The 60,948-nt window shown below is 40.2% G+C and overlaps 6 protein-coding genes across 6 annotated transcripts; 2 read left to right on the top strand and 4 right to left on the bottom strand.

Moving 5' to 3' along the window:
• Window positions 1-267: 267 nt before the first annotated feature.
• Window positions 268-15,421, bottom strand: LOC306779850 (periostin-like). The gene is made up of 19 exons (XM_079271899.1): window positions 15,283-15,421; window positions 13,005-13,103; window positions 10,030-10,094; window positions 9,711-9,868; window positions 9,478-9,642; window positions 9,238-9,384; window positions 8,762-8,903; window positions 7,641-7,853; window positions 7,376-7,510; window positions 4,993-5,141; window positions 4,718-4,854; window positions 4,393-4,523; window positions 4,151-4,281; window positions 3,749-3,851; window positions 3,552-3,619; window positions 3,384-3,429; window positions 3,250-3,266; window positions 2,469-2,901; window positions 268-2,382 (listed from the first exon to the last, which is right to left on the bottom strand). Exons 1-19 carry the CDS (start codon window positions 15,399-15,401, stop codon window positions 2,327-2,329), a joined length of 2,514 nt encoding a protein of 837 aa, XP_079128025.1. The 5' UTR covers window positions 15,402-15,421; the 3' UTR covers window positions 268-2,326.
• A 2,824-nt stretch (window positions 15,422-18,245) lies between these two features.
• On the bottom strand, window positions 18,246-19,677 carry tex26 (testis expressed 26; the record flags this gene model as incomplete). The annotated part of the gene is made up of 6 exons (XM_079271664.1): window positions 18,246-18,382; window positions 18,464-18,619; window positions 18,722-18,904; window positions 19,045-19,201; window positions 19,317-19,479; window positions 19,574-19,677. The coding sequence occupies 6 exons, from the start codon at window positions 19,675-19,677 to the stop codon at window positions 18,255-18,257; spliced, it is 891 nt and encodes a 296-aa protein (XP_079127790.1). The 3' UTR covers window positions 18,246-18,254.
• Window positions 19,678-21,752: 2,075 nt separating this feature from the next.
• On the top strand, window positions 21,753-24,527 carry hmgb1b (high mobility group box 1b). Its single transcript, XM_079272610.1, has 5 exons — window positions 21,753-21,876; window positions 23,039-23,194; window positions 23,324-23,469; window positions 23,568-23,742; window positions 23,879-24,527. Exons 1-5 carry the CDS (start codon window positions 21,850-21,852, stop codon window positions 23,999-24,001), a joined length of 627 nt encoding a protein of 208 aa, XP_079128736.1. The 5' UTR covers window positions 21,753-21,849; the 3' UTR covers window positions 24,002-24,527.
• Window positions 24,528-40,772: 16,245 nt separating this feature from the next.
• On the bottom strand, window positions 40,773-41,741 carry LOC306779687 (olfactory receptor 2AT4-like; the record flags this gene model as incomplete). The annotated part of the gene is made up of 1 exon (XM_079271663.1): window positions 40,773-41,741. One exon carries the CDS (start codon window positions 41,739-41,741, stop codon window positions 40,773-40,775), a length of 969 nt encoding a protein of 322 aa, XP_079127789.1.
• Window positions 41,742-49,995: 8,254 nt separating this feature from the next.
• Window positions 49,996-50,970, bottom strand: LOC306779685 (olfactory receptor 2AT4-like; the record flags this gene model as incomplete). Its single annotated transcript, XM_079271661.1, has 1 exon — window positions 49,996-50,970. The coding sequence occupies one exon, from the start codon at window positions 50,968-50,970 to the stop codon at window positions 49,996-49,998; it is 975 nt and encodes a 324-aa protein (XP_079127787.1).
• A 9,200-nt stretch (window positions 50,971-60,170) lies between these two features.
• Window positions 60,171-60,764, top strand: LOC306779684 (olfactory receptor 52A1-like; the record flags this gene model as incomplete). The annotated part of the gene is made up of 1 exon (XM_079271660.1): window positions 60,171-60,764. One exon carries the CDS (start codon window positions 60,171-60,173, stop codon window positions 60,762-60,764), a length of 594 nt encoding a protein of 197 aa, XP_079127786.1.
• Between the last annotated feature and the right edge of the window lie 184 nt (window positions 60,765-60,948).

Raw genomic sequence — 60,948 nt, 5'->3', positions numbered from 1 at the left:
CATCGTTATTAGTATTACTCATCTACTTGATGTTTTTTAAAGTATGGCCAGTCACTTGAGGTTCACACACAAGGCATGGCGAGTTGCACCACACTTTGGGAATCCCTGATATAGACAAAACCGAAACACAGCAAAAGAAAAGTGTACGACATTAAAGCAGAGCAGACATAACAGGTTTCAGGAATTGTTTTTTTTTATGTTTATGGCCATGACTCATGGAGACTGTATTCCCAGCCCCCCACCAGCATTACTAAAGACAACTTAATAATGATACTGAATTAGGGTCAGTCACTTGCAACAAGACCCTCATTACACAGGACAAGACTATGGACAAGACCCTAAACTCCCCAAGTAAAGCAAGTTTAAAAAAAAGTTATTGCAACAACCACAGAGTACAGATATGAATGTGTTGGTACAGGATTTAAGGGCTATCTTCTATTTTTTTTTTACATTCGTTGATCTTGCTGTATAGCAAACAATAGAGTAACATTTATCGTACTTTTTATTTGGTTGGCAGGCAAGTTATTTTTTGGGTTTTCCACGGGCCACTGACTGGATGAACATATTATGTTTTAATATTGCTGAATAAAACATAATTTCAATGGCAAGACAACAATGATTTCATCACTTCAAGCTGGCGAATACAGCCTGTTGTATCATAAAATTACACATCGACAAAAAATGTCTTTACATGTCGTGTTTGTGCTTTAGTTCTGTATGTTGTAAGAGTTTGCGATTTGTACCCATTTTACTCCATCCAAGAAGTCATAAAAAGCACTGAAGAGTTTTGCACATGAGCCAAATAACAAAGGAGCTGGGCCTGTCCCAAATCTCTGCACACAACAGCTCACACAATGTCCCTGCAACCTCAACGTATAACAATGCATTCATTGTTGATAATATCATAATACCCACTGTAAATAAAATAACAATTACTGATGAATGATTCATTTGTAATCAAACAACGGCCTTTTTAAATTGGCATATTTATATAAGAGAATGCACTCTATTGGAATATGTTTAAAAAATAGAAAGGAAACAATCTGCAGTTGGATACATCGATCCAAAAAATACAAGCATAGACACAATTTACATGAAACCTTAAACAACTCAGCCACGGATACGTAAAAAAATCATTGAAGTCTGAAAACACACCATTTATTTTTCTATTTTTTTATCATGCTGAGATTTATAAATCTTCCAATACCGCTCGTAACATCTCCTTGTTTTAACCTTCACCTCCAGCGAAAGTTTAAAGTGTAGAACAGAAATGTTTTTATAGCGACTCGTAATGGTTCGGATTTAAAAATAAATATTGCTATCCTGACTTGCTTGGCGTCTTTAAAGTAATGCCAAAATGTAAATTTGAACCCTGTTTACATATGCTGAACTCTTTTGAGACATTGAACACTCATAATAGATATACATTCCAAGCACAATTCAATTGTTTGTGAAAATATTTTACTTTTGGCAATTATAAAAAACATTTTAAATCACTGACATTTTAAGTGTATTCTGTATTAAAAAAACAGCAGTTTCAACCTCTGGGTTTGCTCATTCAAATGGAATGCAGTATGAACAGCAGCCGCAGTGGCATTAGCACTAAGTGTCAGCATAGCGTTCATTTGAGCTTTGTGGCCGCAAGCATGGCAGCAAAAGATGGAGCAGCGCACAGTCAGCTTAAAGGAATAGGAAGACATTTTGGGAAATGTGCTTATTTGCTTTCTTGCCAAAAGTTAGATGAGAAGATTGATACTATTCCTGACAGCGGTATTAATCTTCTCATCTAACTCCTAGCAAGAAGCTGCATTACTCAAAATGTTGAATTATTCCTTTAAGTACATCCACCATGATAGAAGTGCGTTGGATAAATGATACAGGGAGAAGAATACTCCATCGGACTCATGTTGACTGCCTGAACCAGCTAACAGGCTACGCTGCATTTATTACAAATGCAGGTTTTTTTGAAAATCAAACTCAAATAGTATTCTGGTTATTTTAGCCTTAATATAGAAATTCTAACATTACAATTGTACCTAAACATTATAACATTTTTTAACATTGTAATTGTCATAAACATTAACTGTAGTATGTTTGTATTTTATTAATTCATGATTTGGATTCATTTATGGGATTACTCGAACTAGTGTTACTCTAATTTATATTATTCAATATTTTAAGAGAGATATAAAAAATATTTCTCTACAAATCCAACCACATTTACCACCACACCAGGGAAGAGAGCAACACAACGTTGAACACCATTGATCATGATAGTGACATAGAACAATAAGCCCCATCCATGCCTTGTGAATCATAATCAGTTTCACTGACCTCCCGGACCGAAGTTGGCGGTGTGAGAGCTGACTGAGAACTGAGGGCCTGCAGACGACAGCAATTCATGAGTTTGTGAGATAATTAATGATATGAAACTACTGATGTATCAATTCAAGTAAAAAAACATTTACCTTGAATGACCCTGGTAACCGTGGAGCTGGAGGCTTCCCCTTCAATGACTCTGGTCACCTTGGTGATGGAGGGCTGACCTTCAATGACTCTGGTCACCTTGGTGATGGAGGGCTGAACTTCAATGACTCTGGTCACCTTGGTGATGGAGGGCTCACCTTCAATGACTCTGATCACCTTGGTGATGGAGGGCTGACCTTCAATGACTCTGGTCACCTTGGTGATGGAGGGCTGACCTTCAATGACTCTGGTCACCTTGGTGATGGAGGGCTCACCTTCAATGACTCTGGTCACCTTGGTGATGGAGGGCTGACCTTCAATGACTCTGGTCACCTTGGTGATGGAGGGCTGAACTTCAATGACTCTGGTCACCTTGGTGATGGAGGGCTGACCTTCAATGACTCTGGTCACCTTGGTGATGGAGGGTTGACCTTCGACACAGAGAATATTTGCATTCAGGTATCGTAACATTGGACCTTTCCTTCGATCAAAAAGTTTGCTTTGACAAAAATGTGATGAATAATAATTGCTGACTGGTATGACAATTAGCCAGTAGCAGATAAGAAATACTCTTATCCTCTCTCTGATTAATGATACTTCAGCTGTCAAACGCTACAACTGTGTTCTGAGCATGCATTTGTAGAATCAGGGATTAACGAGGAGTGTTGGTGATTGATCAGCACGTTTCAATTCAGCAGGAAGCAGACTAGTGATCCCCCAATTCTGTGCATGCAACTGTTTAAACTGTTTAACATATTAATCGATCATCATTACTGTATCTTCCTGGATGATGATCCTCTCTAAAAACAACAGGAGATATAAATCCATTATTGAGAGAGAAGAATGCCTTTTAAGAGATTACAAATTATGTAGATTAAAAAACACACACAAATAAACATAATAATACTGCTACTTACTCAGAAATGTAAGGGGAATTTCCTGATATCTGAACCCTGAAATGAACTGTAAAAAACAAGTAGAAAATCGGTTACAGCCATTGACAACACCTGCACACAGAAAACTGCACCCTGCCTTTTATAGGTATCACAGCTTTAATAACTAGATGTAAATCTTTGATATGACACCTTGATTTTAATGTAAGTGATGAGCCTCTCCAATAGCATGAGGAAATCCTGGCTTCCAACTGGCACATCTAAAAGAAAGCACAGGGCGTTAACTTAGGTTGGGCCTTTACAACTGTTATAAAAGAAGGGCAGAGAGTGCATCTCTTGACAGATTTACAAAAGTCATATTAACTGAGTTGACGGGGTAAACATTTTACCTCCTGGATACAAGACTTGGCTGACGAAGTGGATGACTCCATTGGTGGCCATGATATCAGATTCAGGGACTTGGACAGAATTCACTAGCATAGAGTTGGTTGCCTGATGGAGACAGTTAAAATAATTACAAACACATAATGAGCGGCTTAGATTAACCTGTATTTCAAAATAAGGAATTAACTGTATTCTTCAGTAAATAACTATATTAGTTTGCTAAGGTTACTGAGTTATACAATCCAGGATGATATTTTTTTAGATAATCATGATCTAGACTATTATAATCTTAATGAATAATTTAAATACATTTTTACACCGTTATACTTAAAGATAACACAAAATATAAAGGTGAAAAGTTTATTGACACAAGATAAATGTTTAGTCTTGCTGTTCTAAATACATACAGCTATCACTCTGAGGTTGCCGCCCTGAAGAGACTTGAGAAGGTTTGTCACCCCAGTCTCCAAACCACCACCAATGAAGATGCCATTATTGATGTGATACAAAAGGATGGTTCTGAGAGCGTTCATGTCACCTGAAATAAAGAATGGCAAATATTCACTTCATTTTTTTGTGTTGTTTGTGATTTTCAACGAGTAACATAAGGGCTTGAAACACGTGTGTAAAGGTAGTATGGAAGACCTACTCTTCAACAAGGACAAATCACTTTCACTTAAACTAGCGAAAGCCTTATCGGTCGGGGCAAACAGAGTAAAGTCTCCCTCTTGTTTCAGCAGGTCTGTCAAGCCAGCAGCTTCCATCAGAGACAAAAAGATCCTGCAGCCAAGAGAAGAAAATGGTAACTTGGCTGTTACAGAACCCACTGACATATTGCAACAACAGCACTTTCTGATTCCCATATGTGCCATGTTGATTTAATGGAAAGATACATGTATGTAACCAATATGTGGTTGTGCTGCTTTTTAATACGGGCAGTCCATTTTCACTTCACAACATTGCTCTTTACTTACTTGAATCCTCTATTTTCTGTCAGAATTTCAAACATCGATTTTTCCGCCGGTTTCAAAAGAGTCCTCACGAGATGAAGGGCACCATTGCTTCCTTCTTTACTGCCTCTTACCAGACAGGAATTCTCAATGCACACAGCCTGCAGAAATAATCCACAAGTTAAAGGCAAGGGGATTCATTACCTCTCGAAGATTTGAGGATGGATGGTCAAATAACAGGGGTAATGTGTGGCACACAGCCACACATTTTGGGCACAACTTCAGAGAAGAGGACGCACTGTGCGATAGATGAAGACTCTCAGAAATCTTCCTGCAATGGTCTCCAGCAGCTGGCCATTGAACAACTCTCCCAGGACAATCTTTCTTTTCAAGATGTGGCTCTCCAGGATAATCTTGAGCAAACTCTGATCCATGGACATCACTTCATCTGTAGAGGAAATACATTTTATATTCCCCATTACAAATGAAACATACCAGCAACATTGTACATTTACATCTAGTGTATTGGCTTTTGCATCAGAAATTGCATTTATATTTACATTATTTTGAACATAATGTCCAGAGAGCAGTAGCAACTATTCTAACTGCGCAAAGACCTATCTGCCATTAGTGACTTGATTTACTGGGCAGTTCTATAGGTGGACCACATTAACCTATAGACCATGAGACATGATGTCCTGTACATGAAATCATTTACAGTTTAATATTCTGTTACATTCAGCTGTTGCTTGTGCATACTTGTGCACCCATTTAAAACCATATGCCTTTGAAGATAAAAGTATTCTGCCTCGATCAATTACACATTCTTGTTACAGACGCAAAACATCTTTCGTCCCTTCGGGTGAAGTCCAGGAATGTTGTCAGGGGGAGTGGGTATTTGGTCTTACATGGCATAACGATTCTGCAATATTCCAATAAATTCACCATTTCCCTGAAGCTCCATTTATGTACATTTCTATTGACGTTATGACTCAGCATGCAATGCGGAAATACAAAATATCCTCCTTTATTCCAGACTGTGACTGAGTGCGAAGCAGCCTAGGTTCATATTTAGCCATGTGCTTAGTGAAAAACAGATGGGCGTTTATTCTGCTCTTGCTTTGTGCAGGAAAGCGTAACAGATAGCTAACAGTAAATCCTTTCAATAAAGACCCAGGCATCCGTTGAAAAATAAAGAACTTCTAACTAAAGCCCTGAAACTCTTCAACGGATGCCTGGGTCTTTATTGAAAGGATTTACTGTTAGCTATCTGTTAAGCTTTCCTGCACAAAGCAAGAGCAGAATAGTAAAAAGACTAAGGTCTCTCAAGGTTACCAAACAGAAGAGGTGAAACATTAGTGCAGCGTGTCCTTTCATTAGAATACTAAAACAACGAGGTACTAACTACGGCAAGAGAGGAAGGACAAATGCGAGCATGAAAAGGCAATGACATTCTACAACACAGAAATGTTGGGGCAGAACACTCCCCGCCTGGTATTTTATAATACCACTATATTCACTCACTGAGGAGCAGTACAACCTCTGTAACAGGTCTTGAATACACCTTAGGGGTACCGTCTCTGATGATCCTGACATTAACTTTCCGAACTCTGCCATCCCGGCTTGGAGTGGTCTCAACAATAAGTCCTGTGGGCCACTCGTTTCTCTTGACTTGAGTGTCTTTTAGGAGTACCACATCTCCAACTTGCAAGTTTGGTCTTTCGGATTGCCACTTCTTGCGAGGCTGGAGGGTCACCAAGTATTCTTGCTTCCAGCGTCTCCAGAAGGTTTCAGCAAGGCTTTGGACTTGCCTCCACTGCGTGTTATAGAGATCCTTGAGATCCATCTTCCCTGACGGAGCAGAAACTGCGTCAGTCTTCTGAGTGAGCAGCATTGCGGGTGTGAAAACTGCTGGCATCTCAGGATCGGAGGACACTGGAACTAGGGGTCTTGCGTTCATGATTGCCATGACTTCAGCCATTAGTGTCGCCAGCACTTCATGTGAGAGACGACTGTTCTCCTTCAACAACATGGCGTCTAAAATGCGACGTGCAATACCGATCATCCTCTCCCACACACCTCCCATGTGAGAAGAGTGTGGAGGATTAAAAGTCCAGGTGCAGCCTTTGTGTTGCAGGTGGGCTTTCAACTCTAGATCTTCTGAGTTAATCTGCAGTTCTTTGCAAGCTCCAATGAAGTTTGTTCCCCTATCAGAACGCAGTAGTCTCACAGGGCCTCTGATAGCGGTGAATCTCCTCAAAGCATTAATGAAGCTGGAGGTTGTCATATTCTCAATGACCTCAATGTGCACCGCACGCGTACTCAGACAGGTGAAGACCCAGGCATCCGTTGAAAAATGAAGAACTTCTAACTAAAGCCCTGAAACTCTTCAACAGATGCCTGGGTCTTTATTGAAAGGATTTACTGTTAGCTATCTGTTAAGCTTTCCTGCATAAAGCAAGAGCAGAATAGTAAAAAGACTAAGGTCTCTCAAGGTTACCAAACAGAAGAGGTGAAACATTAGTGCAGCGTGTCCTTTCATTAGAATACTAAAACAACGAGGTACTAACTACGGCAAGAGAGGAAGGACAAATGCGAGCATGAAAAGGCAATGACATTCTACAACACAGAAATGTGGGGGCAGAACAGCGTTCATGATGTAATGAACAGTATGTTGCTCACCATTGAAGGCAGCATTGAAGGGAGCCAGCAATGTGTACTCAGTGCCTGTTCTCATGGCAGCAGAAAGGCCCAGCTCGGATACCATGTCACCAAATGTTGACTGGGAACTTCCTACCAGTTCCATCACCTGTTTAGCTTGAAGGACAAAGAGAATCCCACCACCATTAAAATATGGATTACAGAAAAACATGAAACACCTGGCGCATTATATATTCATATAGTAAACCAGGTATGCTTAAATGAGAGGAAAATGTCGGAGTCTAACCTGAGTCTGGCATGAGCACTTGGTCAATAAGGTGGATGACACCATTGGTGGTGACGATGTCCTTCAAGAGCACCATCTTAATGCCGTTGACTGTTAGACTTTCACCATCGCAGCCAATATCAATAGTGTTGCCCTCAAGGGTCTCATAAGAGGTGCCAGCCATGATGGCCTCAGAGCACTGGACTGAGTCCAGAAGGTGGAAATTCAGAAGAGCTGAAAAAGCAAGACAGTTTTGAATTAATGTATAGTTTAGGTGAATATATATGTTTATTTGAAGGTCAGTTTGCTGCATGGGCTATTTTATGTTCTTTCGCATGTTTCACTGCAGCTGAGGATAAAATGCATTGGGAACCTGAGGACCCTTTGGATCCCTCGGGTCCCTGAGTCAGACGACTTGTTATTTTCTAACTGATCTGTTTAAAATTGTGTGAAATGGTCTGATCTCACATCATAAGGCAAGCTGTGGACCAATAAAACAGTTTTGGGTTGTTGCCAATTTGACCAGCTTGCTCAATAAAGCAGCTGTTTCTTTCCTCTCAGTGTTGACACAAAACAAGATAATGTTGAAAATGATTCTGCACTATTTAGTTGTTTTTTCCTGGATTTTTTAAGAGCTTACGGTCACTGTATACTTGAAAGCTTTAACTTGCTCTGATTGACGATTACAGTGGAACAATACTTGCAAATGTCTGAGAAAAATACTAATAGCTACATTATATTAATCCTGACTTGCTCACAACATGTATACCTCTAAAAGTATCAAACCAAAAGTGTCAAATGTGTCAAATTGTTTGACTTTCCACTAACAATTTCATGCGTGACTTGAAACTTGAGACTTATTTTTACAAGTCTCAACTGTATTATGTACAGCTTGCCAAATGTGTTTAAGTTCCAGATCAATTGCTGCGTCATCTGATTTGAGTTAGAAGAAGTTGAACAAGTGAATAAATGGTTGACTTAGTCTAAGAAAAATGCCGCCAGTGAATCACCGAATTTATTTTCCTGTACCTCATCGATAAATGTAAATATGGTCCCAGGTTTGCAACAGTTAAAATAAATCCTCAGTTTGCAATGCAATGTTTTAGAAGGCCTTGACCTCTTTTAATAAAAGTCTAGTTTACCCGTGAGGGCCGCCTTGTCGCCCTGAAGTCTCTCCAGCACTTCACTGCCCAGACTCTCAAAGGCTTCGTTGGTGGGGGCAAATAGAGTGTAATGTCCTGGTTGACCCAGCTTCTCCAAGAATCCAGCCGATAGAGCCACATCCTACATGGTGATTTCACCAACGGGATTATGTTCAATTAAATTAAATATACAATAGACTACAGTATAAACATTTTCAGGAGACAGACATAACAATCTAATCATTTGAAAAAAAAACATTTTAAAGTAACTATATTGCAAATGCAAACTCTGCATGTGTTTTTCCATTCCCTCTAATCCCTGCATAGGTACGTTTTTTACCTGCAATATTTTCTAAATTGCTCTGCATGCTTGCATTCTATTTGAATTACTTGTAATGTGTTTGCACTTAGTTTACAATCCTGGTCCTTGAGGTGTTTACATTATTTTGTCAATTATTTTGTATGTATTTACTCACGCTCAAAGTTGTCAGGTCATCGTCAATCTCAATGACATCCTGGATTGTGTTTCCAACAGCATTGACAACACGGTCAATGACATGCACAACACCATTGGTGGCAACCTGATTGCCATTGATGATCCTAGCGCAGTTCACAGTCACCACCTGCACATAACATACACAATGTTATACCACTGACAAGTGTTTATAGCACAACTACAAAAGGACCACGTGGTAATCTTGAATGATAATACTCACCCCATTGGGGTAATGGTTAATTTGGAGACCATGGTCATTGTACATGGAGGTGACTGTCATTCCATTCTTTAGATCTTTAGTCAGGAGGCGTTTGTTGGCCATGTGATAATGCAGAGCGTTGTACAGTTCAATGTTGACATTGCTGACCTGTCCACTCCTCAGTGTCTGATAGGTGAGGAAAACGAGATGTTAAGACAGAGAGCCTCTAGCTTATTATTTTGTTCTTGACTTACTTCATCCAAAAGCTTCCAGGCATCGTTTCTGGGGGCAAAGAAGGTGAAGGATCCAGATCCCTCAATCTCAGGCCTTAGCTTAGACATATCAGAGTATTTTTGGGTTGAGGTGGCCTTCACCAGACCCAAGGTGCCATACACATTGTCAATCGGGGCCACTGAGAAAGAGATTTACAATACGCATTCTTAGATGTTAGCCTGCCATTCCAATAATAGAATCTACGTGTGTGGAAAGTATGCTTCGCCATCTTTTTCTACTTTATTTAGTCTAATTCCAAAACTAGCATACAGCTGCTCTACAATGTAGCACTTAACTCACCTGCAGGGCAACCACCCATGCCCTCCAACTTCATGTACCCTGGGCAGCACTCATAAAGCACAGTCCTGCAGGCAAAATACACAAATCACAAACATGGGTATTATCTTAAATAAGTAGCCCATAGCTTGAAAGTATCTTTCAACATTGTAAGACATTTTATTTGGGCAGCCATGTTTTGCGCTGAATCGTCATTCCACACTGGTGTATTCAGTGTTTCCAGATGTTACTCATTTTCTCTTTTATAACCCAAACCGACCATGGGATCCTACAGTTTAGGCCAAAACCTAATGGAAAGAATCAAGCCTCAAGGATTATGCTACCATTACAGTCGTATATTTATAGTACCAAGACCTCCTCTTTGAAGCTAAACAATTAGTTTGAACGATTGTACGTATTTGGTTAACCTCAGAAACATTTTGGCCTTGAAAAAGTGCAGTCTAATTACAGTTGAGGTTTAGGAAATGATGGTTGACAAGGAACATTTAAAAGGTTTGATGGTCTTTATGTAAACATTTGGGCTAATCTGAAAAACAGTAGTACTACTGAAAAGTAGTGCTGGACAATAGCCCGAGGGGGGTAGTAAAATTCAAAGTGCAGCTGCAACATATAAACATGACTATGCCCCTTGGGTCAGCAGGTTTGAACATGTTGGAACTATATCATTGTTTCCAGCTCTTGGAAAAGCAGACATTTGGAAACGTACGTTTCACCTCAAATAACTAACACCAATAAAAGAAACACAAGACATAAAGAACAGAGTTGGCTGAGGAGTGCGTTACTGTGGACTGCCCAGTAGAATCGTTAGAAAACTCGAAGCTGCTTCTTTTCCCCATTAATCAGCTCAACATGATTTAAATCATCTTGAAAAATAGTAAAAACATTATTCATTCTTTGTCTATTACAAACTGATCACTTGTAAATAGCATAATGTAACAAGTGGCTTTTCATTTGGTTGTGTATGGGAGTGAACAGAGCTGGTTCTACATGACACAAAAGGAGGAGGAAGATGAGGACTGGACCAAGATTTAGCAGTTTCCCTATGAGATCTGCACACCAGGAATGCTCCATATGTGTGCTATATGTAGTTCAAATCAGACAATTTTGACTTTGTCAGCATGGTTAGGGACAAACAAAGACATTCTTGGATTTAATGATTGGATGACTAAAAGATGCTACACGTGCAGTAATTGTTAATAGTGAGATTCCAACACAAAAAAAAGTTTTAAAAAGAAGAAGAAGAAAAACCTATTTCAACTGTCTCAGACAGGGTACAGGCCGACGCTTTTGGGTCATGGCTGACTGCAAATCTTGAACAGCTCTATTTGAATCAAAGTTGAATGGAGTTGGGGGTACTTGGGGATGAGATCACACAAGCCCTAATGGGGCGAGTCAGCAAAACCCTCGCTACACTGCTCTCCCACACAGAGGGATTGTATCTGGCCATGGCGTAGGAAACCTTTGACTTCTCAGCATCGCTATAAAATAACTGTTCCAAGAACCATGATCATTTTGTCAAACATATAATAAACTGTATGTGGTTTTATTCCAATTCAACCCATCACTAATGGGCAGTTTAGAAGTTTGGTTGTGCAAAGTTTTCTTCTTAGAGAGAGATAGCTGCTCTGGAAGCCGAAATAATATTACTTCTTGAATCAGTGGGACAAGTACAAGTATTTGGCTGGCTAAATTAAGTTGCACAGCATCAATTGCCAGATACCACTGTAAAAAGGGCAATCTAAGCCATATTAGATCATTTTGGTCAGTGAGTTAGCGTGAATTAGTTTATATGTTTGAGATTGTAATGCTTTCCTGCTGCTTCTCTGATACAGTAGGAGAGATATCTTATTTTATTTGATCTTATAGACAAGTTAACCTTGCTGCATAAGTTATACCAATTTCATTAAGAATAAACTTGATTCTGGTCTAAATCAGTGTGGGACAGAGACGCTGAAGTCAAAGGTGTGTGTACTCTGCAGCAGGCAAAATCAACAGCTGATTATCGAAACAGTTTTCTTTTCAATCAACTCCACGAAAACACTCATGAAGGGTAAACTTCATCAATTAATTAGAACATTTCTGCCTCCAGTGCAGCTCAGTTTTGAATAAATGGGTGTAGCTCAAACTTGTAATTACTAGTTATATGTTGTGATTTTAGGACACCTTGCATCCTCATACAATAACCGGTGTAAATTAGTAATCCAGTCCACCATGTGAATTAAACTTTGGCCCTCTTATGTTTTGATTGATTCCTCAGTCCCATTGAAATAGATACAACTCTTTGGCTGTTTCCAACATTATCATTTGCCAAGTTCAATGAGCAGTGGGTATGCATCATAAAGAACTCAGCCTTTAGAGTGCTAAGCATGACTTAGGCATAATGCATGCGTCAAGGGCAAGCTGAATGTGTGTGTGGGTGCGAGTGAGAGAGCGAGAGAGGAAGCGAGAGACTGTAAAATAGGCATGCTTCAATTCATGTTTAAACACAAAAGTGCTGAAGGGGCTGGAATAATATGAAAAAAGAGTCTGTCTAGTATGACTGAGCTGAACACTTTTCCATTCATGAATACAGTCAACATTTTGCAGCCACATCATAGCCTGGAATCAGTGATTCACAACTCCACGACAACCAGGCTTCCTAAGTTATGAAAACCTGAACGCACAGTTTATAGGATCGAATAGGACAGTCTCCCATACAAAGGATTTAGGGCTGTGTCCACAAATGTGTTTTTCATTTTAAGCGGTAGTCTATTCAAAGTAAGATAACAGATGTCTGTCTCTATGGAAACATTCAAGTTTCCACGAAACCCTTAAAGAAGAAGCAGGAGAAGAAGCAGACACAAGATAAATGCTGTATTTTCAAAATACGTACAGAACTGAGCACCCAGTAAAACTTTTAGTCACTGAATTTGCTTAGAATGTTCATCTTTAAACAAGAGAAATAACTTGTCCTATTGGAAACATAAAAATACACTTACGCTTTCTTTCCACAGATGGCCCCGCGGTACCAATTACGACAAGTGCTGAAGTACTTCTTCTTGGTCCCCATGACTTGCTGGAGCGCGCAGACATTGGGTCTGATGAGAATAGAGAGTAGAAAAGAGTAATGAAGCATATATCAGCAAGGCAAGGCAAGGCACGTTTATTGGTATAGCACATTTCAACAACAAGGTAATTCAAAGCAGGTAGAACACAGGAGTAAGAATAATTATGTGACAAACAGCCCTGCTGGGTAAGACATCAGTGTGTCAAGTGTGAAGATTTGTATATTTGGCAACTGGCCCAGCTGCTTCTGAAACAGTAGCAGTAAAATATTACTAATCACAACATCCACATCTGCTGGATATAAAATTGGTTTGTCAGATTTGGGTTATAATTTGACAACTATAACCCTGCTGGTTTGTACCTTTTCTAAGTGAGACGTAATGTTATGATATAAAATGTGTCAAAAATGAACAATTAAAAGCAGATTTAGCAGAGACAAATAAGCTGAAATGTTTAGAACTATGATTGTTGTGCTCAAGGCTCAATACCTTTGAATGCAACATGAACAGTGGTGTATAAAGTACTCAAAAGCCATACTTGAGTAAACGTAAAGATACCTCACTGGAAAACTACTCCAGTAAAAGTAAAAAGTCACCTGTTAGAATACTACTTGAGTAAAAGTCTTAAAGTATCTGATATTTATTGTACTTAAGTACAAAAGTAATTTTCTGATATTAAATGTACATCACAACCTGAACATTAAATGAACATCATAACCTGTTCATTGGAAGTAAAAGTACAAGTAAATGCTGTTAATAAAAAAGCAAAGGGTCAGAATTTTGAGAATTATGAAGTTTATTCTTTTAAGTGCTGTGGCACCATGACCAAGGACATGGAGCTGTGTTGAACATAATTGGGTTGGCTGTGATCCATCCAGGAGCAACAATGTTCAACATAATACATTGTACATAAGTATACTTTTGCATCGACTATGAACTTATCATCATAATTCTCCGAAAAACAATATGACACTATGAAGGAGTTGTAACAGTGCGTTTATAAGTCTGCTCATTCAGACTAGAGGCTGTAGAGGGCAAATGCATAATATTATGTTCAGCAAAAAATATCCACTTGATGCATCAGGTCAGTGTTTAGAGAAAGGACACCTGCCTTGTAAACTCCTGTGGGCCTGATTTGAACACAATGGGCAAAGGTTTTGCTCAAGCTGAATCTGCAATTGGGCGACTGCTACCATCATAACTCCATCTGATCATCCACAACATGACTCAAATATCAAAACATGATCAATACTAAAGCAGCACCGAAAGGAACAACCCAGTCATTACTTGAAGCTGAAAAATGTCCTGTTCATCTTCAAAAGAAGTTGGTTTTCAAAATTGCGAGAATTCAGTCTCGCTCTTCATGGGCTGAAGACTAGTCCTGCAATGCTAAATAGCCTTTCACAGGCCGCTGAGGCAGGTAGAGGTGTGTTCAGCGTCACACACAGCTTGCACACAGCTGCGAAGAATTCCCCGAATGCTAACGCTAATGCTAACGCTAATGCTGCGCTCTCTCGGCTCCCATCAATCCTATGGTGTGGTGGCTAGCTATAGCTAACGTTAGCCAACTAGTGCTGCACAACTGTCAACACTTCCTCAGCTCACTAACTCGCTAGCGATCCACTGGTGTTGGTCTTCGTCACCACCGTCGTTTGTTGCGGAAGCAGCAGGTGCTTCCATTTCTGCTTCCATCATGAAATCAGTCATCGTAGAGTGGAATTATACTCATTAGTCGCCTGCTAGCTATAGCATATAGCATCCTGGGCATCACTGGGAATCAAAACGCTGCGGCTTTGAGAGCACTTGTTTGCAATTGTGCATTAACGTGATTAACCAATGATTTAACTTGCTGCTTGGACCACTGATTCACCAAACCTGCTTGCAGTCTGTGTTCCACCACAGTCCCCAACGTTGCTCTCATGATTCATTTTTTTATAAAGATAGATTTGATTTTGTAGCGAGTAACGAAGGTTTCAGGGGAAATGTATCGGAGTAAAAGTATCAGTGTTCTTTGCAAAATGTAGTGAAGTAAAAGTAAAAGTAAACAGAAATATAAGTAGTAAAGTAAAGTACAGATACCCCAAAAAACTACTTAAGTAACGTTACAGTAACGAAATATTTCTACTTCGTTACTATACACCACTGAACATGAACTAACATGACATTACAAGGGTGTACAAATATTCATAATGAAACATATTGATAAGCTTACCCTTGTTTTCTTGCCCTGACACGACTGTGGAAAACAATTTTGTCATAAGCTGAAGAGTCGGCCTTGTCAAATGTGGAGAACACAAAGAGTGCAAATGCAGCTACAAAAAGGAGCTTCATCCTTGATTTCTAAGCTTGCCCCTCCAGACCCAGAGTGATGGGAGCAGACTCAGCGTGGGAGTTTATATACGAGTCTCATCCTCCACTCATGGAGGATGGCAAAATTTCATGTATGCATGGACCACCCAGAACCTCTTAAAAACCACATTCTATGAAAAAATATACTGTTTTTTTTGGTGTGATGAATTATGATGATTGGTATTTAAATAACTTATGGAGGACTATTTAAAAAATAAAATAAACGAGACCACCATCACATTCACAAAATGTTTTGTGATAAGGATAAGGATAAGGATGTTTATTGTCATCGTACAAACATACAACGGAATTTAGTTGGCGACTCATCAGTACAGCAGCAACAGTTAAAAAGTGTATAAAAACATTAAGACAAGAAGATTTAAAAACAAGACATTAAATAAATATATACAAGATAAAACAAGATAAAGCACAGTCATCAATGGCTCCAAAGTGAAAAATGTGCTTGGTTACAGTGTCGTGTTATTGACTATGTTTGTTTGTTAATATTTGCCTCTTTAAGCATATTTAAAGATGCACACATCTCACAGAAAGCGTTGTCATGTCAAAACATTCTAAACATGTTTATTTAACCTGTTTTAATATCTTTTTCAGACGTCACATTACAGCTCTAGAACACTGGCAGTGTTATTTGAGAATGCTTTAACAAAAGAGTAGATTTTATTGCATTGGAAAACATTTAAACATAAAAACATTAGGAAACATTTTTTGTTAAAAAAAACAATTTAAGAATTTAAAGCTCAATATTTGGTTTTAGATGGATTTAAGTAAATATACTTCTCGCTTTCAGAGACATGATGGCATGCATAATCCAGCTGCATCGCTTCTGTTAAAGAGTCATTCATTTGGACCGCAAACAAAGAAACATTGCATAATCTCTGCTCTGAAGAAATGCCAGAACACTGATCATATAAATCTTTCAGAATGTAGTTTGCTCCACCAAGTGGTGGGAAAGAGTGCAGGCAGTGAGTGTTAATGAGTATCAGTATTTTAAGTGGATAATATTTTTTTTACATTGGAGAGGCATTAAACACGGAGGTAAATCATGACCGCGTAACCGTAACACCCAAACTTAGATGTAAAGTCTCAGTTATTTTCAGTTCTAAATCTGAAAACATGTACTTGTATCTCTACTACCTGCTTTTATCATTTTGTCAAATGTATTCTCATAAGAGCCACACCAACCTTTCAAAGCCACAAAACTGGATCCAGATCTCAAACTGATTGACAAGTCTTGTAACACAAATACTAACAGGACACAGACATTTGTACTTTAATGTGAACAATCACATCTTACAGAAACAGCACTTCTTGTTGTGAGCAATTGTCTGTGAATTGGCACACACTTGTACAATGTACAGTGTGTCAAGTGTGAAGATTTCTATATTTGGCAACTGGCCCAGCTGCTTCTGAAACAGTAGCAGTAAAATATTACTAATCACAACATCCACATCTGCTGGATATAAAATTGGTTTGTCAGATTTGGGTTATAATTTGACAACTATAACCCTGCTGGTTTGTACCTTTTCTAAGTGAGACGTAATGTTATGATATAAAATGTGTCAAAAATGAACAATTAAAAGCAGATTTAGCAGAGACAAATAAGCTGAAATGTTTAGAACTATGATTGTTGTGCTCAAGGCTCAATACCTTTGAATGCAACATGAACTAACATGACATTACAAGGGTGTACAAATATTCATAATGAAACATATTGATAAGCTTACCCTTGTTTTCTTGCCCTGACACGACTGTGGAAAACAATTTTGTCATAAGCTGAAGAGTCGGCCTTGTCAAATGTGGAGAACACAAAGAGTGCAAATGCAGCTACAAAAAGGAGCTTCATCCTTGATTTCTAAGCTTGCCCCTCCAGACCCAGAGTGATGGGAGCAGACTCAGCGTGGGAGTTTATATACGAGTCTCATCCTCCACTCATGGAGGATGGCAAAATTTCATGTATGCATGGACCACCCAGAACCTCTTAAAAACCACATTCTATAAAAAAATATACTGTTTTTTTTTGGTGTGATGAATTATGATGATTGGTATTTAAATAACTTATGGAGGACTATTTAAAAAATAAAATAAACGAGACCACCATCACATTCACAAAATGTTTTGTAATAAGGATAAGGACAAGGATGTTTATTGTCATCGTACAAACATACAACGGAATTTAGTTGGCGACTCATCAGTACAGCAGCAACAGTTAAAAAGTGTATAAAAACATTAAGACAAGACGATTTAAAAACAAGACATTAAATAAATATATACAAGATAAAACAAGATAAAGCACAGTCATCAATGGCTCCAAAGTGAAAAATGTGCTTACAAACAAAAAAGAAAGCATGAATTACTTGCATTTAATTGCTAATACACGTTTTTGAGCGGCTTACATCCCAAAAACTGGGTGCATATCAGAATATGTGTTTGGAGTTTTCTAAATTTGTACAAAGGTTTTCCTCTCTGAGTGTCAGATTAAATTATTGTGCCCTATGTGTCATTTAGTGTATTAGCAATTGAAAGAAAAAGCTAGAATTATGACACGAATTACACACACAAATGACAAATCAAATACATTATGTTATCTTCTATTGTTATTGTCTCTGCCAGGAAGACAATGGATCAGTTGTGCATGTGCATACGTCTGAGTGAGTGAGTGAGCATACTGTTGGTGCATTCGTGTTTAGATGGGGAGTGGTTGTTACAGACACACCTGGCGAAATCTGAACTCTGCTGAGTGCACCATTCTATTACATGGAACGAAATTACATAAAAACCCCAAATACAAAGACACATTAACATAAGCAATACGATTTAGAGGGGTCCTGGCCAACTTGATATCCACTTTGGTGAGCAGGAATGAAGCACAACTGGTGGGAGTTTATTCACTTCATCCCTATAGATTGGATAATCTGTTCTCACTTTTGCTATAGCCTCCTTTTCTGCAAAGCAAAAATACACAAAACATGAACAATCTGTCAAAAATCAAAAACAGTAAGCAGCTTGTTCACCGTGTTGCTTACCTTCCTCGGGTAAAGTTCTGTGTAACTGCTGCAGCTCCTCGGGCAGCAGAGACTTGATCATATTTGTGACATTAGTGACTCTCTTTCCACAAAACCTGTCGTAGTTTGTCAAATCTGATCTTTTTTGCTGAGTGTGTCTCTGCACAACAGTTGGAACTGCAACACACGAGACAATGAATTGGTAGAAAGCATTAGCTTGGGGAATTGCAAGCACTCTTTGCTGTGTTTACATTAACATATTTTATGGGCATATAGTACCTATACCACGACGTGCCACGTTAGGCTCTGTGCAGCTGTAGAGAGAGTAGTTGCCCAGCAGTTCACGCCTTTGCTTTGGCTGGCGATAATTGTCCCTCATTTCAGTATCAGTAGAAAGCAGCATTTCAGGCCTGCTGTACCGGGGTGCAAGTCTTCCTTCTCCTTTATTCATAAGATCATGTCCTGTCAAATAAGTACCACAACAAAAGAAAAGTAGAGAGACATTTTATGACTGTTTGATTTGGAAGCTCCTGAATGTCAGTCGTCCAGCTGTTCTGACATGCTTTCACATACACAAGACTCAACCAACAGACTTGTCGTACCTTGAGGCATACACATGTAGTCACATCTGTAGATGGAGCTGTACTGTGCTGTCAGGGCCTCACGGATCTCCCCCTCAGATGAGGGACATTTCCAAGGGAAGCCGACATACTCAGAGTTTTGTGCGGCATCCCTAGGCAGCCTCCACTTCATGAAGGACTCGATGTGGAGAAGAAAAACAACTTGATTAAAAGGTTACGATACACAGCGAGAGGTCAAGCATGGCATTCAGCTATAAATGTAACATTGAGGCTAACGCAGCTTAAATACCAACCTGACTGGGATGCGGGTTGTTTCTCCTCTGCCCCGAAGATGTTCCTGTGCGAATGCATTCAGGTTTACAGGGTGGCTTCCAGCAAAAATCCTTGTTGTACACTGTTGAACCAAAAGGTCCAGACTGTGAATAGGAGTCTATAAATGAAGTTGACGTTGGGCTCCTGCAAACGCATCAACATACAATTACACACACAGAGAAACAAACATATTCTGTATGCCCATATTCTTCACCAGAAGCCTGAAAATAGAACTTACACCAGAATCTCCGCAGCCGACTTTGGCCGGTAGACGAATTGTCTTCTATTCGATGTTTGATATGGATCCCACCACTGTTTGCCCTCTATAGAAAAATGTACCATTAGAATGCAACCCTGAATTATTGATATGTTCGGTGTCATTTCGAGCTACAGACAATGACTTGGGTGCAAAATGAAGATTGAAAAACAAAAAATTGAAAATCATTCAAGCAAATAACAAATATGCAAATGTTAGAAATGCTATGTACACCTCTGTATTGTGACCCTTTTCTTTCGCTTGACTATCTCATTTTTGACTGTTCAGCTGAGGGGGACAAGAACAGGATTTTGGAAAGTGACGCGGTCATATCCCCGTCCCAGTGAAAATAACGCCCTTGGTTACACTCACAACAGGTATGAACCAAAATGACCCCAAAGCGAGATGGCATGAATTGGGAAATTAAATGTGACATTTCTACATTAACAATTACAATGCTGTAAGTAAAAATTTAAGTATTGTGAATAATAACAAGACATGACTCTGCAATGCTCAAAAATAACAATTATTCCAACTAGAAATACATTATAATGTAGCAGTCTATCATTTAGCTTAATTACACAACATAATGAGATGAACATATTATATAACAGTACATGTAATACAAATGCAAGAACGTAATAAACGGACTGCTATAACAATAAACTACAACAACAATTAAAATGATTAAGTAACTTTCAAGTTAGTTAACAAGATTCAATCTCTACATCGGCTGTCCTTGGTATAACATTACCTTTGGTTGCCATTGTTGACCACTGTTTTGGAATCTTGTGCTATGGCTGTTTTCAGTATAATGAAAACTTTTCCGTTTCCATTTCTTTCAATTAATTTGTGGTTTGCCAAAAAGCCTCACTGACCGCTCGGGATCCTAAATTTGAGCCCCTGTGGATAACAATTAGAAAGTTGGGCTTTTAGGTATTGTTTTTATCTAAGCAGAGGCAGAGCTGATCCCAGAAGAATGTCTCTATGCTGTTGGTTATGGAGACCTACGACATGGCCACAGTGAGCTGCTCAGCAGGGGAGATGGTGCATTAAAAATTCAACATGGCCATATGCCTTATTTATATCTGTTACAGACAGTGGTGCAAAATAGGTATATTTAGTCAAGTAATTTAATTTCGTGCTATATATCCAACAATGACATTTCCAATATAAATACTGTACATGTATTGTATGACCCCTATAATTACTGGTTACGCAGCAGATAAACATTTTATATAGGCCTACAAAACCTACAATTATTTTATGGAATGATTTGTAGGCCCCATATAAACTACTACAAATGTCCCTCAATCCCCTGCTTTATTTGATGAAACTCGTCTATTTGCAATTCATGATACAGAGAGCTCACAAGAAATTCAGAGAAGGAAATCCTCCAGATGATTCCATGTGTTGTTTTCAAAATTCACTCTCGACTCAACCACACAGTAATCAAATAATCACAATCTATAAATCTGATTTCAACCTGTCTAAATCGATAAAAACCTAAAATAAAATAAATTAGCTCCACCTTAACCAGCAACAGCATTAACACGCTGCTTACATGTTGATAATTCAGCAACAGACTATATATAACGTCAGGCCTATTATAATAACGCTCTAAATTATAGTTATGTATTTGATACTTTATAGTTTGTTGACAATATTAAGTGTAGGAGATGTTTACTTAAGTTAACAATATAATGGGTAATTATTCCACCAAACAAGTCTGCACTTTTCAACCGCAACTTCACTCTAAGGCATGTGCAATATTAATACACCATAAAAAAATATTCTGTCTGTATATATTGTATTTTTAGTTATATTTTGGTTATTGTAGATGTTTTACTTCGTTAATATTCTTTACTGTTTATTACTTATTTATAATACTTGTTTTGATCCTGTTTGCACTATCCACTATGCTGCTGTAATCCTGTACATTTCCCCGATGCGGAACGAATAAAGGATTATTATATTTTAACGTTACTTGATTTATTTGTTTTGCCTTCACTAAAATAAATGCGATGGAGGTTTGATATTCAAGTTTAGCGCCACCGTCGCTCGTTTTTTTTAACCAACTGTACAACAAGCAGGACCGAGACAGTGAGTGTCCAATAAGATACTCCAAGGAGTTTACGGCAGCCAATGTCCGACAGCCGGAGCCCGACACACAGGCACAGAGGCATCCTTCTCACAGCCGAAGGACCGCGCATTATCGCTGCTTTTCCTCCCTTTGTTTGAGACGTACCGACGCAAAGATGGCTTCATATAGCGCTGTAGTGGGGGTAAGCATGATCCATGTTAACTTATTACACACAGCGACTTGTGGGGAACTGTTGTGAATGAAACCGTGGGCTGCAGTAAGTTTTGCACAGTATGCATCTGCGTATAACCTTGCAAATGTAGTTGCATGACGGAGCTGGATAGGATGCTAACACAATAGCAAGTGTTTGCTAATGTTAAATACAGTCTTGCTACTTACGTTACCTTCGCTGACATAACCTTCGGCCATGTGTAATAACCCATACCAGGTTCGATGTATATCACCCGATGACCAAGACAACTATTACGTCTGGGTTATCGTGACGTCCGCTAATGTGTTGCGAGCGACTCATAACGGTAGCAAGCCCGCTACTTTCGCTACGGTAGCCCCGTAATGGAGTCTGAATGGTCTGGTCGTGTTGCTATGATAAAAGCTAACAGCCGCTAGAAGGTGAACGTAGGTTAATGGTGCTGAAGCAGCATCGGTACTGTGATGCAGGCGGAGCATCCTTCCTTGCCTTTATCGCCACTTTTATAGACATTTGTAATCCATTAATCTGCAATATCCAGACACGCCACTGAGGTTAAACCGAGGCCCGCTTAGAGGCGCGTGGTGGCATCCCGTCAGCCTTTGTTCGCAATCAAATCATCCATTTTAATAATCGTCTCATGAAATTAGCAGTGTGTCATGCCAGCTAATGCTAGCTAGCCTAGCTAAAAGGCGATCGCCAATACCAATAGGACACAAAGCGAGAGCGGACCCACAGTATCTAGCCGCTAGCGATCAGTAGAATACGGTGGAAGCTAATGCTAATCCAATGTTACTCATCTGCATGCTATTTGAATGGGAGGCGAACGTAACTAGATGATATCATCAACGCTCCGTTCTGTTTTCACGAACTCTACCAACGACTATATCACCGTGCACACATGATGGAGATAACGCACCACTAAACTGAATGCGTAGTTGAATATTAAAGTATGCATCATGTTGGCCTCTACGTACAATGGGTTATTAGTCATCCCAGACACCCTCCTCCCACCACCCGATTTAAACAATAGATGGAACTGACAAAGCAAGAGGGGGACAATTGACAATGGATATATTTAGATATAGCCACTGCCGCATGATGAGGCTTAGATGCATTTCTCTTTAAATATGTATTTCCTTTTATATCTATTTAGCGGACCAAGATGGCAAAGGATCCTAGGAAGCCGAAGGGCAGAATGTCCTCATATGCCTACTTTGTGCAAACATGCCGTGAGGAACACAAGAAGAAACATCCCGATGCCTCTGTCAACTTTGCAGAGTTTTCCAAGAAATGCTCCGAGAGATGGAAGGTGAAATACATTTCTCTCAACATCTATAATCATCGTCTTTTTTTTCTTTTTTTTAATTCTCTGAATCCAATATTTTCTTTCAAGTAGTGTCTTCTAGATTATTTGAAACTGCTTTTTATCTTCCCAAAGACAATGTCACAGAAAGAGAAAGGCAAGTTTGAAGATATGGCCAAACTAGACAAGGTGCGTTATGAGAGGGACATGAAGAATTACGATCCCCCCAAGGGCCAAAAGAAGAAACGGTACAAGGACCCCAATGCCCCCAAGAGACCACCGTATGTACCATAAAAAACTTTCTCCACACCAGTTATTTTTTCTGACAGTTGACAAGTGGATTATGATAACTTATCTGACGCATTGTTTTCTCCCACAGGTCTGCATTCTTCCTGTTCTGCGGAGACTTTCGCCCCAAGGTAAAAAGTGAGCATCCAGGTCTTACCATCGGGGACACAGCAAAGAAGCTGGGAGAGATGTGGAACGGCTCATCTGCAGAGAACAAGCAGCCGTATGAGAGGAAGGCGGCCAAGCTGAAGGAGAAATATGACAAGGTGAGAAGACAAAGCTGGCCTTGTTTCTGTGAAATTAGAAAAATCACATTTTGCTGTTGTCTTTTTTTACTTTGAAGCACGTAAAACTGTAGGCTCCTCTGTAGTGCTAAAAACACATTTGTTGTGCTCTCCATAGGATGTCGTTGCTTACCGCACAAAGGGCACAGTGGATTCAGCCTCTGCTGCTACAGCCGATGATGAGGAGGAAGAGGAGGAAGAAGACGAGGAAGACGACGACGATGATGAGGATGATGAGTAAACTGCATATAGATGGGAGTTTTGTTTATGCCATATAATTCTAATATACTCAATTCACCATCTTGAAACATAAGTCAGACTGAACAAGAACCTGTGTATATTTGATGTTTTTAAGATGTACAGTGTTATTCTCCTTTTCCTTTGTAAAGTTAACACTACATATCTTAAGTTTGAGATTTTTTTAGTCGTAGTTCTTTATCCCCTGCCATATTATGTAACAATTTTGTAGGACAAAAGTCAGTATGAAAGTAACTAGTCTTTAGGTGTTACAACTCAAAAATTGATTTCTGAGTTGGTAGTCTATTTCTCTTTATTTTCAAAAAAAAAAATATTTTTTTATGTGCTGTCCCAGTGTCTTTTTATTGTTCTTTGAATACCACTCTAATATCAAACACAGCTGTTGAAATTCAAGAATGTCTTCAATAAAGGTCGTTTTTTTTAAAAAGAAGTTTGTTTTTCTCCATCTCAACATCTCCCAATGTGTAACATGTAGCCTACCAAGTATTCACATAAACATTTCAAATATTCTGTGGTTTGTTTTTCATTTAATAAGTATAGCTGGTGGCTGCACAAGTGAATAAGTGCAAAGTTTAAGTCAACAGTATAGTAGAGAAAAAGATATTAACAGAAATGAGATCAACTCGACAGCTTGGTTTTTACTGGAGCGAAGCAGCATCTGAGTAATATGGAATAACAACATATTATTACTATAATAATAGTTAGAATCACGATTAGAATGACTCAAATCACAGGCAGATGGTTGTGATTTGAAAAGATGTCATCAATCGGTGCTCTGCAGGATTGTTGCATTTACCTGGATATAAGGAAATAGGAATTTCCAATTTCCTTTTGGTGCATAACAATAGATATGCAAAACAGCGCTGCAAAAGTCTAGAAACATGAATATAAGATGGGATAGAAAAGAGCACAATAAAAATATTGCAAAACATGTTATATATCTTTCTTTTTGTTTCAATAAAAGTGCTCTAATGCTTTGGAAACATGCAAAAGTTCACAGTATGAGGTATAAATCACATGTACAATGTATGTTATCTAACCTGCTTTGTGTCCGATCATGTTTTAGGCTCCCTCTGCTCTATTTAGTTTTTTCCCCAAATAACCTTGAAAAGTGAGATGTTGCAAATTGTACTGTGGTTTAGGGAACCTAAATCCAGAAGGTGGCGCCACGGTTAAGTAAACTGCAGAGGATATACAGTTCAAACCACAGTTAAATTGGTTATTGTGTCATGCCCACAGTGCTCAGTCCACATGGACTCAGGACACAAAAACTGTTGCATTCGTCAGACATCAATTTAACTTAACATCGTAAACAAAGAACGTTTTCTTTTGTCCCACACTCAACAAATGAAATCAGACAAAAAAGGTTGCCTCCCTAAAACACTAACACTTCTTAAAATCAATGAATCCTTCCTGTTTCTATAGCTAATGTTAATGCAAATGAACTGTTGGTTAAACTCAGCTTCACATGAGGTTCTGCACCAAACATACAACACGTAGTGCATAAAATGTCCCCGTATTATATTATTGAAAGGGTATAATTCGATCTGAGAAGACAAATAATAATCATATTAAAGAATTAGTAGAGTTATTTTGTGACGAAAGGAAGATAAATCCAAACAGTTGGCTGAGTTATACTGGCCACATTTAAAATAAATCAGGCGTCAATGCGCCTATTCAAGTCTCTCCTGTGTGTCCAGAGAAACAGCCTCTGTGTGCACTGCCCCAGAGAGACCTTTTGTGATCCTTTGCTGCGATAGAGTTCCCTCTGTGTGTACGGTAATTGGAGACAGTCTCACAGTCCCGGTGGCCTCACAGTCACTTGAAAGGGGGGTTCACTTGTTCATTTATCAGGCTTTTCTCAGCAGCGTTGACCTTTGCCATACAAAGGACTGTCCTCTTAAAAGTGTTAGCAAATATGAATGAGCGGCTCTCACAGAGAAACAGGCTTTCCTCCTCAGTGTTCCTGCAAGTAGAGAACATTAAGATTATAGCAGTTGGTTTTTTTTAGGGGAGAAGCAGTGCTGATGGACCAGTTATGTGTTATAGTAACAGCAATTCAGTAAACCATCAATGTAAAAGTACTTTGGCAATGCTTGTCATATACTCAAATGAATTGCTCCAAGAAAATGTAATTGAGTTTTAACATTCTGTGCCACAGTGTCATGTCAGCTCTCGGTTGAAACCTGCGAATCAGAGCGGCAGTTTTCTTTTCTTTTCTCTCCTTTCACCCACCTGCAGCCTCTGAATGAATTCCTCATCTGACATGCAACAAGAACGGCTCCCTCTAGCCTAGGCCACATTATTGCAGGCAACTGTTCAAAGAGTCCATTTCAGCGCTACGTCGAGGAACCTCTGTTCACGGAGAGAATATAAAACAGACTGATTCAGCAGAACATAGTATTATATATTATTACGTTTTTCTTTTTCATTTGCCAGAATTCATCTAACAAAGAAAGCAAAGACACGTGGACTAATTCATTTAAAGATTGCGAGGCACGCTTTCTTTTATGCAACAACAACAAACTTTCAATCTGCTGCATTCTGGAGACCCAACAGAGTTTTTTCTCTGCTGCTGAATTAGCATAGAATGATGTCAAAGGGGCGTGTCAGTTAGCATTACAAGCTGAGAAGATTGAGTCATCACTGTGGAGACAGCTTTTAAAGTTTTCCTTTTGTTGGTCTTGTTTGGAGTTAATGCCGTGAAGTTTCTAGGATCTCACTTTTTAATGCCACGTCTGTTTTGCTTATTTTCTCACTTGATTTCGCAAGTAAGAGGCACTTGTGAACTTTAGAATGGATTCTACTGGACACTGGAGAAAATACACAATTTTATTGTTTAATTTTCTGGTAAGTTGGTCTCTCAGCTCATGTGTTGCAGCAGTGAGAGATAACTTATTGCAACTTATGTTTTAACATATCAATCACTGTTTGAATTGATTAAGTATATACGTTCATGGTGCATTTAAATGCGTAGAATCTTTCTGTATAAATGCTGAAAAAGGTTCCTATTCTGACAAGAAAAACAGGAGTCATTTCTTATTTTTTTCCATGGTTCCTCAGGTGTTTAATACTACTTCCTCACACGAACCTTCATCTGGAAATACAGTAAATGTGAGCAGTGAGACACAGTTTGCTGATATCGTCTCAGGGCAGCATACGCTTTCCTCCTGGTATTACACATCTATCGGCTTACACTCCCACAACAGAAGGCGAACACAGATGGCTCTTTCCAAAACATTTTATTCATTTGAAGTGAAAGAAGACGCAGTACCAGGTTAGTCATCTGTGCAGCAAGGCCATGTAAATTAGGCACAAATGCATAATGTACATTTATTACATTATTGCTTTTTAAATGCTACAATTTAACCTATGATTTTATATGATATCGTCATTTCGTTTTATTGGTCAGTAAGATTCATTTGAAATATATTCTCATTTCGAATATCTATTAGAAATGATAGTTTAGGTCTTTCTGTTTATGACAATGATATTGCCAAATGTTGTATTTTCATTTCACAGTCAGTAGACCAGTGATTGTGCATTATCCATGTGTTGGCAGGGACAGTTGTGGGAAAGTTGGAAACTGTGTTTGAGAGTCTCACGCCTATCACATACTCGGTGCAGGAGGATGACGGAGAGAACCTGTTCCTCCTCAGCCCCCTCTCAGGGGAGTTCCTATTATCCCGCAGCCTGGATTTCGAATCACAAAGATTCTTCATACTCACTGTGGCGGTGCAGCAGGGGGATTCACAGGGATCCGGTGTCAGGGTGTACTTCAATGTGTTAGATGTGAACGACAACCCCCCTGTTTTCAGTCAGGATACGTTTCCTGCGTCACTGCTGGAAGACGCTCGGGTGGGCACTTGCTTCCTGTCCTTGAATGTGTCAGATATCGATGATGGTAAGTGCAAGAGTACAATATAAATACGACATTTAGCAGATGCCACATTTGTTTGGCCCCTGTGGCATTTAAAGGCAAAGTAGAATCCACAGTCAGAAAGAACCCAAATGGATCAAAATGTTGCACAGCAACAGTGAATACAAGAAATACTTGTTTATGATGAGCGTGAAATGGCACATTTATTATTCACACATTTCTTAGCTCGACATGCCACATCTGGCAAGTCTAATCGAGACATGGTCGCACATCTTCTCTATCTTTGTGTCATTTTATTTTCACATTTTCCAGTGAATTCCTATTCTTGGCCCCTTTATTTATTGCTTATGAATAATTTATTACTACAATGTCAAACCTGGCTGATCATTGCCACTCCCTCTCCAAGGTGCTTCTGTCTGGCCGCAGATACAAACTGCCAAGAAGCCGGACTAATAGACAAATCCATCTGTCCCTGCTGTCATTGGCCTTTTAAATAACTCAATGTGATCTTCATATTGTATTTATTGTTAATTATGTGTCTGATGGTTATGTGGTTGGTTTCTGTTGTCTGTACATATTGAAATATGCACTTAGCAGCAAACAGGTATTTGTGCTTCATGAGCAAAGTACAACGTTTTGATACTTTTTTTTATACATAGTACACCAAGCCATTATGAGAAGGGCAATCCATCGTTTGTGGTAACATCATGTATCATCTTTTCCTCTCTGCCAGGTGACAATGGAGACTTGAAACTAAGGGTGGTTGGTGGAGATGAGGAGAAGGTGTTCTTCATAAACACAGCTGGCAGTTTGTGCCTGAACACAGAGTTAGACAGAGAGAGACAACCCTTCTACAATCTGACTGTGACGGCCAATGACTGTGTCCAGACTGCGTCTTTACAGTTCACCAGCACGGCGCATGTTATTGTGGTGGTTGATGATGTCAATGACAACGCTCCATTGTTTGTGTCAGCCAAAACAGTCAGTACACCAGAGGACACTGCACTTCATTCTGCTATCATGACTGTGCATGCTGAAGATGAAGACATTGGATCCAACGGGGAAGTTTTATATTATTTGAACAACACTTCCGGTGGCAAGTTTAGCATTGATAACAGGAGTGGAAAAATATACCTGGAGGAGGCATTGGACAGAGAACAGGTAGACACCCTGATTATTACTGTAACAGCCGCTGATGAAGGCTCACCCAGAATGGCAACCATTATGAATCTCACGGTGCACGTTGAGGATGCTAATGACCATGATCCCGAGTTCTCCCAAAGCACCTACAGCCTGACAATCAGGGAGGACATCTCTAGAGGAACGAGCCTGTTTAAGGTTCAGGCTCTGGATCGAGACATCGGCACAAATGGACAAGTTGGGTACGTGCTGACCCGGGAGAGTCCGTTTGTGGTGGACGCGGTTCGAGGTGTCATCACAGCCATGGACAAACTGGACAGGGAGAGGGATTCAAACTACACCTTAATCATAACCGCTGTAGATAAGGGGAATATACACAGATCTGCCACTGCTACTATCAGTATTACAGTGTTGGATGTTAACGACTTTGCGCCCCTCTTTACTCCACAAACACTGACCATGCATGTAACAGAGAACGACGAGGACCCCGCTCAGCTCACACGTCAGGTGCTGCTGGTTCATGTTAATTGAAGACTTCATTCAATGTTGATTCCAAAATGTTAATATTGTCTTATTTTAACCAGGTATCAGCTTTGGATAAAGATTTAGGCGCCAACAGCCAGCTGACCTATTTTTTACAAAAAGGAAATAGCGACGGTTTGTTCTCCATCTCTCCCAGTGGCACGTTTCAAATTTTACACAGCCTGGACAGAGAGAGGGAATCATCTTACTTTGTCAACATCGTTGCTGTTGATTCAGGTGATTCAGGCCAACGTTAAATGTGATAACTTTATTAAGTGCTGTTGTGTAATCGTTTTTCAACTCTCAGAGTTTGTATTAATAATTATTTACTTTGCCATGTGAAGGATTGATGCCTCTAACAGGAACTCTAACCATACACGTCATAGTGGATGGTGTCAATGATAACCGTCCAGAGTTTACTCAGGAAGTCTACAACACCATCGTGTCTGAGGACAGCCCCACAGGCACCGTGTTTGCCATGATAACTGCATCTGACATTGACGAGGGAGTCAGTGGGGAAATAAGGTAACACGTAAAAAGTCCCTTTAAAAATTTGAGAGCAATGTTGAGAAGTACCGTCTATAATACAAACTTAAAATACTGCTAAAGCTATAGGTTCATCATGTTTCTAGTGGTGTAGCATTAGGATTACCATTTCTCACACTGTAGTCTCAGTGTATTTGCAGAATATGCTGAACAAGAGCAACTGGAAATCTCTCTCTCAATATATACATTGTAATGATTCATTCTTAATCCCATTTCACTGATAGACTATTACATCCTTTGACCCTCCTTTAGGTATTCCATGGAGAACCTTGATGTGCCTTTTGACATCGAAGAAACATCTGGAGAGTTGTTTACAACCGATGTCCTGGACAGGGAGACGGTAGCCATTTACAGGTTGATGGTGATTGGCAGTGATGGGCATCCGACTCAGCCTCTGTCAAGCTCAGTGCTTGTTAATGTTCTCATTGGAGATATTAACGACCACTGGCCCCAGTTTATGTACAGCCCCTATGTGGCCTATGTGCCCACTGAGATGGCTCCAGGTGAGAGTTTTTACTTCCACTTGACAGTTATGTATTTCATCCTGGATAATATGGACTTGACAGGATGAAGAGTTTTATTTTATGTTTTTTTTTTGTCCTACAGGCTCAGTTGTTTGGGCAGTAAGAGCAACAGATGGAGATACTGAAATGAACGCAGAACTGCATTTTCTGTTGTATGGACAAAGTTCAGATCTGTTTTCCATCCATCCACACAGCGGCACTGTATTTGCTTCAAGTGCTTTCTGGAGAACGGAAGATATCATTGTCAGTGTACATGTGGAAGATGCTGGAGAAAATCCCAAATTTGACATCACTACTATCAGCGTTCGGTTTCACAACGCCTCTGAGTTTCCAGAGGTGACTGTGGATGTTCTGAGTGATTTCCTCTCTGAGGACGAGCCAGTGGAAACATTAGTTGCGGTTGTCTCTGCGGCGAGCGCCAGAGCTCATCCAGTCTCCTTTTATCTCGCTTCTGGAAACTTTGAAGACATGTTTCATGTGGAGCAGTTGAGTGGAGCGTTGACCGTGGAGAACCCTCTGGACTATGAAAGCAAAAGGGAATTTACCTTGTTAATAGAAGCCAGAGACTCCGGCTCGCCTCCTTTCTCATCATTTGCAGAAATTGCCATAAACATCAGTGATGTAAATGATAACCTCCCTCACTTCACCCAAGCTGAGTACAGGTGTGAGGTTTTGGAGAACTCCCCGCCATCCTGGGTTTGTGATGTTCTCGCCATTGACGCTGACTCAGGCAGCTACGGCACAGTGCAGTACACTATTACAGAAGGAAACACTGATCGTTTTTTCACAATTGACCCTGAAAATGGTTTACTGAGCACCACTGCAAATTTAGACAGAGAAAATACCCCCGAATTCAATTTAACAGTTGAAGCTGCAGAGCTAAACAACCCTCTTCATAAAGACACAGCAACGGTCATTGCTGTTGTTTTAGACAGAAATGACAACGCACCTCGTTTTTCACAGATTTTTCTCACAGAGGTGCCTGAAGATTCCCTTGTTGGACACACGATTATACAAGTCACCTCAACTGATGACGATTCTGGTGCCAATTCAGTAATAAATTACTTCATAATTGATCAAAGTGATGATCTGCCATTTAATATTGACTTCACCACTGGCGACATAACTGTTAAAAGACTTCTGGACAGGGAGATGCAGGATCATTACATCTTGAAGGTAAACGCAAATGATTCAGCATGGAGCATTAGCACCGACGTCACTATAGTCATTGCAGATGTCAATGATAATAGACCAGTATTTTCTGATCATTTCTACAGCGTTGTCCTCCCTGAAACACAAGGTAAAGAGATGTTTGTCATGCAGGTTCTTGCTTTCGATGCAGACATAGGGCAAAACAGTCAGGTTTTGTATGTCATTGAACCTCAAAATGAGCAGTTTTGGGTGAACGCATCCTCTGGTGAGATCTATACAAAGCAGCCATTGACGTTACATAATACTGCTTTTCAAATCTACCAGTTTACAGTTATTGCATTTGATTGTGGCAGTGCTCCTCTGTACAGTAACACCACTGTCACAGTGAGATTAGAACCATATAACTACTATCCACCGATGTTTTTACCTTTCCAGCCTCTGATTGCTATCCCGTATCACATGGATGTTGGTACTGAGGTGGTTCAGTTCACAGCAATCGATCAGGATGTCAGCAACACCAGCGTTGATATCGAATATGTTTTCAATGGAGGCAATGCATCTGATTTCTTCTGTATCCAAGTCGACAATGGAAAAGTGATGTTAAATCAGAGTTTGATAGAGAGCGTAAATTTGTTTTTCACATTATCAGTTATTGCAAAAGATCAGGGCACCCCCTCTTTGTCATCACAGACTGAAATCACTTTTGAAATTACTGGGAGGAATCAATTTCCTCCGAGCTTCAGAGAGCCGGATGTGATTTTCTCTGTCCCTGAGGACTTGCCGGTGGGATCAGTAATTGGGAAAATTCATGCAGAAGATAGAGATTATGGTCCCAATGGTGCCATCATGTACTGCATTACCCCAGAAAATCATTTATCATTCTCTGTAGGAGAAAAATCTGGGCTGCTCACACTGATCAGAGAGCTTGACTTTGAAAAAAAAGTTATTTATCATCTCCAAATCAAAGCCCTGGATGGAGGCTGGGTCTCTCAAACCGGCATGTTAAATGTTACAGTGGTAGTTATGGATGTGAATGACAATCCTCCGGTATTTTTGTCCTCAGAGTACACCACGTCAGTGGCTGAAAACTCAGAAATAGGAAGAAATGTCCTAGTTGTGAATGCTACGGATGCTGATTCAGGTGCTCAAATATCCTACTCTCTTATTGCTGGTCATGTGGATAAATTTGCAATTGATTCAAGAAATGGCACTATCACCACTTTGGACGTCTTTGATTATGAGCGAGAGCAGATCTTTGATATAACGATTAAAGCCTCAAACATTGGTGGCCATGCTTTATTTAGTTTGGCACACATTGTCATCCAAATCTCAGATGTCAATGAGTTCACACCTACATTCAGGCAAAAAGAATACAACTTTTCTGCATTTAAAAATGTGCCTGTTGGAGCTAGGATCGGAAAAGTAACAGCTACAGATTACGACCAAGGCTCTGAAGGTCAGGTGTTTTACCTGATGTTTGGTCAAAGCAAATACATGGGCTTTGAAATCAACACACTTTCTGGAGAAATATACACAACTGGCAGTTTGAGAAAACAAGGCAACAGTCACGTAGTTTTAAAAGTTCTGGCAAAGAACTCTGGTGTTATCACTGGCATGGACGTAGACGAAACCTTGGTCCACATCAGTGTGATCGACACGAACGATCCACCTGTTTTCACCACTGCACTTTATTTAGCCAATGTTGCAGAAAACAAACCGGTTGGGACACCTGTGATAACGGTCAGTGCTCTTGACGAAGACTCCATTTTGGAGTGGAATAGTTTCTTCTTCAGCATTGAAAATGGAAACACAAACTTCTCTTTTGCCATTGGGCCATCCAGTGGTGTTATTTCAGTCAACGCTCCACTTGACAGAGAACTCAGGCCAGTTTATAATCTGACCGTTACAGCCACTGATAACGGCTCTCCACCAGCCACTGGGACTACGAATGTCATTGTGACTATCGACGACGTTAACGACAACGCTCCCAAACTCACATTCACTGAGGCCCAAGTGAAGGAAAATCAGCCTCAAGGCACAGTAGTTGCCAGATTAAATGCATCTGATTCAGATTTTCCGCCGAACGGAGGACCGTTTACTTACTGGTTGGTAAATCCTTCAACAGGAAGCGCTTTTTCACTGACTCCTGATGGAGTTTTATTCACCAGACGGACTATTGATCGGGAGCAAATCGCTATACATCACATCCTTGTGGGTGTTAGGGATGCAGGGATCCCTCCGCAATCATCAACAACAACGATCCACATCAAGATTGTGGATGAAAACGATAGCCCTTCACTGCCTAGAAATATCGTAATCGAGGTGAAATATTTTGGCAGTTCTTTCCAAGGAGGGATGATCGGTAACGTCCATCCTGAGGATCAGGATGAGTCCGATACGTTCAACTGCGCCATCATAAGCGGACAACTGAATATGTTCATAATACCTAATGGCACATGTGAGCTGTGGTCGCCTCCTTTTCAAGGCGAGGCTACATTTAACATCACAGTCGAGGCTACGGACCAGCTTCACTTCCCAGTCAACAACAGCATCTATGTGAACTACAAAGGTTTCACAAATGCTTCCATAGACAGCTGCATATTATTCTATGTGTCATCATCCTCAATGGAAGAATTTATGTCTAATAAGTATTTGCGGTTTGTGAAAGCTCTGGACAGTCTGTTTAACCTACAGGCCTCTAAGACTCATGTATTTGGAATTAAACATCTTGGCAGTGAAATCCTTCTATTGGCTGCGGTGAAAAATTACAACGGTCAATATCTTAGCAGAGAGGTAGCCATTGGCATCTCTATAGGCCATAATAAATTACTAGAAGGCCATAGCAATGTGACGATTTCTCACATCACAAGCGATCCATGTCTCATCGGCCCTTGTCTAAATGGGGCAGCGTGCAAGAAAAACATTTACATCAGCCGGGATGTTGCTGTTCTGGAAAGCTCGGCGGTCATCTTTGTTTCACCGCAGAAAGAGATTTTGAATTGCACCTGTCCAGCCGGCTTCAACGGGACACTGTGTGAAGATGATATCGACGAATGTGAGGCGAATCCCTGTGAGAATAAAGGCACGTGTGAGAATACTGCAGGAAGTTTCTACTGTCACTGTCAGAGTGGCTTCTCTGGCTCTTTCTGCTCTACTGATGTAGATGAATGCCTGAAGCTGAAGTGCCAAAACGGGGGAACTTGTTCTTCCACTCAGGAAGGATATCACTGTGACTGCGTGCCCGGATTTGAGGGTAGACTTTGGTGTATTCAAAAAAATAGCATTATATCGCATGATTAGAATCCAGAATCTCTTCAAAGTCACGGTTTTATTTGTTTGTGTTTTCCAGGAGAAATGTGTGAGCACTTCATAGACCACTGTAGATCAACCCCTTGTGTTCAGGGCAGCTGCGTCAATTCACAGACAGGATTCTCCTGTCATTGTCCCTTTGGTAAGAATAACGCATGAACAAGGCTCTTTAAAGCAAAAGTTCAACATTTTGGGAAGTTTGTCTATTTCTGGAAAGTTAGATGAGAAGTGCTATACTACTTATCTGTCAGTTAAATACAAGACCACAGCCAGCAGCCGATTAGGTTAGCTTAGCACAAAGACGGGAAACAGGGTGAAACTGCTGGCTTGGCTTTGTGCAAAGGTAACACACACCAGACACCATCCGACAAGCCCTTCTGATGGAGTGTACACTCCATCAGAAGGGCTTGTCGGATGGTTGAATAGCTACTGAAACCCCATACCGCCACACCTTTCCGATATCCCTTTTCTCATTCTTTACGTCACTTTTCACGTGTAATAAATGAGTGCAACGCTATAAGTGCCTTTAAGGTGTGCTGTGTAACAACTGAGAACAATTTACAAACAATGTGTTCCTTCTTTGTTTTAGGAGTCAGTGGAGTCCACTGTGAGGACCACAGTTATGGCTTTGAGGAGCTGTCCTTCATGGAGTTTCCCCCGTTGGATCGCAGGACTAATTTAATCTCTCTGGAGTTTGCCACAGTGCAGAGGAACTCCCTGCTCCTGTACAACCCCGGAGGACCATCTAGCAGGGAGTTTATTGCACTGCAGATACTGAATGGGTCCATACATCTCTCTTATGACCTGGGCCCAGGACCTGTGAGGCTGCAGACACACAAGCAAGTGGCCGATGGATATTTCCATAGTGTCACTGCCAGGAGGATTGGGAACGTGAGTTTTAGATATGTCAGCACATACACAAGGTGAATGAGATGGCAATTTTTTGAATTGGAAATGAAAGAGGTCAATCTGAAAAGACTGATGTCGCACTACTTGCATTTAACAGATGGGTTCCTTGCATGTGGACAACTGCACAGACATTGAGAACAATGGATTTTGTTTTTCACGGCGTGATGGCAGTAGCTTAAAGAGGTAGCAGTGAAATAATAATTTTTCTTCACGCACAATTCATAATTTCATTCTTTGGCCTTGTGTTTAACCTTCATCAATGACATCTTTCTGTCTTTATCTACAATCAGAACACTAGATGTTGGCAGTAATATGACGTTCGGAGGAACGAGGACTTTTGAATCTATTTTACTGCTTCCTGCTCAGATACAAACCCACGACTTTGTTGGATGTATTCGTAACGTTTATGTAAATGGAATCCTGCTGAGACCTTCTATGGCCCTTGCAACATATAACATCCTTGATAGGTATTTATTTAGTAGACACAATTCAATTTCCTACTATAATGATAAACTTTTGGGTTCCGAGTCATGCCGGGCACCTTAGTTGTATCATACCACCTCTCTCCCAACTCATTTACTATCATCCCTCTACTGCCCCCACCTGACGAAAGCATGAAAATAGCAAAACATACTTTATAAACTGTAATATGGAAAATTTCTCTGTTTTTTTGTCCATACATTTCAACAACTTGTCTCATTTTTGTTCAATAAAGGTGTCCTCGGACAACACCATCACCATGTCAGAGCAACCCATGTCAGAACAGCGGCTTGTGCCATGACTTTTGGTCTGACTATCTTTGTGAGTGCAAAAGCCCTTTTACTGGAAGCAACTGTGGTAAAGGTAAATATACCTTTTAATAAACAGGACACACATTTCTTTGTTTGATTTTCATAAATTTCATAATACTCTTTTTTCATGTTCTGTCTTCTTAAATAGAAATGTCAGAGGGGCTTGTTTTGCGATTTGATGGGAATGACTACATTGAGTACGTCATCAAGGAGCGATTCAAGAGAGACTACCTGCTAAAAGACCTGTTGGATGATGAAAAAGAAGGAAATGCCAGAGACCAAAGTGGGATTAACATCAAGTTTAAGACCCAAGATAATGGAGTGTTAATATTTGTTGTTGGGCAGACAGGATACACTATGCTGAAGGTAGGTATAGATTGCAATTAAACAGATATTTACTCATCTTGGATTTACGTTTGAAGTGTGAAATTGCTTGTTTCTTTTCTCCCTCAGATAAAACACAGAAAGCTTGTGTACATTACCAAAGACACACTGTCAGGCCACCTGTCAGAGTTCATTGTGGACTCCCCCGTGGCCGACGGGTTTTGGCATGTCCTCTCCTTGTTCAGCAATGCACAGAACACATTTCTGCTTCTGGATAGTGAATCCGTCTTGAACATCACCGACCGCAGTATGGATCTCACTCCTGTTAGTGTGGAAAAGATTCTTTTTGGTGCAGCTCTGACAGGTGATTCGAACCTACAACAGTTAGGTAAATATACACCCAACATTTCATTAAGTGTTAATATGTGAACCAGACATAAAAAGGCCAAAACATGTTGGTGTGGGAATAGAACTAAAATTTAATTATCAACTGACACTTTTTGTTTTGTTGTTGTTGTCTTTTTTTAAATTTTTTTAGCATTTTTGAGTAACAATGAACAATTGTCAACGTCATTCTTTTTATGGCAGGGTTCACTGGCTGTGTGCAGTATTTCAATGTGAACGGTTACACTCTGCCTGTCAGTGGACAGAGTGTGATGATGGACGTCTGGCCGAGCTCGACTCTTGTCCAGTCTCTCTGCAGCTCTCCGGGTGTCTGCCTCCCCTCGCCGTGCTCTGAACAGGACACAGCCAGGAGGCGTTGTCTCTCTGCACACTGTCAAAACCGGTGGAGTGTGTGTGGACCTGCCGGGCAGAACAGGTCCTGCGTCTGTTTACACAACGTTTCAGACCACGCCTGTGATATCTGCATCTCTACAACAGAGAGCCGTACTCAATGCTCTGAGACGCAGGGCAGTGTGCCTCTGTGGCTCATAGCTGTGATTCTTCCTCTGGTCTCCGTCCTGGTGATTATAGGATTGTGTGTTGCCCTTTATAGAGTGAGGCGTAAGAATGCAAAGTGTCAGAGTGATAGCTCGCCAAAGAAAACAGAGCAAGGGACAGACAATGTAGCGTTTCGCTGTGATGACAACAGAACTCTCGCTGATGCTGCGTGTGCAGAAAAAGAGAAACAACACGACCCAATGAGCGCTGATCAGCAGAGGTTAGGTGTGGAGTTTTGCGGTGATGCCAGTCTATCAAGTGTTCAACCGGTGCCAAACAGTGAGCTGGAGTATTATGAAATCGGCAGCATTTCTAGTGCACTTCACTCAGACAGTGCCTCACTGGCACACCACCTGTACGACACAAAGTGCGTGAAAGCTGATCCTAAACGGTGGGGAGATTTGAGGATGCTGTTAGCAGGATTTAAGAAAGAACGCTCCAGTGGAGAGAGGCCTAAAAGTCCTACGGAACCTCAAGATGTGGCTTTCCTAAACAGGCAGTTGTTGACTAAGATCGATGCAGAGCACTCCCAGCAAACACCGCCTCGTTACAAAAAGAAGTTCCTGGAACCTGCACAGTGCCTCACCTTTGAAGAAATTAGCAAACTAAACACTCCTCGGGAGCAAACAATGTCACCGCGAGCATCCCCGAGGCCTGAACCTGCCAAGTCCACCACGGTGATCGGTGCTTCGTCTGACAGTGAAACAGACAGCAGATTCACCTGCTCAGAGTCTGAGTGTGGACAGTTTTCTCTCATCAGCGCCAGGAAATGTATCCATGACCAGTCATCCCTGCCAGCGTGCCGCTTCAGACACACCTGTCATTCTGCTGCAGGTCTGCATGAAGCGCAGAGTGCTCCGTCCAGTATGTTTGAGCAATGGGAAAGCATTTTAAATATGCAACTACCTTTCAGCAGCTATGCTCCTGTATTTGAGGAACTAGCACGTCTACCCACTGAGCCCTGTCACAGCAATGATATTCACAGTGACATAGAGGAGATTATCTGATGGCCATTTGGTGTGAATGAGTCAGGTGGAAAAATGGCAAATATTTAGGCAGTCTGTTACTTTATTGAAATGATTTGATACACCAAATTTGATTAAAAATGTGAATTAATGACATGTAAATCATATGTTTTAGTTTACACTTTGACCAGGCAGTGAGAGATGTTTCACATAAACCAAACCTCTTGATCTTTTCACGTTTTCATGGTTATTTTTACATCTTCAGAGCAGCAAGAAGATTTACCTGGTAATGATGGTTAAATGTTTAAAACCCATCTCAAGACAACCATGTTTAATGTAAATACTACACTAACTATTTATATGCCTCTAACAGTTCTCTGTTTCGTAACCGCCTAACTTCTAGTACTATTCCTTGGAAAAAATGCCTAAAATAACAGAACAAGAATTAATCAGGAATAGCTCCTTAAGTTAACCATTAGGCATATACACCTGTTCTCCTTTAAAATGTTAGGGGCTAAGGAATATGAGTCCATTGTAAGTAAACTAAACTATATTACCATGCCATTACCATGAGAAGCAATGAAGGAAAAAATAAGATTTTTATCCTTGTATAAAATCTAAATTTCAAAGACATATGGACAGTCATGCAACGTGTTCTCTGCCTCTGACTTCAACTGTGTCTATACATTTGATGAAAATACACTGAAATACAACATTCATGATACAATTTATAAGGCAATCTCAGTGTTTTGGCCATTGCTGTTTACAAGTTAACTGTTTACAGGGAGTTTTACTTCAAGACACATTTTAATCCCATATAGCCATGTTACAATTAACATCATTTAACAAATTGAAATAGTTATAAAAACAATGAATATTGTTCGAGATTCATATGACTCAGGAGCTCCATGCTGTACAGGCAGATAAATGCAGAATAGGATGCCCCAATTACTCTGCTGGAGGTATCCATCCTATGGATGCGACCAAGTCTGTCGTCATCTGGTGGCTGTATTCAGTACTAAGAGCCAGTACCTGGACCTTTCAGGTCACCTAAGAGTCCTGGGCCCTGGTGTAGTAGCCCATTTCTGTCATCTAGTCTTTAGTTAAGTGCTTGTGAACATATTTAAATCCATTTAAATCTCGTTCATGCATGTTACTTATCAGTTATTATTATAACATGTAAGCACAGGCATCTTGAAAAAGCCTGAGAAGTAATAATCAGCTGATTAGCATCAGGTGTGGAGCACCACTGACTTTACCCAAAGCCCCCCTACAGTAAATACACACCTGTTACTGAACAGTCCATTACTGGTGGAGGTTGGCCAAGTTTTCAGGCTTTTGACGATGGCAAAATGCAATGTACTTGGTATTTTTGCTGGAGAGTAGCACTGCTGTTGGTGAAGAGTACATAATTCTAGTCTAGTGCTCAGTAAATGAAAACCCCAACATGAATGGAAAATAAACCCTTGTGTGTAAGTACAAGACTTTATCTGTGGTATCAAAAGTCCTCAGACTGCAGGACATGTACTGTATTATTTCCTTATATCTGCACAGTGCAGTTTTTGTAAAGCAATTACATCTGATATTTCCATTTAGATATCATGATCATCTGAACTGCAGGCTTTACATTTAAGAAACAATTTAATTTACACATCATGCCAAGCTTTAATACAAATAATCACGTTTCATTCGTCACATTTCTTGCAAATGAAGCCAAACCTTTTGACTGGATGACTGAGGTATCATTCTGTTATAAGAATGAAAGTTTTATCTCTATTCCAATCCTAGTTGTTTTCATTTTCTTTATCAAAGTCTGCTTGATATCTTGAGTCTTGAAACAATATATGATGGGATTAACAGCAGCAGGGAAAAGGCTGTACAACAATATCAATAAAATACGCACATCTAAACTGAAAGAGAATCCAACAGTATTGGCTACATAAACAAAACACCTGGGAAGGTAAAAGAGGCAAGTGATGAAAATTTGTGGGGTGCAAGTTGATGAGGTTTTCCTGCGGCCTGCAGAATTGGACATTTTCAAAATGACCACAAAGATAGAGATGTAAGAAAACAAGATGAATGCAAGAGGAAGCAAGAGACAAAACATGGCCATGCAGAGACCAGTGACCTGTACAATTTTAACATTCTCACCACATGCCTGGCTCGTAATAGAAATATGGTCGCAGTAGCACTGAGCAATGACATTTGATTTACAGAAAGGTAAAGTGAGGGCATGGATTACAGTGGTCAACATCAAAGGCAGAGGGATGAACCAAGCAAACCCACAGAGCACAGATATGTTGTTGTTTGTGATTAGGACAGGATAACGCAGTGGAATACATATTGCAATAAAGCGATCGAGAGCCATTACCAACAAGATGAAAGAAGTTACTGATCCTAAATAATGAACAAAGAACATCTGTGTAAAGCACCCATAAAATGAAATGATGCTATCACCAAACCAGTATTTTGATATGATCTTCGGGAGAGTCAAAGTGCCAAATGTTAAGTCATTCAGTGCCAGGTGACAAAAGACCAGGTATGTGGGTTTTTGCAGGGACTTCACCTGGACAACAAATGTTAAAATGAAAATATTTCCGATTGCAATAGCAAGATAGAAGAAAAAGAGCAGAGCTGACACAGGGCCGTAGTATTTTGGACTAAGTCCAGGGAATCCAAGAATGAGGAAGCTTCTCATCCCTGTAAAATTGGCAATCATAATTCTAAGTTTACAATAAGAAACCAGAAACAAGACATGAAATGAAGACATGCAAGATAAGCGCACTGATTAGACCTTTACGATATTAAATGCAGGATACACTATCAATATACCATGTGTTTCAAAAGAGATATCCAAGACCCAGCTATTCAAAATGATATATATCTATATCTGAAAATCACTTATTCCAATAAGTGTATCTAATGACTCTGATTCTCTCATGTCTGAATACGGCTCTAACTTGGAGGTAATATCCAGGACTACATTACAGTGACTGGATGCCAGGTTGTATCAGCCATTTATCAAGTTTGATCCGACCTATCCTCAAAGGATCATCATGTTAATCACAGAGCCACGAGCTTCTTTGTTGTTTTATATTTCTTAAACTGAGGACTTAAACTGAGGAACACAAAATATCGAATGATCTACTTTTTTAAAAGCTTGGATGAAACCAAAAGTCAGAATTAAGAAAAAAAAAGGAAAACAAATTAGATAAATGAAGGCAATAATGAATATCCATTTTTATATATATACAGTATACAGTTAAAAATTGAATTATATTAATGTTCTACTTCTTTCCCTCAATAGTGGCTATTTCAACAAAGATAAAAGCACTATAATCCAGTTCTGTTTTTCTGATGCAGTAGGAAGCTCGAAGCGGAAATCTCCCTACGGCCTGCTGAAGCCTCGCATCCTTCTGTTTAAACCCTAACAACTACTTACATTTGAAATATATTTTTTAGCCCCAAAAATATAATGATTAAATGATTAAAAACTTGAAATTAATCAATCTCTGCACAGTTTTGCATGACAGGGAGCATACTATTGTCCCAATTGTTCTCCTCAACTACCCGTAGCTTTTGAATTTGTTCTTTCGTCCAAAACTGCGACTTACGTGATTGAACCACAACCGTGCTTGGCTCAAAATGTTTTATTGTATCAAAAATATTTCTCTGCAGTCTACTACATCAGGGGTTCTTAACCTTTTTGACCTCGGGGCCCAACTTTTCAAGTACAAAGTGTCCCGGGGCCCATTCAAATATTAACACTGTATTCGTTGAACTAATTGATCTCACTGTTGGTTTGATTTGTATTCAATAACTATATTAAATCCACTTACAGTTTAACAAGCAAAACCCTTGTCAAATAAATGAGATGATACAATGTGATGATCACAAAGACATTTATTTATCGCGTGTATGTAAACCTGCATACACAACAAGAAGCCCAACAGGCTTTCCCACGAGCGTTGGATGTTTTGTCGCTAAGTGTCGCTTTATTTTTTAAGGCTTCAAATAAAACCAAATAAAATATGTCTGGAGCTGCAAAAGCTATTTGATATCACAGCTTATAAAGTTGTATATATAGTTATATTATATATACAAACACTATAGTTTGTTGTATTTATGAAAATATAGAACAAGAATGAACACAATTCTTGACATTTTATTGCTTGTTTTGTTACAATTGTTAAGTCAGTATGTTATACGTTTTATTTTGAAACAGGAAATGCCCTGTAACTTGTCAGGTGACTTATAGTCAGGAAGTGAAGGAAGAGCATGGCTCAGAGCCGCTGTTTTCGGTAGTTTTCCAATCCAGTTGAGTCTGCCTGCATCTTATGCCTTTTGATAGCATCATTGGTATGTATTGATTTGTTTTATTGTTAGTTATGATCGCAGATGATTATTTTTGTGACAATGTTTAGTTTTGGGAAGTTTTATGCACAAACTCCATCGAGTCATTTATAACTCCGCTATGACTGTTGTTAAAGTTCATATCAGCAGTAAATACATAAAAACCAGCGATTAAAAACAAAGCAATGTATTTCATTGAAGAATCAGTATATGTACATTGTGTGTATGTGTAAGGTTAAAGAGAAATCCTTTTATTTGTATTCATTATGCCTTTTGTGTGTTTTAGTTTTACTCTTTCTTACGTCATTAAACCTGTGGACAACGGGCACTGTCTTCAGAGTCGTGATGTCAGGAAGGAGTTTGTCGAAATGCCAAGGTGTATCACAGTACATATACTGAGGGCAGCACAGTAAAACAATGCCTTTCTAGCGGGCAAGATAACGCAGCTAGCTGACAGACGCTACTAACAACGTCATCACACGCAGCCAGTGGATGATCATCACAGCGGTGTCGAAACAGAGGTAAGTCACCAGACAACGGCATGTCCGAGAAAGCAACTTCATTAAAGACGCGGTCCCGCGCTACATGTTCTACTACATACTCAAGTGTATCATCAACGGGGTCTGCTGCAGTAAAAGCAAGAGCGAGAGCAGAGGCAGCAAAGGCACGCATGTCCTACGCCGAAGAGGAAATTAGCCTAAAGCTAGAAAAAGCTAAGCTAGAAGCCTCAATAGAAATGCTCAATTACAAGAAAGAGACAGCTGCAGCCATAGCTGAGGCCAAAACCCTTGAAGCTGCGGTAGACGCAAAAAGAGAAAGACATAGTTTCATGTTAAATTTGGACTCCAGTCCTTTGGAAGCTGCACAACGCACAGAACAATACGTGATTGACCAAGCCGAACCACAAAACACAGATGCTCAGCTACTTGATGATGATGTTGCAACGAAAAGAAGGCCAAGCCCTAACTCCGAAACTCCAACTCCATCTGTCAAATCTGAAGCTAACTCATTCCATCTGGCCCAAGCCAATATAGCTTCCCATCATACACATGGCCATAATGCAGCTTCTCAACCAACTCGCCTCACCTCACAGCAGCCTTGCATCTATAAAGATGAAAAGGTCGATAGGACACGCAATGTTCGGTTTTACAATCACAATGCCACTCCTGAGCAAGGTCTTGGACCTCAAAATAACAAAGGTCATCCTGCTCTTAAATCTTATCCCACATCTTCAAACACCAATAATAACAACTCCAACATTAGTGACTTTGTGAGATCCTTTCCTCGTCGTGAGCTTGTGGCAACAGGCCTACTTCAATTCAGAGTTAATCCATGTTTCTGCTCCACATATCTGGAACAAAGTCCCAGAAAGCTGCAGGTCTGCTGAGACCCTCAGCTCATTTAAATCAAGATTGAAGACTTTTCTGTTTGCTGCTGCCTTTAATTGAACCACATTCAATTCATATATTAATCAATTTCCTGCATTTCTGCATTTTACTCCTGCATTTTATTTCTTGCACTGTTTTTTAATGTTTTAATGAATGTTCTTAATTGTTTTTAAATCTCTTTTTCTTTTGCCTTATGTTTTGATGCTTTTAATGGTTTTATGTGAAGCACTTTGAATTACCTTGTTGTTGAAATGTGCTATACAAATAAACTTGCCTTGCCTTGCCTTCAATTCAACGACAGACCTCAGAACTACAGAGCCTGGAAACGTTCTTTTCAAAACGCAATCAGAGGTTTGGACCTGACACCAAGCGAAGAAATGGATCTCCTGTTTAAGTGGCTCGGTAAAGAGTCAGCAGAACACGTCGAGCACATAAGAGCAATACACATCAATCATCCATCAGCAAGCTTGGCTATGATATGGGACAGACTTGAACAAACTTATGGCTCCGCAGAAGTAATAGAAGATGCTCTGTTCAAACGTATCGACGCCTTTCCAAAAATAACACATCGAGATTATTCTAAACTAACAAAGTTGAGTGATCTTTTAATGGAACTAGAGTCAGCCAAAGCTGAAGGAGACCTGCCCGGCCTCTCTTTCCTCGATACAGCGAGAAGCGTTAACCCAATTGTACAGAAGCTCCCCTTCGGTCTGCAGGAAAAGTGGGCGTCAGTTGGGGCATCCTACAAGCGGCAATATCATGTTTCATATCCCCCCTTTGCCTGCTTCGTAAACTTTGTTAGCCATGAAGGTAGTGTCAAAAATGACCCACGTTTCAACTTTGTCTCTCACTTAGACATGTCTCCCAGGACAGAAAAAACAGGTTGGAAGCCAAACAGACAGCGAGAAGTCTCTGTTCACAAAACAGAGATATTTCCAAAAGACATCTCTGATCCTAGGGAGCCCTCAACGAAATTCGACGACTGTAACAAACTGTGTCCAATCCATAAAAAACCTCACCCTTTACGCAAATGCCGTGCATTCAGAGAAAAGCCCATCGAGGACCGTAAGACTTTCTTAAAAGAGAATAATGTCTGTTTCAAATGCTGTGCTTCATCATCACACATTGCAAGGAACTGCACATTTAATGTTCGATGTTATGAATATAAAAGTGAGAAACATCACACAGCGCTTCACCCTGGACCTGCACCCTGGGTTGAAGGCACGGACTCGGCTCCAGAGCATGGCGGGGAGGAGGATAGCTCTCCACAACCCCATGTCACCACCAAATGTACAGATGTCTGTGGCGGAGACGTGACGGACCGATCCTGCTCTGAAGTATCCCTCGTGAAAGTGTATCCAGCCGGCCACGCTGACAAAGCAGTGAAGATGTATGTGATTCTGGACAAACAGAGCAACAGATCACTAGTTCGTTCACAGTTCTTCGAAGTCTTCAACGACCAAAGTCCAAGTGCTCCTTACTCATTGAAAACATGTGCTGGAGTAAAGAAAGCGACAGGAAGAAGAGCCAGTGGCTACATTGTGGAATCTTTGGATAGGACCGTCAGCATCCCACTACCCAGCCTCATAGAATGTGATGACATTCCAAATAACAGAGATGAGATTCCAACTCCCAATGCAGCTTTTCATCACGCACACCTAAAGTCAGTTGCACACCTCATCCCAGATATCGACCCACAGGCCCCAACTAGAAAATGCATTTCCTGCTGAAAATTAAATCATGATCATTCAGGCTACAAGGCTAATGATACCAATGACTCTCTCCAGGAAAGGTCGGGGCCATGTATGCAGCTAGCCGTTTCAATTCCTGTCCTGCAAGTTTATAGAAAAAGAAAGGTGAGGCTGCGAAGAAAACAAAGTAACCATGCAAACTTATCAAACTTAGCATACATTCCTCGTCAGCCTGTCCAAATAAATTGGGCAAAGAAAGCTTTGACCACATTAAACTTAGCTTTATTAAATGTCAGGTCTCTGTCAGGAAAAACATTTTTAATCAATGATTTTATTGTTGGGCACAAACTGGACATTTTCTTTTTAACTGAAACTTGGTTAAATCAAGACAACAGTGCAGCTGTTCTTATTGAATCAACACCTCTCAACTTCAGTTTCATGAGTGAAACAAGAGCGCATAAGAAAGGAGGTAGAGTTGCTGTTTTATTTAATGATTCTCTTCAATGCAAGCAGATGTCCTTTGGTCATTTTAGTTCTTTTGAATATGTGGCTCTGAATTCCACTCAAGCTTTATTCCTAAACATTTACAGACCGCCTAAATACTGTGCAACCTTCTTTGATGAGTTTACTGAACTGCTGTCTGTAATCTGTATTGATTTTGACTGTGTTGTTATTGTTGGTGATTTTAATATCCATGTTGATAATCCCCAGGACAGAGAGTCTATAGAACTATGTGGTGTCCTTGATAACTATGATCTGACTCAGCATGTGACAGGACCCACCCACAACAGGGGGTACACTCTGGACCTTATCATCACCAAAGGTGTAAACATTTCCAAGGTTGCTGTGACTGATGTTGCACTCTCTGATCATTTCTGTGTTTTCTTTGAGAGTGCAATCTCCTTGCACACAAATGTCCAAACCAAGGTTGTGACAAAGCGTTACATCTCTGAAAACACCAGTGAACTATTTATTCAGAAGTTCTCCTCCATACCAGCCCTCTCTTGCCTCTCAGTCAATGAGCTTGTAGATGGCTTCAATTTTAAAGTTAAAAATATTATTGATGCCATTGCACCCACTAAAGTGAAGGTTGTCTCGGGTAAGCAAAGATCTCCTTGGAGAAATGCTACGTTGGTCAAAATGGAGAAACGAGAGTGTCGGAAAGCTGAGCGCAGGTGGCTGAAAAACGAATCTCCAGGTTCACTGTGACATCTATAAAGAGAGACTTCGCAATTATAATTTGGAACTTAGAAATGCAAGGCAGTCATTCTTCTCTGACATCATCACCAAAAACAAGAACAATACACGCGCCTTATTTGCTACTGTCGACAGGCTAACAAACCCTCCAGTATCGGTAGCTGCTGAACTCCAATCCACCTAGGCATGCAATCAATTTGCCTCAGAGATTCATTTTTGGTAAGGTCACTGTCCCGAATAACAAATCATTCATTGCCAGATGACAGAAGATCAGATATGTTGGCTTATAAAGCTCCCTCTCAACCCCAACAACAATCAGAATAAAAACATTTGCAACTAGAATAACCAAGTAGGTAAAGAAAAGAAGAGTTGAGACAGGTCCATAGTATGTTGGGTCAAGTCCTGGAAATCCAAGTATTATGAAATCTTTGATTGCTGTTATGTTTGTATTAATCATTATAATTTTGGTGTTCAAATTTTGGGAGAAATGCTCTCTTGTAAGAAATTGGTAAGATTGTAATTAGTCATCGATCATTCTTCAGACATTAGAGATAGTCTTTATGATCTGTCGCCTCTGCTGCTTGGAGGCAGATTCCAATCCGGACAATCAAGGTGCATCCCACTCCAAACGGAATTCTTTACAGCACAGTAGATATTCATTTTAGTGAATGACGTAACGACATCTTTGGCCACTCCAGAGATTGCATTATGTCATTAATTTGTGTGCACTCTATGCAGAGCCTACCGCACGGGAATTTTTTAGACTTAACATTATTGTAGGACACGGAATAACAACTTCCAATAAAGGAATTGTAAATAAGAATCATATTTTGTAATGCAACTGGTAAGACAGAAACAAATGTTTGTTTTTTTCACACCATATTTTTCAGAAATGATCTGCTCCCAAATTCTGATCACATTCAAACAACAAACACACATAGACCCTGTCTCTCACCCGGGAGATTTATTGTAACCTTTTAACTTTCCAAGTATAGTTAAACCTTCTGCCGCTGACTTTAGTGCAATGCGGTTGCAACTTTCTATGAGACATATTCTCAATTTGTATTTAAAGTATACAGCAGGACTGTTTGTAAACATATTCACAGTGTGAGAAAGAGGCCGGCGACTTTTGTTTGTTGTTCTTTTATGCTTTTTGGATAATGAAACACGCTGATGATTGCTTTCCTCTCAGTGAGGCACAGAACATAGGTGAATCACAAAAGCTAACTGGCCATCCAACTGCTTTGCATCGTACTCAAAAGAAACTTTTCATGAGGTGACATGAAGCAAAGCAAAGTGTTTGATCAGTTGACCTTCAGTGGTGCTGTTTCTTTTTTGTTTAAGGTTGTCGCATTCTGCCTCTCTGTCCACCTCTTCAGCCACAATCCCGCTTCCTATTTGCCATTCCCTTACTGTCCACCAGATGCCCTCAGGCTTTTTTGCCGGACTTCATCATTCACCTGTTCTCACTTCCTTCATCATTCACTTGTAGATATACCGGTCCGGTTCCTGTGTTCCCTTTGTCAAAATTACAATCTGGTCATTTCTTGCCGAGCATCTTTTGCCTGTTACTTGTCCGCTTGTTACCTGGCTGCCTTACTGCCTAATCTCCTGCCTTTTGCCTGTTCCTAAGTCTTCCCTTGTTGCTACTCTTCCTAACCCTGTGACAGAGGTTGTCTTCATTTGTTTGGGCATTCATGAATAATATTCTCACTACATCATGAACTCACTGATATTTTTAATGGAATCAGAATATGAATCTGCTTTATTGGTCTTCTTTCATTGACATTAAATGTTTTGTGTAATATAATGTTATATACTTTTCTACACTTACATTTAGCCAGTTAGAAAAAATTCAAGCAGACCCTCCCAGATACACAAAAAATGTATATATGTTGCTTCCATAACAGTAATATTGTGATAATATTTTGTTCAAACATCTGCAGTCAAAGTGCTTGCTCTGGAAAAAAACTTTAGCACATCCGAAACTAACTTCTCTGCAATCTAAACTGAATATGAAAAAGACAATGGCCTCCATAGAATAGTAGATCAGACACTTGATAAGCAGTATGTGTCAAATAAACTACATTTCTGTGCTGCAGGTCAAAAGACGATGTAAATGTTTCTGTTAAGAGGGAGTAGGGAAGTAGTAGTATAACTCCTACTTCACTCCCACTTCCAGGCAGGTTTTTGGCCTGGCAACAACTGCATGAACAGGGAATTTAAAAAAGACGTGGTTAACATTGTGACAGCTTTGGCTTTCAATTTGTCCTCAATCAGTGTATTTTATGAAACTTTCCTAAATCTGCAGAGTGGAAAAACATTGATAAATGCATTTTTTTTATCAGTTGTTAATAGATGAAACTTGTGCTTTTTGAGGAATGATGCATCTGTTGAATTGCCTCAATAAGCTTTCTCTCATGTCTTTAGCTCTTAAGCAATATATAAGTGGATTAATCATAGGGGGGAAAAGGCTGTACAGCATGATTGTTACTATTCGCATATCAGCACTAAATCTAATGCCAACATTGCTGGCTAAATACACAAAACATCTGGGTAAATAATAGAGGGAGATTATAATCAGCTGAGTACTGCAAGTGGACAGAGATTTAATACGACCTTGTAGATTTGCAATCTTAAATACTGCTATAATTATAGAGCAATATGAGAACAGTATAAATGCCAGAGGTCCCAGTAAGACAACCATTGCAGACACAAAAGCAGGAAAACCATAAGGGGCTCTGTCAGTGCATGCCAGAATTGTTATACCAATATGATCACAGAAGCAGTGGTTGATTATGTTAGAGGCACAGTATGGGAGAGGGTATGCCCTAATAACTAACATTAACGGGGTTGACTTTGCAACAATCCATCCTGTAATACTGAGAATTTTGATCGTGGAGTTTTTAAAAACAATGGGATATCTGAGAGGATGGCAGATTGCCAAATACCTATCTAAAGCCATGAGGAAGAGAATAAAGGAATTCACTGTGCCAAGATAGTGAACAAAGTACATCTGGACAAAGCAAGCAGTGAATGAAATGGTCCCTGATTGAAACCAATACTTACTGATGATCTTAGGTAAAGTGGTTGTGCTAAAAAGGATGTCACATGTACTCAGATTTAGAATTATATAATACATTGGCTTATGGAGACTTCGGTTGGTTGCAAATAAATAAATAATTGTCACATTGCCTGTCAAAGTAAAGACATAAACAAAGAACAACATTGCTGAGACAAGGCCTTGGTACTCTGGATGAAGTCCAGGGAATCCAGTAAGGATAAATTCAGTCACGGTGCTCTGATTTCCCCCTGGCATGATGGAGCAGAAATGTCCTCAATACACTGAAAAGGAAATACGGGGTCAGTGAGTCAACACTTTAGATAAAAACACGTTAAACATCATCTCAAACATTTAAACAATAGCAATGCAGCAATATCGACTATTCTATTCTGTTTGAATGATTTAAATGTATTAGTATAAACGGGTTGATTTCAATCGATCAATCAATTTCTAGGACTCAACCTTTTACACTTACCTTTCTCAAACAGTGTGGCAGCATATTCTGTCGATTCGCTGGCTAATTCAGCTCTTAAAAAGACCTCCGGAAGCATGTCTTGTGATGACGGTCCACAACCAACTTTTTTTATTCTCTGTGGATCACTAATGTCTTTCTCTCTTCTCCCTCCCTTGTTCTGCTCGAGGTTTCTTCCTGTTGAAGGAAAAGTCGCTCATTGTGGGAACTGTTGGGTCTGTACATTGAAGAGAACAGTCGATAGCTGCTCCATATAAAAAGTGTCACAAGATAACTTCATCAAGCAGATAGACGTCCATCAGTTAGATAAACATTAATAGTAATGGTAACTTTTGTCTCATGAGTTTGTTTTTTCTCAATAGGTCTTAATATTTTCACCAATAACGAACATGAAATTGTTCAGTGGGGAAATACTGTACATGTTCTGCATAGCAAGCAACACTCATCCCATGATGGTTATTTGAAATAACAGTTTATTTAATAATGCTGAAGCTGTATAAGTCCCACAGGAGTAAACAATTCCACTTGAACAAACCCCCACTGTGTACCTAAATGAATACTGAGGAGGGAGTGTTAATATCCCCAGTGTTTAATGGTGCTCTCTCAGCACACAGCACATGTTTGTTGTGAGTGCATTGCTTTACAGCATAGCGTTACAAGCAAAGGATAAGCGTGACATCTGAAGCTTGTTGGCGAGTTTTATGTCTTTAGTTGCTGGACATGGTCTACATGTGGTTGTTATTATTACAGTTATTAACAGTTATTTCGTGGTAGTTGTAGTTTCAGTATGTAATGATACAAATAGCAGTGTTGAGTGAACTCTAGATCGGTCTTATTCTCAAGAATACTTTTTTAAGGTCTCAGAATTAGCCGCATTTTTACTCCGTGTTGTCTCGGTTTCAAACACAGAGGCCTCTGGATGTTATTTCAAGACCACAATTGAGGTATATCACAAAATGATCCGTGTATTGTGCGATTAATTTGTTAACATCAAACAAAACGGTCCCTAAACAGTGGTCTTGTCCATGATTTGCTCTCTGTTTGGTCTTCACTTCAACACTAAATCGTAGCAGCAGCCGCGTGATTAGTGTTGTAAGTACAGAAGCTTCATCTTCATAAATGGTAAAACCTGTGTTCAGTTTTCAAACGAGTATCTCTAAAGATGGCAGCAAAAGTACAAAACTAATTTTAGATGCAATCAAGGCTGCCTTGAGTTTTTTCAACAACATTCTTTCTTTGAAAAAACTATGAACAGAGTGGATGGATTTTGGCCTGTAATTAGTCAATGACACGAGTCATTTATCAATTTAAATTGTCAAAGATTTGCTGGTTAAATCCCTTTAAATATGAGGTTTTGTTACTTGTCTAGAAAGTAGAAAGTTATTGATAGAAGGTTTTGGTTCTCTTTGTTCTTTTGTAAAATCTACCCTCTATGATTTAAAACTCCTTGCTGACTAAAATGACATGTGGTGTTCCCCAAGGTTCAATACTGGGGCCTCTTCTGTTCAACATGTACATGCTTCCACTAGCTCAGATTATGGAAAACAACAAAGTGTGTTATCATAATTATGCAGACGACACATAAATCTAAATAACTATGTCACCAGGGGACTATAATCCCATACAAGGGCTGGGTAACTGCATTGAACAAATCAACAACTGGATGTGCCAGAATTTTCTTCAATTAAACAAAGATAAAACAGAAGTAATTATTTTTGGTACGAAGGATGAACAATTGAAAATCACCGCTCAGCTTCAGTCACTGATGTTAAAACCCACAAACCAAGCCAGAAATCTAGGTGTAGTTATGGATTCAGACCTCAACCTGAACAGCCATATCAAGACAATTACAAAATCAGCCTACTATCACCTGAAGAATGTATCAAGGATTAGAGCAGGGGTTCTTAACCTTTTTGACCTCGGGGCCCAACTTTTCAAGTACAAAGTGTCCCGGGGCCCACTCTGACTATATGCATCAAAAGTGTCAGACAACCTGTAGGTCATACAGAAACAGAGCAGTGGGCCTTTGGAGTCAGTACAAATTTAAGATTTTTGTCCGCATAAAATAAAAAAGTATCTTTCAGTATAAATAACTGCCGGTGGCTGTATCTGTACAGGTAAAGGACAGTATAGGGCTGCAACTACACTATCAGTGAACAACTGCCTCAAATTTGAAGAAGATTGGACAAAGTATGACCATTCTACAGAGTTTCTTCCATGAAGAGATCCAGGCGGAGCTCTAAAAGGACATTTGGAGACCCAAATGGACACATGGTAACCACATGATATTCTGACACACTAAAGGTGTTTCTCCCTTTATATTGTGATATTATATTATTTTCCTTTTATTTTTAGCCTTTACAAATTGCAAAAACGATGTATATATGGTCGAAGACATGGTGTGTGAGTAGCGGACTTGCTGTGCTTAATGGCTGCGACCGAGCGCACGAACGAGAATGAGAATAGCTCAGTTACGCAAACGTTGGTTGACGGCTTATGGAAGAGGAGGATAAGGTTTGTACTATAAGTACTAGCGTTTTCTGAAGGCAGTAGCTCCATGGTAACATCCGCTAGCACGTTGTCGGGTATGTAATGTGTCTTTTTCCGTCGAAATGCTGCAAGATACGACTTGCAGCGGTTATGGCGACTTTGGACAGTGTGTGTGTGGGCTCCTTTTGTGGAGAAACCATAAGAAATGAAAGAAAATCGATGATTTCTTCGCAAAGATGAGGATTTTGGGCATGCTGGGATACCAAACACGGACATGTTTTGTGACGTATTTGCGCAAACAAGCCGTAGGAACGGAAGGGGAGGGGATGGAGGACGCCGGTGTTGAACAGGCAAAACCCTTGTTAAATAAATGAGATGATACAATGTGATGATCACAAAGACATTTATTATCATGTGTATGTAAACCTGCATACACAACAAGAAGCCCAACAGACTTTCCCACGAGCGTTGGATGTTTCGTCGCTACGTGTCGCTTTATTTTTGAAGGCTCCAGTGCTTCGTTTGATAGCATTAGCCCACATTCCACACACTGAGCACTCGGCTCTGCCTCGTTGCCTCCGTTCACAAAGCTTAAGAAACTTAAGAAAGTCAGGGTTGTACTTGCGCACACATTTAGACTTTTGGGGGGTATGGCACTACTGTCGTCTTCATTTTTTCTTTTTAATAACTTATCCATAACTTTCGCTACAGGCTAGCGGCTAGCTGAGTGTCTTCTTCTGCTTATTGCAGCTTGTTAAACAACTGACTGACGCATTACCGCCACCTGGTGGTGGGAAGCTGTATCGTAACTGAGTGTCTCATGGATAACAGTGATATCTCTGGTGTCTTCAATTGATAACCTATGCAGTCCCGCGGCCCTCGCGGCCCACAGGTGCAAAACTGAACGTTTTTCGCGGCCCTCTAGGTGGCGCTCGCGGCCCAATCATGGGCCGCGGCCCTATGGTTAAGAATCACTGGATTAGAGGACTTATGTCTCAACAGGATTTGGAAAAACTTGTCCACGCATTTATCTTCAGCAGACTGGACTACTGTAACGGTGTGTTTACAGGTCAATGTAAAAAGTTCGTCAGAAAGCTGAAGCTGATTCAGAACGCTGCAGCTCGAGTCCTCACTAAGACCAGGAAGGTGGATCACATCACTCCAGTTCTGAGGTCTTTGCACTGGCTTCCTGTCCAACAAAGAATTTACTTTAAAAGCCTGCTGTTGGTTTACAAAGCACTGAATGGTTTAGGGCCAAAATACATCTCTGAATTGCTGCTACCTTATGAACCATCCCGACCCCTCAGGTCGTCTGGGACCGGTCTACTTTCTGTTCCCAGAGTCAGAACTAAACATGGAGAAGCAGCGTTCAGTTTTTCTGCTCCACATATCTGGAACAAAGTCCCAGAAAGCTGCAGGTCTGCTGAGACCCTCAGCTCATTTAAATCAAGATTGAAGACCTTTCTGTTTGCTGCTGCCTTTAATTGAACCACATTCAATACATATATTAATCAATTTCCTGCATTTCTGCATTTTACTGCTGAATTTTATTTCTTACACTGTTTCTTTAATTGTTTTTAAATCTCCTTTTCTTTTGCCTTATGTTTTGATGCTTTTAATGGTTTTATGTGAAGCACTTTGAATTACCTTGTTGTTGAAATGTGCTATACAAATAAACTTGCCTTGCCTTGCCTTGCCTTGCCTTGCCTTGCCTTGCTGTGATGGAGATGATTCTTTGATTCTGTCTTGACCATTGCAATTATCTTTCACCTACTTTAGCAGAACTTTCCTGACATGTGGTTCACAATGCTGCTGCCAAATCCTATTAAAAGGTCTTATGTAACACCATAAACCTGTTGAGACCCATACGTGGTCACACTAAAGAGCTACTGCAGCCCTACAGGAACCTGAGGTATGAGTAGGTATTGCTGCCTTACAGGCTACAGTACACTTCTTACTGGCATTTCTCTGCATTCATATTTTGCCTCTCCCAAATCTATGGAACAAAACTCAGGTGTCAGTTCACGTGTTAATACCATATGAAATAGTTGCCAAGATAGTAAGAGGAAAGAAGTAGTTCAACAGAAGATGTATGTGAAACAGTGTTTGGAATATTCTGGGCAAAACAACATTGCATCAGACTGTTTTGAGATGAGAATTCCCTCAGGTACAAAGACACTACCACACAGAGAGGCCCACACTCACACCTGCACGCTTAAATTACACACACGAGACACTAATTAGCTTACTCCTTGGAACTCATTTGTGTTGTTGCTTCTGAGTGTCATGATGATCCCAAAACAAACACGTCACTCTGCCTCCATGACATGAGATTTGTAAGGGTAGAGGTTTACAAGATGTTAGTTTTGAAGCTATTAAACTACATAGAGCAGTAGTTTTAACAATTTTCTCCATCTTTAGTATGTTAGTATTTGCTAATTAGTACTTAACACAAAGTACAGGTGAGGATATTGGAATATGATCAGTTTTCCTGAAAGAAATTGCTTCCTGTCCATGCAATGTAGCATCTACTATATAGAATAGTTCTGACCACACCTCGATGTTTAAAGGAAAAGTTCCACATATTCTGAGCTCCACTCCACTTGGCTTTTCAGACTATAAGAATATGTACAGAGCTGGAGTCATGACATAGCTTAACATAAAGATGGGACAAGACAAGCAGCTACATAGGATAACATTAGTGGTGTCACGGATCAGCCCTCACGGTTCGGATCACTTGTGAACCGCGGATCAATAGAGTATTTTTTTTTACAGCGTAATCATCATAGTGTGTAATAAAGTTCTACTGCTGCTGTAACAAGTAACAAGTAACAAGTCCCCGAATATCAATGCAGAGTGTCAGTGAACAGGTTTAAAGCAGTAGTGTGTTCACGTGAACGGAGCAGCTTAGAAGCATTTAACGGTGAAGTCATGGCGAGCGGAGGAACGTCAGAAGCCGCGGCGTCATTTAAGTCGCAAGTTTGGGAGCATTTTGTCTTCCCTGTAACGTATAATGACGGATGAGGGTGGTGGACAAAGCGTTACGGTATGTAGGCGTTATTTAAAGAGAAAGACACACGACAACGGCAAAACATCGGCATGTCCACACATATGAAGAGACACCATCCCGTCTGTTAGCGATGGGGACACTCCGGTGTAGAAAACAAAGGATTTCTAAATCTGGTTAAAATGCTTGAGCCACGCTACGAAATCCACTCACGCACCCACTTCAGTGTGAAGCTGTTCCAGGCCTCTATGAGAAGGAAGAGACTGTGACCGCTTTCACCACGGCGGAGTGATTCTTAGTCCGGCGCTGTAGACACGCCCCCTCTGTGAGAGTCACACAGACACACCTGGGGCAGGTGCTGACAGAAGTATCAGAGTGAAGCTAGACAGGCCCAATAATATTCCAGTCACCACAGAAAGGTCGACCCTCTCCCCAGACAATGGAGATATTCTCATCTTTTTGAAAATAATGTCACAGTAATGGTAAACATTATTGTGTATTTGAATGACCTGACAGGAAGTAAACATAGACCCAAGTTGTTGCCGAGCAGTTCAGTTCAGTGTAAACAGTGGAAGCTAGCTCACTGGCTGTTTCTTTCAGTATTGATGAAAGGACGAGGATATCAGAATTGAGTATTCTTGACGGTTTTATTTTTTTTAATTTATTTAATTTTGTTTCAAATTGGACATCTTCAATATTTTTGTTTTCATGTAAGACTATAGCCCAAAGTTCTTTGCTTTAAGTGTTCTTGAGGTTCTTTAATTAACAAATGGAAAGCAAAGTTATATTTGTCTCCTCCCCTTTTCTTTGTTGATCCGAAAAATGATCCGAACCGTGACTCCTGAACCGTGATCCGAACCGAACCGTGAGGTTTGTGATCCGTGACACCCCTAGATAACATATTGTATTCTGGTGGCTACCTGCGGTTCTGAAAGGTGAAGCCAATGCAGAAGTGCCTTAAATCTCTACTGACCATCTTGGGCAACTCCTCTGGTTGCAAAAATAAGTCTAATTGTATAGAAGTCTATGAGAAAATGACCCTACTTCTAACTTGATTTAATACCTTAGTAAACATTGTAAATGTGATTTTATGGTCTCAAGCACTAGTTTCAAGTCTTCTTCAATACAACACGATTTAGAGGGAAATAGACCATAAAGCAGGGTGAGCTTTAGGGAGGGCTACCTTGTGATTTACAAATCACTACCACTACCAGAGTCGTATACAGCGTCTCTACGCCACCCCTCCACAGTCCAAACATGGCCTCTTCCAGTCACTGGTTGCAAAAAACCAAGATATTGACAGCCAAAATGCCAAACTCAAGGCTTCAAAGTCCACAAACCAATGGGTGACGTCTCGACAACTATGTCCACTTCTTTTATACAGTCTATGATTTTATCTTGAATATCTTTGGCAAGAATCGGGCCTCTAAAAATTTGTTGATGATATTCACAGATCTTAACTTGTTAACAACCCAATGGCCCAGCAGCTGGCCTGGCTGACAAATTTTAAAGCTAGAGAAGATCCTGGTATCATATGAAACTAGAAGACCTGAAGTGGAGTTTAGACTTCTGCTGAAAAGCTTGTTCAGAGCATCCAGAGAGCCGTAGAGCATTGCTTATAATGTGACCCGGGCCTGGCACTACAGATGCCGCAGAAGTTTGATTGAACATCAGAGCCGGGTAATGGCATTCACCCAAGATGGAACAATTGAATCACGGCCATCAAATACATTTAAAGACCACCTGGCAAAGGATTTGTGAAATGCAGGTCCAAATTAACAAGAAATTAAAGCTGCGAGCAGCAATGAACGGGCCCTCGCATCCTCCAGCGCGTCGCGGGTGCCGGCGGGACTCCGGCCTGCGCGTCCGAGAACGTCCGAGAACGTCCGTGACCGTTGTGAGGGATTTAAGTTTCATTTCATGCATTAAGTGTCTGTGAGAGGGGGTTTGAGGAATGTGCTGGAGCGGTGGTGGTGTGAAAGTGGCAGGGAGAGGTGTGAAGTTTAGGACAATGGGGCATAGGCCCAGGTGGAGCTTGTTGGACTTCAGCCAATCAATGAGCTGATCGATGAGCTGAGGAATGTAACTCTGGGGGGACAAAGGGTTTGAAGCGCGGTGGGATTTCTCCCTGTGTCCAGAAGTTGTGGCCTTAACACCGTCGGACAGCGCATCCGCGAGTCAGACGTTTTTAATCCCGCGTGGACCGCCTGATGCTGGAAATGATGCTTTGCAAACAGTCCGATGCTTCCTGTATCCACTGCCTAGCGCGACAGAACACGTGCATTATGTAGCTCTATATCAAGTGTAAACCACATTGTGTAAAAGTCATGTAAATCGGATGGTGTTTGTCAAAAAACGCAGATTTCCTTTCGCCAGCAGGTGGCGCTGTGAGGGAAAATTAGCTTGCAGACATCCTTAGGCCATGAGTGTTATCAAGCATGTGAAGTTTGGGACCGTTTGGAACAAATCCAGCTGAGTTACATCAGACATTTCCTTTAGGCAGTAGGCGGCGCTATGAGTTATTGAAATATTTTCAATTGTAGCTTGAAGTAGCATCATTCATAAGAAGTTTTGTGCGGATTGGATAATGTACCTTGGAGTTATAACAACTTCCTTTTTCATAAACAATGAGGCAAAATGGCCACCACGCCACGTCAAGGTTTTTCAACGAAAACTCTCGATTTTAATAACTTTTCATCACAAAGGTCTTAAGAGCATCCTGACCAAATTGCAAGAAGATCGCATGAATTCTGTAGTAGGAGGTCGTTAAAGTACGAAGGCTGGAAAATAAAAAAATGGCAAAAAGCACAACTTCGCGGGTTTACTGTAGCCTCCCCTAGTGGTCGAATGCAAAACAATTGTCAGGGTATGTTACTGGATGCGATGTGCACATATGCTGAATGTTAGAAAAATTCACTCGAGACTGGTGTAAAAATCATTCATCATTGGACATTTATTCTTTGCAAAGAAGGCGACAGGGTTGATCCACATACAGAATGTACATCAAGACCGCTCGAAGATCTGTCTCCGAGTCTCTGGTATTTATACTCAGTAAACAACATGCAGTGGGCTGGCACAGGCGTCTACGTATCTGGACACTTTAACGATTTATTTGTTCTAGTACAGGGGTGTCAAACTCAAATACACAGTGGGCGAACTTAAAAAATTGTGAAGTTGGTGCTGTCCTTATTTCGGCTCCTGCTGATCTTGAATGCCACGTTGTGGAAGTCTGCATATTTGCGGTCAAAGCTCAAAACACTATGTTTTGTGATATCAAGTTCCAAGATTGAAGGTATGGAAAAAGATTTTTGGAAAAAGAAAAATACTTCTTAGAATGGTCATATGGTTATTCAGTTTGGCATATGGCAAACCTAAAAAAGAGCTGATGTACAATACATCATGAGTAAATAGCCTAAGGATTTACTTTATCCATTATGTTTCAAAATCAACAAATATGAATTCCAAATATATATGTGACATGTAGGCATGGCATACGACAGGTACATCGCTATATGTTGTCCTTTGAGGTATAATGCTATCATGAGTCCAAAAAAAGTCATCATAATTATTTTTTTAATATGGTTTATAAATTTCTCAATGATGGTCACTCTGATTTTGTTGCTTACACGGTTCAAAATTTGCAGGACAAATATAGTGGATTTGTACTGTAACAATCCATCATTGACTAAACTGATCTGTGAGGACACCAGAATAAACAACTACTATGGGTTGTTTACTCTCGTCTTACTCCAGGGCGGACCACTGTCAATAATAGCCTACACATATGCACAGATTTTGCGTACATGTGTCATGACTAATCACCCCGATGCCCGGAAAAAAGCCTTTCAGACATGTGGTACACATTTAGTTGTTTTCCTAATCTTACAAATTAATACTACCCTCACACTCATTACTCATCGCATTCAGAGTGCATCGCCGTACATTAGAAGGGTTCTTGGTATATCAGTCTTATTGTTTCCCCCTTTCTTGGACCCGATTATTTATGGACTGAAAACAACAGAACTGAAGCGGAACCTAGTGATGTTCCTAAAAAGAAATATTTGTTTGTCTAAGTTGTAACCAGTTTTCTATTGTAATTAGAGGAGTCGTCCACAATGTAAACTTGCGTTATATATTATGTCGCCTAAACAAACAATGATTTCAGAATCCCCTTTAAGTGAAGGCTCCACCAGCAACAACATGCCGTGTATTACAGCACTACGGAGAAGTTACACATCTCCGTGCCTGTTGATTATTTGTCTTA

Source organism: Melanostigma gelatinosum, assembly GCF_949748355.1.
Source record: "Melanostigma gelatinosum genome assembly, chromosome: 7".
NCBI lineage: Eukaryota > Metazoa > Chordata > Actinopteri > Perciformes > Zoarcidae > Melanostigma > Melanostigma gelatinosum.
This window is presented reverse-complemented; position numbering and strand designations above follow the sequence as displayed.

Excerpts from the sequence above, each read along its gene's own strand:
- LOC306779850 (XM_079271899.1), bottom strand. The coding sequence starts at position 15,401 with ATGAAGCTCCTTTTTGTAGCTGCATTTGCACTCTTTGTGTTCTCCACA. Across the intron at positions 4,282-4,392 it reads TGATTTGTCCTTGTTGAAGA|GTGACATGAACGCTCTCAGA; the intron begins GTAGGTCTTCCA and ends TCTTTATTTCAG. Across the intron at positions 3,620-3,748 it reads CCAAGTCTTGTATCCAGGAG|ATGTGCCAGTTGGAAGCCAG; the intron begins GTAAAATGTTTA and ends GCTTTCTTTTAG.
- hmgb1b (XM_079272610.1), top strand. The coding sequence starts at position 21,850 with ATGGCTTCATATAGCGCTGTAGTGGGG. Across the intron at positions 21,877-23,038 it reads CATATAGCGCTGTAGTGGGG|CGGACCAAGATGGCAAAGGA; the intron begins GTAAGCATGATC and ends ATATCTATTTAG. Across the intron at positions 23,470-23,567 it reads AATGCCCCCAAGAGACCACC|GTCTGCATTCTTCCTGTTCT; the intron begins GTATGTACCATA and ends TTTCTCCCACAG.